The following is a 70034-nucleotide window of genomic DNA, read 5'->3' as shown; positions in this document are numbered from 1 at the left end:
TGATATAAACACAAATTTATCAAATCTGCATGTCAAAGCATGTAATGGTGGTAAGCGACACGAAGTAATCGCCTTCGAAAAAAGATGATCATTTTCAATTCCATGCGATTTTCTATACAAAAATTGCAAGTGACCAAAACATAAGTTAATCAGGTACCAAATCACGTCGGTCCCTTCAAATAAACTTCATGGAGAGAAAAAAAATAAGAGAAGAAAACTTGACCACAAGCGAGGAAACTCTTGAAACCAAAGTTTCACTGTCACCCACCAGTGAAGCCTTATCTTTCAAGCAAATTTTCATTCCCAAAGAAACAAACCAAGCGAGGAAACTTAAAATTTCGGACTTTCGAATCAAACTCCAGAGATTCAATTTGTCCTGCTTTCGACATATATTTATCATTGATGACATTTCAACCTTACATATTTAGATTGCTACTACCATAACCAAAAAAAGAAAAAGTCCAACAAGGCTGTAAATTTGTAGTAGTAGTTGCAGTAACCTTGTTGCAAAATTATCTAAGACCAAGTCCTGTCTAAGTCCAACCCCCCAAAAACATATCTCCCTATACAAACAAGAAAGCCACATGAGAACGAATATATAGGCTTAAAGCTTTGAATTTTCAGTGGCAATCCCATGAATAATTGACAACCTCTGAAGGAATAGATCTAATTCTTCATCCCTAGCCAGCATGCTTATTCTAACATACTCTTGATCACTCCGGAATCGCCTCCCGATTCTCGCAAAATCTTGTGCCCTGTTAACAGTTTTTCACCGTCAAGGCCCTCCTTTAATTTCAACCATGCAAAAGCTATGGAATAACCATACATAACTTAGCAGTACATGTAACATGTTTCGTGTTTTAGTAATTCAGTTTTCGAAATAAGTATGCTACCAGGGTATGTTTCAGTGAAGTCTATGGTGAAATGACAGTATTGTAGAGGGAACTTTGGGACACAAAAGAGTTTGTTGCATATTTTTAAAAAATATGCAGCTTAAGCTATAAATTAATGATATTATATATAAATTATAAATTAACGAATTGTAACCCAAATTCAAGAATTACTTGGAAAAATATCACAATTAAACTATAAACAAATCAATCAAGTTCGAATCCAAACTTTAAGTTGAACGATGGTTTCGTTCCAAATTGTTTATTTTAATCTCGAATATGCTAAAAGGAGTAATTTACATAATGATTCTTTTGTTTACATCGAGATTGTAGAATACCTTCAGTATTTTCTCGGTGGTGATCTTAGTTGATGGAAATGACGTAGTGACTGGAAACATCGGACTTGGTGGCTGCATCTCTACACCTTTAATTTCCTGCTCAATTAAAACCACAAACCATAATTGTTTTGATTAAAGCAAGAAAAATAAAAAATAAAACAATGTACAGTATGAAACCTTAAAGGATTTAGCAGAAATCAGATTTCATCTAAAGACAATATACAAGAGAGGCAAATGAACAATCTTACCCAGCGTCAAACCAACTACGCAATCGGTAGTTTTTCGGCGGCTAATTTCAGAGAGAGAAACGCAGAGTAGAGGAGAAGATCGATTGAGTCAAGGGGAGAGACGATCGATTGAGCGAAGCGGAAAAACCAAGAAATGACCAGAAATAGCTCAAAGTCGCGAAAGAAAAAGAAGACGCGCAGCTCCAGCCGCGAATGGGGCTCGACCATTTTGAGCCTTGGTCCGAGATTCCTCAATATTTTGGTATTAAATTGAAGACAAGTACGACCTATTACCTTTTATAGCTTCAATCGGTAGATTCCCGGCGGCTAGGGTGGCGAATCGACGACATGGAGTTGCTGCTAGGGTTTGGGGAGAAAGGGGATCGCGTGAATGGCTTTTGGAACAAGAGAGAAGGAAACTCACGTGTATGTATCTATTCAATGTATATGTTTTTTTAAAAAAAAATTAAAAAATAAAAAATATTCAATGTATAAGTTTGTCTCTCTCTCTCTTAAAAAACACGCTTATTAAAAACGCTTCAGATAAGCGTTGTCGTTGAGCTAAAAATAGCGGTCATAGACAACGTTTTTATTAAAAGCGTTGTTGTTGACAAAAAAAAGCGCTCATAGACAACGCTTTTAATAAAAAGCGTTGTTAAAAGTCAACAAACGGCATTTAACAACACTTTCACGATCAAAGCGTTGTTGTATCTATGTTATTGTTTTCATATTTTCTTGTAGTGACTTTATCTCCATATTTCCCAATTGAGAAAGGCACCACAACTCGTCTAGTCACTCTCACTTCAGAACTATCATTAAACCACTGCAATCTATAGGGTTGAGGATGCTTTGAAGTAGGCAAACTCAATTTCTCAACAAGCTCGCTACTTGCGACATTGGTACAGCTACCCCCATCAATGATGACACTACACACTTTGTTTTTCACAAAGCATCTAGTATGAAACAAATTTTCCCTTTGATTTTCTTTCTCTTCCTTTTGTTGCACATTCAACACTCTCCTAGTCACAAACAACTCTCCAACGACTGCCTTATATCCCTCGTCATCGGGATCCTCCAACGCAGGCATATCATCATAATTCTCCTCCTCACTCTCCGATTCAACCTCACCACCATCATTCACAATCATTATTTTTTTGTTAGGACACTGACTAGAAATATGACCAAGACCTTGACATCTAAAGCATTTAATATCCCTAGAACGATTATTGGGAGTTTCAAATTTACCTTGCACTCCTTGCTTTGGTGTTTCTTGCTTGGTGTCAACTTTTGGTTTGGACACCGGCTTGACATCCTCTCGTTTGCCAACGTTTGGACGCCAAGATGTAGTAGTTCCTCCACCCGAGGACACTCGACCAATGCCTCTCCTTTTAAGCTGTAGCTCCACTTTCATAGCTAATTGTACCATCTCTTCAAGATCCACACAATGTCGTAGCTCCACTTGGTCGTGAATATCTCTATTCAAACCACACAAAAATCGAGCCACTGTTGCCTCACTATCCTCCTCAATGTTAGTCCGGATCATAGTAATCTCCAACTCCTTGTAGTAGTCTTCTACACTTCTCGAGCCTTGCTTCAAATTCTGCAATCGCTTAAACATATCATGATAATAGTAATTAGGAACAAACCTTTTCTTCATTATTTGCTTCATCTCCTCCCATGTTTCAATAGGCCTCTCACGATTTCTCCTCCTAGATGTAGTCAGTTGATCCCACCAAATTAGAGCATAATCCACAAACTCAACAACCGCTAACTTTATTTTTTTCGAATCATTGTAGTTGTGGCAGTCAAACACCGACTCCACTCTCATCTCCCACTCCAAATAAGCCTCTGAATCAGATTTCCCATTAAACGATGGAATTTTTATCTTAATCCCATTAATATTCCCATCTTCTCTACCCCCTTCAGTATACCTCCCTCGCATTGCTTCTCTTCTATTTCTTCCATCCTCTTGACCTCGCCTATTTCTACCCAAATTCTCACCAAAACTCTCATCATCCTCACTAACTTCAAGTTTACTTATCCTTTCATGCATTGTTTCCAACTCCGCTCTCATTGCTTCCCTTATCATTGTACTCAAATCTTCCTTTGAAAAATTTTGACTATTTGAACTCATCGTACCTGCAAGAAAAAAATTAGTAATAAAATTGCTCACACAAGTTCTCACAAGTCCCTCCAAACAAATTCACTCAATCACTCTTTTTTTTTTTCACTAAAAATTTATGTAGGCTTTTGCTTGGTAAAAGTGAATCAAACTCTCAAGCTCACAACTTGTAGACACTTGAAGATTGACTCTCGAAGACTGACAAAAACAAGATGAATAAATTTATGAACACTCGAATTTTGACTTGAACCCAAGGATGAACAATTGACAACAAGTTATCTTGCTTCTTCAATATTTCTTTTTCTTTTTTTTTTTTGAAGCTTTCGATCCTTTCTATTTTTTTTTTTTGATCGATTTTTTTTTTATAACTTGTAGCACAAGACACGAGACTTGGATAACAAGTTTGAAAGAAACGACACAAAAATTCGACGAAGGAAATATTCCAACGAAGAACGATGAAGAACGGGTAAGAAGAACGCGAAGAACAGAGATAGATGAAGTAGATACTTACTTGATTCAAAACCTTTGCTTTGATACCAAATGATATGAATTCTTAATGTATGGAAGACAAACACGACTATATTAAAATCGTACCCTCAATCCAATAACAAAAGAAATCAAGAAATTGCCTGATCTTGAAAACAAGTAAAAAGTTTTGGATTAACCACCTCTAGCTTACAACGAAACTAGCAACAGTAATCACGAAGAAAATAATTGATCACAACGGGACCTTCAGAAAACCTGTTTCTGACAACCCACGAGGATAATCAATCGACAAACGCCACAAAGTTGAAAACTTTGATAAGTTTGATTTTTGGGTAAGCAAAAGCTTAATAAAATTTTAGAGAGAATTTTGTATTGAATAATCAATAATTTGAAATCTTAATTGTTATTTTTAATAATGAATGTCTATGTTGTATTTATAATACAACTACAAAATAATAAAAGATATCGCAAAATAATTCAAAATATAGCTAAAGATATCAAAGATATCTCCTAAAAGTTTCCTAGTAGGAATAAAACTCTCAAAAATAGAAAAGAATATCATAAATACTCATAAATCCGAAAACACACACTACACGCCATACTATGTGTAAGTGCGGTAGCGCTGGAGCGCTAGGACGTCAGCGCTGGAGCGCTCCGTACAGAGATGGAGCTCCGATGGACTAGCGCTGGGGCGCTTCAAAATACGAAGGTTTGGCGCTGGAGCGCCTATTTTGAAGCGCTGGAGCGCTGTCCTGTCGTGAAAATCCTTCATTTTCTTGATCTTTTTGGCCTTCAATAGCATTATAACATCTCTCAAAATGATCTTCAAGCATTCCAATGTCCATTATCAACAATTGAAGCGCATCTTTGAATTTCTTAGCTCGTCCTCTCGTAATCGGTCCTCTTGGCATCTCCAACGGATCCTTAATCACTTGATCAACATGCGAGCTATCCATGATCGCATCAAGATTTATAAGGTTTATTAAATTTATTCTGTTTCTGTCGTTTTAAATATTTGTGTGACATGTTTGTTTTGCAACCGTATTCTTTTACTGTTAATTCCATTTTGTCACAACAAAGTTTATTATTTTTTTTTGTAGGATTTAGAGATTCTTTTATTTAGTGTTACTTCATGACATTTATTTGTTATTATGTCTTTGATGAATTTAATAGCTCCTCCTAAAGTTTTAGCATAAGGACTAGTTAAGAATTCATCTTTACTGTGTATAGGTATATTAGGTATCTTATTAAAGATACTTAGTTTATAATGTTCCTTTTTATCAGCATCTATTAATTGATAATAGTTTGTTTCATAATCACAAATAAATTCTTCTAAGTAACATAAATTGCATAATTTAATATTATCTAATATAAAGATTGCTCTATTTTGTTCTATATTCTTAGCTACCAAATTAGTATCATTATTAGAAACTCCTAAAAATTCTTGGTACAAGGCATCAACAAATAGTTCGAAATATCGATGTCCTGTCATTCCTTGTGGTAGATTAGTAATTACTAGATTTTCAGCCCAAGTTCTTACTGCTCCTACCAGTGTCATTTTTATCATCTCATGAGTTAAAACTTGAATATTCTCACTTTTGTCTAATAATGGTGTTAATTAAATTTGTACTGATAGTTCATTTGCCCAATGATCTATCTTTGATTTTCTTTCTTTGGTTATTGAACATCCTAAATCTAAGATATTTTGTTTCACAAATCCTGATGTTTTTGATTCTCTAAGAATATCTCTAACATCTTTATAAGATCCAGAGTATTGGTCTCTGTTATATTTAAATTCTTCATCATCTCTTCCACCACTACCTTCTACATTTGTTCGTAGATTTAATCGTGGTCTAGAATCATCTTCAGATTCTGATTCTGAAATATCCATATCTTTGTATTGTTCTGAGTCCTGATGTGAATGATATAATTCTGAATGATATAATTCTTCTGTATTTACTCCTATTTGTTCAAAATCAGATGAGTCGGTTTCACTAAACATCTCCATACTTATGTTTGTCATAACTAAGGGGATTTCTATACCATGATTCAATTTTGAATGGTGGTTCTTCTTCCATTTTTCTTTTTCCTTTATCTATTGGAAGAACTTCCTTAAGATAGTTTAATATTTCATTTCTATGTCTTTCTTGTTCAATTATTAATCTAGTCGTTGCTAAATCAATATATTCTTTGAAATTCTTCTCTAATTCTTGTATTGATAGATTGATCTTATTAATATTATTTTTTAAATCTCCTAGATCTTTTTCTAATTTTATTAAGGACGTCATTGCGATGAGGTTGACTCATTAACAATAGCTTGTTTAATTTTAAGAATATTTTGATTCATGGTTCCAATCTTATCAAGAATATCTTCATCATTTCTAGCAAATGATAATGATCTTCTTGGTACAGACTGTTTTGTGATTTGGAGGTCATCTGAACTCCATCTTTTATAGGGATTTATTTCTTCAATAAATGCTTTTCGAGGGTGTTCAATTCTTGTAATATTTTCAAACATTCTTTCAACAGAAATAGTTGGTTTTGTTGAAATTATTCCTGTTTGAGAATTATTACTTATTGCTAAACCGACAACATAGTTTATATTGATCGGATGGTTTCCTGTTAACATAAGATTATTTCTATAAAAGTAATAATCTAATGTTAAAACGTCATTTATGTTTTTATCAAAAAGAGATATATTGTATTGTGGATAAATACAAAATTTCATCTTTTTGTAACATAAATTTTCTTCAATTTTTCCAAGGATAGAATCCTCGAAATTACGTATTCTTTTGTCACGAACTGTTATTTCAATTGGTGTATCTATTCCTTCTCGGCAGTGAGCTGATATTATTATTTCAATTCCTCCTATATGAACATATTTCAGTTCAGATCGTTCTTTTTCACTGGTTTTGCCATGATGGTATTAATATCTTGAGTTGTTAATAACTTCAGAGTATTAGACCTTGATTCGTTATTTATTTTACAAGATCGTTCTTTTGTACGAATCGAATAATAAATTAAATTTTTCCTGGGATTAATAAAATTTGAAATCTTACTTAGTATTCCTGGTTGGTCTATTAGATTTGTTTTTGAATTAGAAAACTCTGTTTTTTGTATTTCAGCAAACTTGCTTTGATTGAATATAATATTCAAATTATACTCTTGGTTTTCTTCAGATTCTTTAGATTCATCGACCAGGTTGTTTTGATTTGGAATTGTTACTTTTGTCATTTTAACAGATGATAGAACTTCTTAATTTTTTTAAGGCTATTAAAATCTTTTTTGTCGAATCTATCTGTTCTAATAAATTCTGAAAATCTTCGAAACTATCAATTGAAGATTGACAATTTTTAAGATGTTTCAAATTGTTTTCACAATTTTCTATATCAAAATTTATATTTTGAGAATATAAATTAAAGATATTCATTTTTGTATTTTCATACATTTTCCATTTAGTAAAAATTATTACTTTTATTTTTTTGTTTTTGTTGATCGGATTTCGATAACAAAGTTTGTTCTTATTCATAACATATTGTTATGTCTTCAATTTCATCGTTTTCAGAAATTTGAATTATCATTTTCCAGTTGCTTGAAAAATGTTCTTTTTTATGATTTTTGAAATAAAAGGTTTGGAGATCTTTTATTTTATTCCATAATTGATCTATTTGACGTAAATATTTTAGTAAGATTATTTTATCAAATAAATTTTTAATTTCAATATCTAAAGTTAATCCAGACATTAATAATTTGCTTTATTTAAGCTTTGATATCAGGTTGCGAAATTCTTCAAATTCTTATGAATTTTCTTATTCATGGATTTACAGATCTGATTCATGGATTTTCAGATCTGATTCATTTATAACAGATAAATGTTTTCATATTAGTTTGGTTCCATTCATGGATTATTAATACAAATTTTAGTTGATAAATTGATTCAAATATGGTTAAATCAGAAGTATTTAAACGATATTCACGAAATGTATCATATTCATGATCATCTTCTATTTCAAACCAGTTTTTTATTATTAATCTTCCATTTCTTATAAAGGATGATGACATGATTAATGTATTTTGACTATTTCTTTGAATTAAGGGCTGCAGGAGGTTTAGGAAGGTTACCTTGTTTGAATGAATCTTGGTTTTGAGCAGAGGCCAAATCCTTGCTTTCCCTTAACGATCACTTGATCAACTGGTACTTGCTCTATGGATCTCCAGGTTTACTCTTAACCATGAATATTCAATGATTGGTTTCCAACCTTATCCTCCTTACGCCCTACTTGTTTAGTTATTAGCCATAAGGCTTATTTTGTTTCTGATTTTATGTTTCTTAGTTTCTGATAGTTTTCATACGTCTTGTATGAAACAGATTGTAAGAAACTTTAAGAAGAGAGAGATACTCAAACTTCACTTACCTCTTTTTACAGCACAAAACATCTCCTTTTATAGGCGTGGAGAAACGCATACATAATTAAAAATAAAAGAAAAGAGGGGGACCACCCGACACTACATAATGGAAACAACTCATTTTACATCTGAGTGGATGCCTTTAACATGTGGTGTGGTCCACGATTTCATTTGTTTTTACATTGTGTCACTCTCTGAATCACTGGTGCATTCAGACCATTTCTTTATTGGTTTGTCTTTTTTGACAGCTGGTTTGTCCTCTTTGACATCTGCTTCTTCTGTCTGAATGGGTTGGCAATGTCCACATTTGTGAGTGGATATCATTGTTCTTAGTCTTTGACATAACATTTGTTGGGTTTCTCGGGTCATGTCAACTCTTGCTTCATAGATTGAAGCTTCGAATTGAGATAACATGGCTTGTTCTTTCTTTTGGATTGTCTCCTTGTGTCCAGTGGTTAATAAAATTTTACTGGTTGCAAAATTTATTTTAACCTTTGAGTTTTCATCAATCTTTTCTGTCTTTGAGATCATATCAATCAATGTCTTTATTCTTATCTCAGTAAGTGTTGAGATATCCATTACTGGTTTTTCTTCATTTGATCCTTCGAATAAGACTTGTCTTTTTGTTTTCGACATTAAATATATACCATTGGTTGATAGAATTTGTTATCATCCCAATCTGGAAGGGTTGAGTGAATACTCAATGTTAATACTGGATCGTCCTTAAAGACTGCTTTCTTGAACTGGATGATACTATTTCTCAACTGATATGGAAATAGTTCTATTTCTTGATTGTTGGGACTGACTTCTAATCCACTTAATAATCTATTTGAAAAGAATCTTGCGACTTCATGTGCTGGAGCACCTTGCAGTGTTCTTGCTCTTGATATGCTCTGTGTGTCACAAGTTTGTAGCCAAGATTCTGCAGATGGTTTGGCTATTCTCAAATAGTTTAGTGTTTCAAAGAATTCAGTCTTGAGTTTTTCTGAAAAATTTGTTTTCTCAAAAATTGGTTTTTGTGGTCGTAGATTGACCATCTTTCTTTCTTTTTTTTCAAGGGCACTTTTAAACGTCCTTTCTTTTTTTTTATTTTTTTGTCAGTGTTGGCTGTGACCACTGACTGTTTCTCTTTTATCTCTATTATTTTGTCAAATGGAGTTGCCATTTTGATTGGTGTTCTTAGTGAGGATGATGATGATGAAGTTATCATCTTTTCTTCTGTCCTTTGAATTTTTCTACTCAAATTCCTTTCTTTTAGTTGAAGAATTTGAATTTCTTCCTGCAATTCAATCAATTGTTCTTTTAATTGACTTAGTTGCTCCATCTTGATTATACTTTGCACAAGAAAACATATTTATATATATAATGGTTAGTAAAATAACTCTTTTCGTGAGTAATTCAGATAGTTTTATTATGCGTATCATTGCATTTATAAATTCTTTTGCAAGAATTGAATCAATCTTAAATTGATTATTTTACTCAAAGAGTAATTTATGTTTCTGAATATAAATCTCATTTTATCAATTTATATTCCCCATGCTTTCTGAGGCATGTTCGGATGACTGAAAGTCATAAAATAATTCATGTTTCTGAATATAAATCTCATTTCATCAATTTATATTCCCCATGCTTTCTAAGGCATGTTCGGATGACTCACAGTCATTTTTTGGATCACTTAGGATCTCCTTTATTATTCCGTTACTACGGATAGTATAGTTTGGGTGAAGTTCTCTGGTTAATGCGTCGGGTAATGAATTATCCATTCCTTTGACATGTTGGATCTCGAACTGATAATGGTTCAATTCCAATTGCCATCTAATTAGTCTTGCTGCATTTCTCCCTGCATTTCTTGATATTTTCCTTGTTTTGAAATATGTTAAATTCATATTATCTGTTCTTACTAAAAATGGTTTAGAAATAAGATAAATTTCATAAGTTCTAATTTTGAATATTAAAGCTAATAATTCTTTTTCATTCGAATGATAATTTAATTGTGCACCTTGAAAAGTTCCTGATGTATAGTTGCATAATTCTTCATTATTTCTAGTAGCTGTTTTAGTAAGTTCTTCTAAATTTCTTTCTCCAGTATAAGCTTTTAAACATGCTCCCCAGTATTCATTTGAAGCGTCTGTTTCAATTATTATTATATCTTTATTTGAAGGAAAATATAATTCAGGAAGATTACTAATTATTTTCTTTTTAATAGTGTCTATGTAATTAGTATCTTCTTTCGACCATTTCCACTTATAGTCCTGTTTAAGTTTTACCTGAAGAGGTTTTCTGATTTCTGCAAGTTTCTTAATGTAATTTCCAGAATAAGTTAATAATCCTAAAAATCTTCTTAATTGATCTTTATCTTTGATTTCACTAGAAAAATCATGAATTTTCTTAAGTATATGCGGTTGTAAACAATGTTTTCCATCTTCTATTTGTAATCCTCAATAATTTATTTTTGTTTTGAATAATTGTGCTTTCTTTTCAGAAAGTATAATTCCATCTTTATGACAAATATCTAAAACTGTCATGAGATCTTTATAATGTTGATCTAGTGTTTTTGAATAAATTAATATGTCATCTATATAAACACAACAAAAATCTATATATGATTTAAAAGATTCATCCATATATCTTTGAAAGATACCTGGTGCTTGTTTAAGTCCGAAAGGTAATACAGTCCATTGATACTGTCCTTTTGGACAACTGAATGTTGTAAGTAATTGTGTTTGTGGTTCTAGTTGAATTTGCCAGAATCCTGATTTACAATCTAAACTGGAAAAATATTTCATTTCTCCTATATAAGATAGTAAATCATTCTTATTTGGGATATAATATACATCCATAATTGTTGCTTTATTCATCTTTCGATAATCAATTACCATTCTTTTCTTATCAGTATCTTTCTTACTGACATAAAAGGCTGGTGAAGAGTGTGGACTTTTACTAGGGATGATTATCTTAAGTTTTAATAATTCTTGAACTTCTTTTTCAAATATTTTTGCATCATCCATGTTACATCTTCTTGGTGCTTCACGGATTGTGATATTAGGGTCTTTGAGTTTTATTGAAGCAATGAATTGTTTTCTTTTCTTAATTTTGTCCTGAGGATTTTCAGAACATATATCATGAAATTTTCTCATGATTTCTTTTTCAGGATTAATCGTTAAAATATTTTCTATTTTTAGTTCTATTGGATTTGTATTTCGTTTATGAAAATTCTTTGTTAATCCTTCATTTCCTACGCGAAATGCTGTTCGTATTTTGGGAATGTAAATCATTGATGATCCTTTGTTTAAAGTTATGTGATCTTCAAATTGTGTAAAGGGAAGATATTCTCTTAAAAAAGTTATTTTCTATTATAATGTCCATTCCTGATTCTATTTGATATATAATGGGTATTACAAATTTTGTTTCTTCTATTTTTATTTTTAATTTTTCTGCTACTGTATTAAGCATGATTATTGATCCATCTCCTATTCGAACTTTTAATCCTTTATCATATTTCTTCCAATAATGATTTGAAAGTATATGCTTGCTTCCTAAACACATACTTGTTCCTGTATCAACATAAGCATGTATATGATATGGTTTATGTTCTTTGATTTTAATTTAAATTTTTATATATATATTATTTGGATTAGTTTTGTTTTTATTATCCATTCTCTCTTCTTTTTTTTAAGAGATAAGGGTAAAATTGGCATTTAGAAACAAAAGTTTCTCTCTCCAGGGAGTTGAAAGTAAGTTTTATTTATATAGGGATTTATAAATAAGTTATAAAGTGTTTTAGGGAGTGATTGATAATTAACCCATGAAACCATATCATAAAAATAAAATAGCCATCTCCAAAGACCAAAATTAGTGTAATCACTTCGTCAAAACGAGCAAAACAAAGTATTTAATAGCACCATTCAAAATTCCCCCAGTACGTGAACAAAATGATACAGAAATACCTTAATCACCAATATATATACCAGTCCTCATTGTAGCATTGGTGCCAAATTTATCGAACCAACACCCTGGATAGCCACACAAGAAAACCTCCTAAACTATAGTTTGCATTAAATTCGACGAACAGCACAGCATTTGTGTTTGTTTACCCAAGAAAGTCGTAGCCTTCGATGTGATAATATCAAATAACAAGTTTCCTATTGTAAATATATGATCTCGAGAAGTAGATATGTACAATGAGTGATGCAGCAGTAAGCCCTGCCAGTAGCCAATAGAAGTAATCGAAGTGTGCCCGATTCAAGTTGTCCGCGAACCAACTGGTATGGCCATTTCTGCTCGTGGCCTTTTCAATCACAGATATGAGAAAACTACTTAAGAAACTCCCAATGCCAAAAATACTCAGGTATAGAGAAAGACCCACACTTTTAAGTTCCCCAGGAGCCTGGTCGTAGAAGAACTCTTGTAGACCGACCATGGTGAATACATCAGCTACTCCGAAAAATAAGTACTGAGGTATAAGCCACCATACGCTCATTGGTACTGTGGCCTTTGGAGTGTCAACCAGTCCATGTTCAATGGCAATTTCAAGACGCTTATTTTCCACTATGGCTGCAGCCACCATGGAAAGCATCGCGAAAAATATCCCTATACCAATGCGCTGAAGCATTGATATGCCTGAAGGTTTTCTGGTTATGGCTCTGGCAACTGGAACCAATATACAGTCGTAGATAGGAAGGACAGTGACGATAGCTATGGTGACAAAAGATTGTAGAGAAGCAGGTGGTATTTGCAAGCTAGAAGTGATTTTCCGGTCCATTGTAACCCCTTGCTTGGTAAATAAAGTAGATACCTGCGCAAACACAATAGCATAGACCAAAGATGTCGCCCATATTGGAACAAGTCTAAGAACTGCCTTCGCCTCTTCAATGTCATCAATGCTACAAACTCTGCCATCTTTCTTTGACCCATCAGGCATAACCAAGGCTTTGTTTAGAAATCTACAACAAACTCAAAACATTGAAGATGTAACACCTCTTAAACAAATGGAAAGCATTCTATTTTTTCTACTCAGGGGAAGATGACAAAAGGCAACAAGAAGTAAAGCAAATTTCTAATTCTTGATTTTCTTCAATAATGCAATGGAATCCACTAAATCATACGAATTGTAATAATCCACATCAGCATTTCGCATATCAACATAATTTTGATAGGTTCGTGTTGCACAGAATTAAGCACTTGCATTCTAGTGTTTGTGAAAATAATATTAAGTGTTTTTACTCACTTGAATTGCTGAATGCCCTCATGAGCCAGAATTCCCTGAGCTTCCTCCTCTGTGGATATGGCTGTAGGGTTAGTCTGCCAGTTTCTAACTGCTCTGACAAACACTTGACCGATTCTGATAAATGGGTTTATATCATCGCTGTGTGCGCGAAATCGGTATGTCTTAGTCCCCAGGAAAAAAATAATCAGGGCAAGGCACATGACAATACAAGGGACCCCAAAGCCAAGACCCCATCCCAGATTGTCTTGGATGTAGTTCAAAACAGTGAGAACCACCAAAATACCAGCAGAAAAGGAAAAGTACCACCAATTAAAGAATGAGCTTTTGGCTTTACACTCGATCGGATCTTGCTCATCAAATTGGTCAGCTCCAAAAGCTTGAACACATGGTTTATGCCCACCTTGGGCCAATGCTACTACATACAAAGAGAAGAAAAATAGAAAAACTTGAAGCTGAGGTGGGGAACATGCTGTGCTATTGGAAGCTTTTTGGCAGTCGGAATCTTCGAATGGATAAAAGAAAGCCGATGCAGTCAATAATCCAAGTCCCTATACTCCATCCCATTGAAAAAAAAAACATAATTAGCCTTTTCAGACAAGGAAAAAGAATTCGAGAAAAGTATGTGAACAAAAGATCTTCATGCTAATCAAAGTAAGATTTATCTAGCTACACGTGAGGTTTGTATTCTTGCATGATTGCATCCGTACGTCCCACCACACTAACCTAAACATCACCATCTAAAAGCAATTGGCCAGGTCCAGAGACCATACTGTAAAAATGTACCCACGATCTACTAGCTAGTTCAGTAAACAAACTAGCAGAAACGATAAACATGAAAAACTAGAGCAAATACACCAACACTGAGGAAGAAGAATCTGCTCATACCAGAATATAGAGGCCAGAAGCGAGAGTTATCATACGGTACCGACCCAGAAACGAGTCAGCTATAAAGGCACCCAACAGTGGCAAAAGCGACGCCACTCCAGACCACAAGTTCACATTCTCCGCCGCCTCGGCAGTGGACTGCCCCAAGGGCCCCGTCAAGAAGCTTATCAAATTCGAACTTATTCCGTAGTATGCAAACCTCTCAGCCACTTCCACACCTAAAACGCAAATTATTATTATTATTATTATTTTGAAACAAAAAAAACCCATAAAATTAAGCTCAAATTTTCAAGTAGTTGATCATTTCACAAAGCTAGCTATCATCGATAGATACCAATGATGAAGGCAGCAGATCTCCAGCCACCGGATTCGGAATGGGTTGCGGTTCGGCCTTTGAAGTCAACGGATCCATCAACGGCGTCGTTCAACAGAGGAGCTTCGGCGTCGGATACATGGATCCCAGTGGCCATGGTCTCTCTCCACGCCACAAGCTTTTTGGGATCGGGGCAAATAATTCGGATCGTTTTACATTATTAAAATTTTAATTATATCGGGTAACTAAATTCCGCGGAATTTTAAACTTTCCTTTAAAAGGTAAATCACACCCTTCTAGGTAGCCAGATGACTGAAAATGGACTTCTCAGTTCTCACCTCCTGTTTCATGATGTTTTATTTAAATCGTTTCTTGGAACACACTTGCTTCACGTCATTAACAAAATAATAACTTATGAATGTAATGATTCTTGATAATCATTTTTAAAAAAACGTGGACCAAAATATCTCCTTATATTTTTTTTACAACAAAATTTTGTTGACTCGATATAATTAAAATTATAATAAAAATCAAATAAATTTGCCCACATTTATTCTTATGTTAAACTCACTGGTATATAAATTTGGAGAAACGTTATTCTGCTTAGGGGTGTTAAAAATAAACTCAACTCTTCAACATGATATGTGTCGATTCGAAAAAATATCGGATTATGATTGGAGGGTTTTGGGTATGGGTCAATCAGGTTTACCCGAAAGTTAACTCGAACAAATTAATCGGGTTCGAGTTCGGTTCGGGTCAACCCGGATTGACCCGAGATTACCCAAAAATTTCGGGATTGACCCGAGAATAGATTACCCGAAAATTTTTATTATTATGTTCTATATATAATTACGAAATATTTGCTACATTTTTATATGTGTAAGTTTGAAATAAATTTATTGTAAATGGATATAATAGATTTTCGTTATTTAATGTTTATTTTGTACAATTTTGATTTTTTAAAATAATTTTTTAGTTTTTGTAGTAAATATACTTTAAATTTTCTAATACTAGAATTTAAAATTTAAATTATATATAAACTTAGATTTTATTATTATGTGTTTAAATTAAATATTATTATTATCATTGTATGTTTGGAATTTTTATTTAATTATTATTTTTAAATAATAAAAATAAAATCTGGTTGTTTCAAGTTCATCAAATTAGCCAGGTTCGCGTTGGTTATTTTCAGGTTGATTCGGGTTTGAGTTCGAATTAAGACATTTTTAAATAATATTTTCGCCGACCCGAACCTACTCAACCCACCTGATTTGACATTGATGCCCCGCGGTGCGGGAAATCTATGGGCGCCACTGAGCTGGCGCTCACCTCATTTTTTTTAAAAAAAACTGTTTTTTCCTTATTTTTGAAATGCTCAATCTCATCATCACCTTCACTATTATATCCATCACCTTCACGCCTCACAACCACCATTACCAACACAAATCACCATTTTAAGAGATTGTTTGCAAAAGATTATATTTTTTGTAAAAGTGATAAATTTATAGATTATAAAAAAATTAAAAAAATAAAAAATTGTTAGTGTTTGAAAACAAATGTGAAAATATAAAAATCAAAATTGGGTTACCCAATATAATTAAAATTTATATAAAAATAATATTTGACCTCTTATGCCAAACACTTTCATAATCAAACAAAAACCATCTCATGCGGGATAAAGTCTGATTTGACCTCTTATACCAAACACTTTCATAATCAATTACCAGAGCAATGATAATTCTGAGATAGATTAAATGAGATATATTTCATACGACTTGATTTATATAAAAATATTTATTTTTTTTTTATGTAAACAACAGTGACTTTCATTTCAGATATTGACTCATTGTAGATCATGAAAGCATTGGATGCTTCCATATTATGAAGAGTGGACTGGTTATCATCACGAGACAATGCAAACCAAAGCCGATTCGAACCGGTCTGTAGGGGAGGGCCAAAAAGGACAGCTGGTCCTCCTCAATTTCCCTTTTCAAGAACCGGGCGATCGAGTTCCCTACAAACGGCCAAAAAACAACACAACCCAACCCAACCCAATCACAAACAGAAACCTCATGTGTTTTGACCCTCACACGCATTGGTGGCGCTCTCTCAATCTCTTCCCCCATAAACTCCAATTCACAGCCCGAAATCACAATGAAAGGCCCGATCAAAACGATATATTCTCCAGCCAGCCCTTTTCATTCTCAGCCACAGCCATGAATTTGAGCTCTTGGCTCGGCCGCAGCAGGCCGAGGTACTTGCTGTTCATCCTCGCTCTTCCTTTCCTTCTCCCATTTTTCTTCGCCACCTGTCCCCTCATCTGCGCCATGGAAGTGTACTTCCAGATACGCAAGAGGCGGCGGAAGGGTTAGACGATTGTTTGAGTTTGTATATACTTTTAATGCACTTTTTTTGTGGTTGTATGTATTAATCGTTGTATGATTTTAGACGATTGTTTGAGTTTGTAAAACTGAAGATCGGTGATTTTTATTATAATTCTGATTTTGGTTAATCTGAAATCTAGCAAAAAAGCCTACGATTCAAAGTATCTAGCACTGTCAAAATCTCATCGAGTCCAGGGGATATCGTTGTCTGAATTGCGCAGCGTATGAAATTTGTTCCTTTTGCAGTCCATTTTATTGTATCATTTTGGATTATATAGATTTTTCCCATTAGGAAAATGGGAGAAACAAGACTTGCTTATTCTTTGGAAACTCATTTAACAGCTTAATTCTTGAATTTGCTTTGAATATTGGGTGGTTAACATCTTTATTATTGAAGACCGTGTTAAAATTGAATGTCAGATACTAAAGTTTGGTTAAACTTGTTGACAGATGTGTGATGAATGTATTGCCGAAGTCAAACATGAAATTGTGAACGAAGGAAGTGATACTGAGTTTCAGCCGGAAATGCCGGTTGGTGGAGGGAGCACACACATAAATGCAGACAAAAATGCCACTCTGAGAAATCTGGCGGAAATAGCATTGGAATTTTACAATGACACCAAAGTTAGAAAAATTATTTGATATATCTACATATCATTATCACCGCTATTATTATTTTTTTAACATTCTGTTCTGCATTTTTCAGTCCAAGAAGTTCAAGCTTGTGAAGGTTTGTAAGGTCAACACTATTGCATTTAGATATAGCGGGGTGACTTTCAGGGCACGAGAAGATGGAAGTGAGGAGTCTCCTCTTTTTCGAGCTGTTGTTTTTTTGTGTAAGCCCTTGTTTTGTGAAATAAAGGTACCATATTCTTCTCATTCTCGACCTCAATTTATTTATTTTAATTGCAACTATTTTCTAGTTGAATAAGGAATTAAGTTAAGAATTTTGGAGAAGACTCTGAATATGCAATTGCGAATGACCATAATTGTTTCAAAATATAACCGGTAGCGCTGTCGGAATCAGTGCCATCACAAGCAATATCCTCAAGACTGAATAGGATAATCTTTCAAAATTATCGCGTCCAACTATCACATAATATAGTAATGAATAACATAATTAGATCCCTTCCTTCACGACTACGACCACCTTAAAAATTCACAAGAAGTGAAAATTTATAAGCGGAAAGGCATTTAATATAATTTTTCGAGATATCTTACCAAATGGAAAGGGGGAAATCTTCAATTTCACATGCTCGCTTTGGACCAGCATAATCATCATCATTGGGCAGAAGTGTGACTTCATTATCCTCCTAAAAAACAACAAACACCAACTGCTAAACTTCTTCGCTGACAAAATGTTGGACTTCTGGTGATACAATTATGGTCATTCGCAATTGCATATTCAGAGTCTACTCCAAAATTCTTAACTTAATTCCTCATTCAACTAGAAAATAGTTGCAATTAAAATAAATAAATTGAGGTCGAGAATGAGAAGAATATGGTACCTTTATTTCACAAAACAAGGGCTTACACAAAAAGACAACAGCTCGAAAAAGAGGAGACTCCTCACTTCCATCTTCTCGTGCCCTGAAAGTCACCCCGCTATATCTAAATGCAATAGTGTTGACCTTACAAACCTTCACAAGCTTGAACTTCTTGGACTGAAAAATGCAGAACAGAATGTTAAAAAAATAATAATAGCGGTGATAATGATATGTAGATATATCAAATAACTTTTCTAACTTTGGTGTCATTGTAAAATTCCAATGCTATTTCCGCCAGATTTCTCAGAGTGGCATTTTTGTCTGCATTTATGTGTGTGCTCCCTCCACCAACCGGCATTTCCGGCTGAAACTCAGTATCACTTCCTTCGTCCACAATTTCATGTTTGACTTCGGCAATACATTCATCACACATCTGTCAACAAGTTTAACCAAACTTTAGTCTCTGACATTCAATTTTAACACGGTCTTCAATAATAAAGATGTTAACCACCCAATATTCAAGGCAAATTCAAGAATTAAGCTGTTAAATGAGTTTCCAAAGAATAAGCAAGTCTTGTTTCTCCCATTTTCCTAATGGGAAAAATCTATATAATCCAAAATGATACAATAAAATGGACTGCAAAAGGAACAAATTTCATACGCTGCGCAATTCAAACAACGACATCCCCTGGACTCGATGAGATTTTGACAATGCTAAATACTTTGAATCGTAGGCTTTTTTGCGGCTGGGCTTCATAGTGCTGCACATTTCAGATTAACCAAAATCAGAATTATAATAAAAATCACCGATCTTCAGTTTTACAAACTCAAACAATCGTCTAAAATCATACAACGATTAATACATAAAACCACAAAAAAAGTGCATTAAAAGTATATCAACCTTTTCATTCTCGGATTTCCACCTACAAGAGAATACCTAATGTATATAGAATATGAATATAAGAGGGTTAGATCTAAACAAAACAAAACAATTTATATTTATATATATTATTATATTATATTATTAAAGTTGAACCTAAAGCAACCGGTTGGATTTCCATTCAATTTTTAACATAGATAAAAAAAAAACAAAAGAAAATTGAGGACGGAAGGGTCATATAGTCTCATAGATGATAAGCCTTGGAAGTTGGAACAATATGAATATAATACATACGGTCTCTAATCACCATATTTGTAAGTAAAAAATATGGTACCACCTAACTTAGCACACATTATGGGTAATATGTATAAATATGCTATTATTCTAATATTTTTGTATTAAAAACTACGATATATTACTAATGTCTAATTATACTTTAAAAAATATTTTTTTAAAAAATAAAAATTAACCGAGGTATAGAGTAGATAATTATATGTTCCAGTTGTGGGTAAAATATTTGTGCATATAATGAGAATATTGCTCAGATCCAAAAAAAGGGTAGAATACTGAGTTTAATCTAAGCGTTATATCTCGTCGGAAATTCCAGTTCCTATTGAGATCTGAATTCTAACCAGAAATTGAAGTGAGAGTTGAAGAAAATTTGATCTTTCCCCTTCGCGCATTACTGATTCAGATCCAGCAAACCGAGAAATTCAAGCGATGTGCGACGCCGTTCGAACACTCTGCATCTTTGTTATCTCGTTATCGTTCCTTGTTTCCTCCACTCTTGGAAAGGTGAAGTTATCAGTTTAAGAACTTTGTGTGTTTTGCTGGTTGCATACGCGGTTATTTCAATTGTTCCTTAGGTTATGAGGTGTGTAGTTTTTTATTGCTTCAATATTGATTTTGGTTGAATTTGATTGTCGGTGGGTTTCATAGTTCTGTATAACTGGTAATGTATCGGGGGAGAAAAGGAATTTGATCTGGTATGTACGGGAGAAGCAAGTTAACAGTGTGACGCCCTCCCTTTCCTCCTTTTTCTTCAAATTTTTTGTTCTTTTAGGGTAAAAAGATGTCGCTAGTCATCACCCTGACGTTCAACAGGCTTCTTTTGGTGTGCTTCGATTACATGCAGTTTTATGCTGATTTCTATTTTCTGTGTTGATTCACATTTAGCTCATTAGCTGTATTGCCTTTTCTTTTGTGGATTTGGTGGTTAAAATTGTTATATTTTATGTATAAACACATACTTGTGTATATGATGCCCAATTTGATCATAAAGTTTATGCCTTTTTGTGATGAATTTAATTTGGAGAAAATCTAATTTCTCAATTGAGTGATGGAGATAGAATGATTATGTTATGCCTTTTTTATTGTTGACATCGCAAAATATGCAGTATCAAGCCGGTGATCCCGTCACTCTATGGGTAAACAAGGTTGGCCCATTTAACAACCCCCAGGAAACCTACAATTATTACAGCCTCCCCGTTTTGCCGGTCATCTGAAAATGGTGCTCACAAGTGGGGTGGTCTTGGCGAGGTTCTTGGTGGGAATGAACTTATAGATAGCCAAATTGATATAAAGTTTAAGAGTAATATTCTTTAACTGAATTTTATTTAAACACAATCTTTCGTCTCCCAGAACCTTGGACATTTCATTCTACAATATCTTTTTGCAGAAGATGTTGATAAGACTACAATTTGTGAGATTGAACTGGACGCAGTTAAGGTTAAACAGTTCAGGGAAGCTGTAGAGGATTTATACTGGTTTGAATTTTTTATGGGTACGTGTCCGATGATTGTAGATTCCGTACTTGAGGTGATGCCGCATTGGTGTGGCTAGTATTTTTTCTATTCCTTTCATTTTTCTGTTCTTATTAAAATGTTTTCATTATTTTGCACTCTTACTCTTTCTTTCTAACCCCTGTTGTTTCTGTGTGCGCGCCTGGGTCTTTGGTGATAAGATGATTTGCCGTTGTGGGGTACGTTTATATATTTTCAGAAGTGTATTAGGCTGGTTGTGTTATACTGTGATTAACCTTTACTTCATTCGTGAAGGTTTTATCGGTGAGGTGCTTCCTGATAGAACTCGTGATACAAAGCATGTGCTTTTTACTCATAAGAATCTCATCATCAAATATAATGAAAACCAGGTGGATTCAATGAAATGTTTTGTCTGTTTCACACAGTAATTATTTTATGTTCCAGTACCAATACATTTTCTATCTGAAATTGAATATTTGTGCTTGCAGATCATTCACGTGAATCTCACTCAAGAAGTTCCTAAACCACTTGAAGAGGGAAGAGTGTTAGATATGACCTACTCTGTCAAATGGGTTTCAACCAATATAACGTTTGCACGCCGCTTTGACGTTTATCTAGACTATCCCTTTTTTGAGCATCAGGTATTTAATTATTTCTCGGAACATAGCTTTTGTCTGTGATTTCATCTATTCCGGTAATAATGAATTACACAATCTCTGATCACTTTTCTCTAAAGATACCATTGAATAGGGGGAGCATATACTAGCTATTCAGTTGATCCTATAGTTTATGTTATTCCTCCTTGTCAGCTTATCCAAGAATCATCATTTTGCAGATCCACCGGTTCTCTGTTTTTAATTCTTTCATGATGGTGATTTTCCTTACTGGTCTGGTTTCAATGATATTGATGCGCACCCTTCGCAATGATTACGCTAAATATGCTCGGGAAGATGATGATCTTGAGACTCTGGTAGTAATTTTTGAACTTTATTTTGTCTGCATAAAATATGCTGAAATTTGTTCCTAACATTTTTTTGTCCTGTGTGCCACTTTATATGCTTGCACCATAAATTAAATTCCTTTAAATTCTCTCTCTTCGTGTATAGGAGCGGGATGTGAGTGAGGAGTCAGGGTGGAAACTTGTCCATGGTGATGTATTTCGGCCTCCCCAAAATTTGGCTCTTCTCTCAGCTGTTGTTGGCACTGGTGCTCAATTAGCAACACTTGTATTTCTTGTCATCATTTTGGCGATCATCGGGATGTTATATATAGGGTACGTCAAATGCTTATGTTTTGAGATTTTAGATCTCGTTGCTATTTAAAATTTTAAAACGAGTTAAGCAGTAGATCTAGCTTGTTTCGATCGGTATCATATTCTACAACGCTGAGGTTAGAAACTTTAAGATCATATGACACACAATAGTTGATATGACATCCAAACAATTTATTGGAGTGTAACTTTTTAGTTGGATCTAGTTCTTTGTTGACAAATTCAAGTTATTAGGTCCATTCTTGTTTCGACGAGTTTGTTATAGTTTAGGTTGTCTGTCATTTCTCCTTTCAGAGCCTCCAAACCCTTTTCCATAAAGAAGGGCAATAATGAAATAAGAAATTGTAATTTTAAAATTTAGACGTCCAAAAGAAATCATGTATGACTTCTATATTGTCAGTGCCTCAGTGGTATTATTATCCTTTATTTTACCGACAGTAGGCATTAAATAGTTGATTTCGCTCTGTATGACTTTGAATCAACTTTCACCCCTAAAAATTTTTTTAACTCCATTTGTTCTCTACCTAGATGATTTATAGTAATTTACAGATCATACAAAATTTTAGTAAGGCTCATTATGGATTTCAACTCACTTCCTGTTTCTTGAACACTTTTTTCGTTTTCCCGTGTTTCGAGTCGGTAGTTTTTCATTTTTTACCCGCATGAAATTCATCTTCCTTTGGTTACCACTATCTTGGTGTCAGTTGCTTCAAGAGATCAGAACAGTTACTTTTTGTTTGTTATACTCAATCGGACTTGTTTCAAGTGATATAACCTGCTGTTGTCTTGTATATCAGGAGAGGAGCAATTGTCACGACCTTTATCATCTGTTATGCATTCACCTCATTCATTGCTGGTTACGTGAGTGGTGGCATGTATTCTCGAAATGGGGGTATGTTTCTTTTTACTGCCCCCATTTATGGTTGTAATTTTTATTGTAGCTTAAAATTTCCTTTACTTATAACCTGTTTCACCCCTTTTAAATTTTTATAAAACTAAATCATTTTTCAGGTAAAAAATGGATAAAGTCAATGATTCTCACGGCATCACTGTTTCCCTTCATGTGCTTTGGTATTGGGTTTGTTTTGAATACCGTTGCCATATTTTATGGATCGCTAGCTGCTATACCCTTTGGCACAATTGTGGTTGTTTTCATCATTTGGGGTTTTATTTCTTTCCCATTGGCACTTCTTGGTACCGTTGTTGGAAGAAACTGGAGTGGTACTCCAAACAACCCTTGCCGAGTTAAGACAATTCCCCGTCCAATTCCTGAGAAGAAATGGTATCTCACACCATCAGTTATCTCTCTCATGGGTGGTCTGCTTCCGTTTGGAAGCATTTTCATTGAAATGTATTTTGTCTTCACTTCATTCTGGAATTACAAGGTAATTTATTTTTCTTTATACACTGAAGCATCTGCAGAAATGATTGAGAATCAGGCCGCTGGGCTCTGCTTACTTTTTGTTTTCTTTTTGGCCCCATTTCTATATTACAAAGTACAATCAGATATGGTCGGTTCTTATAGTTTGAGAATAAAGGATCATATAAAGCTCTACTAGTTTATTTAAAATTAAGCTCTTAAAAATGTTTGACGAAGTCATTCATTCAAGTTAATACAAGAGAGAAAAATGTTGAGGGGAAAAAATTCGGTGGATAATTTGGATTCTGGAGAGTATTGAAGTCATCTTGAATAAAATTCATGTGATCTTAAAAAAACAAATTGGCTGGGTTTTATTTTTATAAAAGATTGAATGAGACCTTACAGCTTATTCTTAATTCCCATAAAATTGTTTTGAAGAGAAATTAACTACTTGCAAACATCTATAAGTTATTAACCATCTTGGAAGATGTTTGGAACATTTTATGAGGTGATCCAAACAGTCTCAAATGTTACAGTCTGTTACAGTGTATGGAAATATGGTCAATTTGATGCCTTACGCGAGTGAATTTCTTAGTAAAATCTTGGACAATCTTATATATGCTGACATTCAAAGGAAGTGTCTAAAAGAATTAACTCTTGAATAAACTGTCATAGAACTATAGTTTTTGACATAGATGATCGAGTTTTTGCTAAAGATCTTTGATACATTATCCTCTACCTGGGTAATTATGTGTAATTCTTTGCTGTGTTGTTTTCAGGTTTATTATGTCTATGGCTTCATGCTCCTTGTGTTTGTAATTCTGATCATCGTCACTATTTGTGTGACAATTGTTGGGACTTATTTCTTGCTGAATGCGGAGAACTATCACTGGCAATGGACCTCATTTTTCTCTGCTGCTTCTACTGCTCTTTATGTGTACCTCTATTCAGTGTATTACTATCACGTGAAGACTAGGATGTCTGGTTTCTTCCAGACCAGCTTTTATTTCGGATACACTTTGATGTTCTGTCTTGGGTTGGGAATGCTATGTGGTAAGTTTGTTTGTTCTTTTCTTCCGCCCTTCACCGAGGCATGAAAGAGCTACTTTTATCATTGCACTAAGAAGTTTTCATATTAGTATTATACACTGTTAATAACTATTTCGTCTGCCTGAAATTTCAGGCGCAGTTGGATATCTCGGCTCTAGATTGTTTGTCAGGAGAATTTACCGAAACATCAAATGTGACTAATGTTAGTTATGTGCAATGGAGAACTCGGGTTTGGCCATTATTTCACAGAAAAGTTAATTGCCCATTGCAAGATCATGGAAGACCAGTTCTGCAGAGTCGCCAAAATATTTATGTTTTAACAGAAACGAACGGTCGAAGGAACAAAAATGGCCAGAAGACTCAATTTTGCCTTTCTTCTATTTACCCTCTTGGCATGATTTTACTGCGAAATTTGTTTAACCTATAAATCTTGATGTTTTGGTCTCGGTTAACTACCTTTTGCTTTTATTTCATTGATTTGACGTGGGAATGGTTCATTTATTTTTGGAGGATTGTTGAAGAAATATGTCCAGACTTCTAAGTGTTATTAATATGTGATTATGAAATTTGAAGCAACTGGCAAGTAATTGTCACAGAAGTTGTGAGGAAATTGTTGTCGATTCTGTACATATATCAACATTATGAGTTATGTTTTAAATAATTATGTTGGTCAGCAAATGTGTATTTGCTAATTCTCTCTTAAAAAAAGAATATGAAATTTAAATTATATGACTTTAAAAAAAATTGAAATTTAATTATATTTTATGTTATAGAAATACATAATATTTAATATACACAATTAATAGATAACACATCGTGCTTGGCACAGTAACCACTCATTTATTATATGACCTAGTAATAATCGACATCATATACATGCTACACCACTGCATAAGTGTTTCAACATAGTCGATGGTACGAAATTAAAAATTTTAATGCAATGACAAGATTTAACATCGAGAAAATTATTTTTTTCATGTCGGTATGCTGTAGGGTTTTTTTACTGTTTACAGTAAAAATTAAAATAAAATTTCCGCTCTCCTATTAGTGGATATAAAAACGGATCTTAACCATTTGTTTTGTTAAACAATTTGACTTGGTTTGATTTTTGAACACATCTAACTTGTCCGTCTCCACGATGGTGAGAGACGTGAAAAAAAATATTATCACCTATAATTTGAGGGCATGACCCATATTTTTTAAGAATAATGTTAGAGGTACAACCAATATATCGTACAACGATATTTACAACAATTATGTCGTGATATTTTGCTATTATATCGTGAGATTTTGATATGATATCATGAAAATTTGTATTTAATTTATCGTGAGATTTAATAAATTAAAATTTTACATTGAATTTTTTAGTATAAAAATTATTGTACAAATTTAATTATACATGTAGCATTTCTTTTTTTAAAATAAATCAAGTCTCGTCGTTCAAAGTAGCTTGACTTTATGTAAAAAAAAAATATTAAAAAATTAAGATTCATCGTTTCTTGGAGAGTGACTAAAAAATTAATCACGCCCCTCTAAGGTGCGTTTTACAGTAGAAACACAAATCTCTTTCAGTTGCCTTTAATTCAAAATTTATTTTGTTTTTTTACTATAAATAGTGAAAAAACATGATGTTACTTATACCATTGTTATTTTTTTGTTCCCTTGTCCATTCATTTATGATTTTTTAAATTAATTTTTTTTTTCAGTTTTAATGTTTTTTTTCACCATAACACGGTTATATTAATTTTAGATGCCACATCGTCTTATATTACAGAACGATTTTCAAATGCTCCTACATGTCCTGGATATGGGAGTGGTCGTTTCAAGCCACTTATAAAGCTATAAATTTAAGAACAATCTTATACTATGCTTTTCAGATCAGTTTATATCAAAATTAAAAATTAACTATTAAGATTGATCAGGAGTTGTTTTAAATGATTTAAAACCAATTTAGATTCATTTTATTTTTTAATTTTTTCTTGTAATACCAATCCCCATGGAAATTATCATAAATATAAATTCTCATACATTAAACAATAAAAATATTCATATTTAATATTTTAATTCATAAAACAATGTATACCGTTAATAAATAATTCTTCGAAAAAAATAGCAATAGCAACTCAATTGCTAATTATTAATATAAAATAAATGATTTTTTTTTTTCTAATTCAATAGACAACTAGAACCACTAACATAAAGTAAATGAAATTGTTTCTCAAAATTCTATCTCACAAATAGCCGGAGATCAAAGATCACTTTCATTTGCATTTGGTTGAGAACTTGTGTGATGACATATATTATCTGCCAAGATAACTACCTATATAAAAAATAAATATAAATTAACATGCATCATGAATTTTTAATCGTAATATTTTTGAATTGATTGATATGGTATTCAATTTGTGATTACCAGTGTAAGCAATACTGCTCATGTTTGGAGATGGAGCATGATCTCGTTTTCACCTGAAAAATATATGCAAAACAATCAAACGCTACAATTTAACATGCTTATGTAAACTTGTGATACAACATGAAATATCTGAACTACTCATATAAGATGCAAAAAAAAAAAAAAAAAACTCCAAAAATCGAAAGAAAAAGCAACATGGAATGGAGGAGTGACGGAAAACGGCTGCTGTACTGAAATGAATAGAAGATTTATCTTCGAAGTTTTTTTTAAGCACGCCATTTTAGTTTAGCATAGATCTTCAAATATTCGTTATGATATCTTAAAACATAATTAACAACAATAACTGTGTATAGTAACTTGATTTTAATTACGAGAATTGATTAAAGTAAAATAAATGACACAGTGACAGCTTATAACATGGTGTAATTAAACTTAATTTATTGTCGTATGAGTACAAGGTTGTCACTACTAATACATGCAGATATCTTACATGTAGCTCAAAGTAAATGAAAGCAGCAACTTTGTGAATGATTCAAACTAATTATATGCAGTGCTGAAGTAGCTCTTGACGACATTATTAGTGAGTATTTGAAGCACAATCTTGTTAGTCGGCCCCACGCATCGCGGCGTTTTGAACTGACTAACAGCGGATCCTAATCCCACGTAATGATCCAAGATCTTGTGAAAAGTGCCCTTCTTCACCATCCTGAGTTCCAGGGCTCCGATGGTGTTCACCTTCCGAGAACTCATGTATCCCGCGTCCACAAATGATTTGTCCAAACAGTTGCATAGGATTTCATGATGGTTCGGGTCGCCACTCGTTTCCCAGAAGATCACATAATGGCCAGGATCAGTTGATGTATCGACCTGGCTCGTGAAATCTATGACTTTTTGATTCTTCGTGGATAACAGCTTGGCCGCCGCCTCCACGGATAACTGTAGATCCTTCTCCCGTGTTCTTGTCGATGTTGATTGTGAGAAGGAGATTTTTCCTGCAAACGAACTGCAGCTTCGGAGTGGAGTTGTGGAATCCTCTAACTTTTACTGCGTCTCCTAGTCTGTAACGGTATAGTCCTGCAAGAATATTATTGCAACTTATAATAAGCATCATCTTCCAACACAAACTTCGCGCTGCTGACTTATAAGTTGTGATATTCGTTTAGGTGGTTGTACGATTTAAAAATATTCGAACAGTGTATAACATCATTCGTCTAGTCTTAACTTTGAGTGTGGTTCGGAATCGTTGAACCCTCCGGAAGGACACAAATGTAAAGAACATGCAACCGATGCTTGTTCATGCGATGTCTCTTTCATACAAATACAAAAATACAAAATGTTGGAGCAAGCATATTTTTCCTTGCACATGAGCTTGTTTTGTCACGTGAAAAACAATCTTATATATGATTAATAATAATAAAAAAAATACACTATATGGAACCCCAAGACCTGGAAAAGATTAAAATATGCCTTCATATTAATATCCTACAGCCACATGACAAGTGGGTATCGGGAGTTTTTAAACTAGTTATCAAATTTCAAAGTACCATTTTAACAGCCTTATTGAGTAAAACATAACACTAGTCATCAAGATAACATGAAAAAAAACAGAGAAGATAAACAAAAGAGCACCTGCAAAATTAGTGACAACGACCTCGTGCTCCTGGCCAACCTTCACTTCGGTTAATACAACCGGATTCGGCTCGACGCTGTTAAAATCGTCATCCAAAGGGATAAATTCGAAATAACCTATATTAGGAAGCACAACTTTGGGTTGACATTCACTCAAATCCATTCTTCGAAGGATCCATAAACTATTTATAGTTTCACATAGTATAGGATCGGTGTGGTCAGAGACATTCACATCACTGGCTTAAAGCAATCCCTTATATCCTAATTAAATTGCATAAACACGAGACGATACAAAAAATTCATGACCGGCTTTATTCAAACCACAAATCACAATACATCTCCATTCTTTGCAGTTCTTGGAGCTCTTCTCATGCAGTTACTGATAATTGAAAATAACTAACATTTTCCATTTGCAAACAATGCTTGGACTACGTAGTAGTGCCGCAACTTTATTAGATAAGGCTCCATGGAACCTGTCATGATCCCATAGATATATTTTGTATTTGGAAACAGCCCTGGGATCAATCCATTCCAGTTGTTTAATCCCAAGATCTTGCGAGAAATTGTATCCGCCAATTCAGGATCAGGCTTAAGAATCTTGGACACCGCCAATCGAACTGATGGGACCGTGATTCGGGTACTGAGAACTCCTCCTCTGATATCACTGACAAGCTCTTCCCAAACTTGTTCTAAAGTTTGGAAGGCGCGGATGATGCTGACAGGACACCATCAAAGTAATTACCTGTTTCTAAACGCGAAAGAAGTCTTGAATATCTGTAGGTGTTTTTCCATCAATTCATCATTAAAAGGCACGAACTTTGGCTTCCCTTGTGTCGTGCCAGAACTGCAAGAATCTCATAATTCACCCAAACTTTATAATAATAATAAAAAATAAAAATAAAAAAAATCAATGAATAGAGACAATGAATCAGAAGTTCTTCACCTCGATTGTTCCTCCACGATAGCACTTGACCTCCATGCAGACTGACCTGAATTGTTCACACGATTACAGAAATAACAACAACTTCAAGAAAATAGATTATGCAAACGGAAGTTAAATCAATCGAATCAACTAAAGGTTACACAATCAAAGATCTCCATATGCAAAAAAGCATCACATCAACAAGCTAGAAGCACGAAAACTTACTCGTGCAAATGCTCCTTGAGGATTCCAAAGCACAACTTGGTCAATCCCATTCCAGTCCTTCGTCAATTCAAATGCCGCTCTATGGTCCCAAACTGGTGCAGGATGCCTCATTCTTCAAATTGCAGAAGCTAATTTGTAGTCAAGTAACCTAATTAATGCCAATTACGCAAACTTCTGCTTGACCTCTGGAAGGGTAATAACACCAAAGGGCACAAGCTATCTCCAACACCTTTCTTGTAAGAAATTTCCCACCTGATAAAGCAAACCTATACATTGCCTTCCACTACGGCTTTCAACAAACTACCTCAGCTTCTCTAAAACCCCTGCACCTTAAACTTCCCAAGTATGCTACAAATTAACAGATACGCCTTCAGCAGTAACCACCCAGGAATTCCCACTACAAACAAAAACACATTATATAAAATATTAGGTCCAAACAATGTGGATTGCTCTAAACTAAAAGGTGGGATTTTGCCTCTCTTTTTCAACCTAATCGAGAATCTAGCATATATATATATAGTAAAGGGTAGACGTCGTTGGCCGGTTTAAGTTTGAAAATGGGCCCAATTACCCAATTATCTGAAACCGCACAGGTTTATAAACGAATTCCGGCGGTTAATTTTCATTCATTCCTCATTTCTTCTGAATACAGCCATGCCTTCCCATCAATTTCTTGAAGTAATGCAAAAGTTTGGTTCCGCCGTTTCGCACTTTCTGCCTTGGGCGCGGCGATTAAAGTTTACCTAGACGATGCAAACCCTCCGCCTGGCGGAGCGGATGTCGCAGATCACGCTGAGATTGTCCATCCAGTGCCACCTCCGCCCTCCTTCCCCGCCGCTGCTGAGCTTCATCCACCGCCCCCGGTCCCCGCTTCTGAGCTTCCTCCACCGCCCCCCTGTCCCCGCTGCTGTGTCTGCTCCACCCGCCGCGTCGCGGCTGATCAGCTGGTCTTCCAACTTCCACCACGTGTTGCCGAAGAGAATGATCCTGCCACCCCACCAACGGCCAAGAATTAATGGCCCGAGATTAGTCATGTGTCTACTTGTTTTGTTTACGTACTGACATTCCTTCATTCTTGAAATTTGTTCATTCATTCTTGGAAATTCGCATTCTTGAAATGTGTTCATTCATTCTTGGAAATTCGCATTGTTTCTGTTGAATATTCGTTACTGAAATTCTGTGTTTGAGCTTGGAATTTGCATTGACTGATTAGTCATGTGTCTACTTGTTTTGTTTACGTACTGACATTCTTGAAATGTGTTCATTCATTCTTGGAAATTCGCATTGTTTCTGTTGAATATTCGTTACTGAAATTCTGTGTTTGAGCTTGGAATTTGCATTGACTGATTCTTTGAAATGAAATTCAACACGTATCATTAATCAAAGTAATTATTTTTAATCCATAACATATTTCTTATTATAAAAATTAACCAAGTACACTGCACAACACAAGAGCGACTCCGCCGAAAGAGGGGGGAGGCGGTGGCGCGTCGTTTGGGCCGGTTCAATTTGAAAATAATTATTCGATTCGACTTGTAGAGTCCAATTGATTCGAAATGGGCTGGGTGTGACCGTCACTAAATGAGCCCATAACAAAAAAAAATATAAGTTATTCAAATAAAAAAAATGTAAATTGTCTCACATGCATTTTTTGTATATGAACATAAAAGTAATTATTATTTGTGTAAAAAATAAAGTGGACAAAAAAGTTAAATTCATACTTTGAATAAATTCTATCGATTTTTCAAATCCCTCTTTACGAAATTGATGAGAGAACAAAACAGAAAACTTGAGTTTGGAGAAATTGCCCACATGAATATAAATTTTTTTAAAGGTACTTTATTAATTTTACATGGTAAAAAATTATTAAATGCTCAAATTGATTATATTAAATGGATCGATGCTATATAATAATAATAATAAAAGGGGTTCGTGGTGCTACGAAGAACCCAAGGGTTAACCTAAATATTAACTATATATTTTAATATTTACATTTCATAAGGAAAATCCAGAAATCTCAAACGTTACATTTTTGCCTATAATTTGAATGGACCGTAAACTCCATTATGATCCACAATTCCCCACCCGGTCCAAGTACTTCAGCAATCCAAAGCTCGTTCCCGGCCCGTCGGGTGAAGTGTTTTAAAAAGCCACCATTGGATCCTCCGGGTATGGAAGATGTCACTCATCTCTTCCAACTTCAAAAGTATTGGAGGAGGGAAACAAATTTATTGACAATAACATGGCATTTCAAATTTGTTTTATGAAAATATTCATGAAATAAAAAAAAAAATGTTAAAGGATAGGTACGAAAAAAAAAATAAGAAAACCATGAAAGTAAGTTATTGCTTATTTTTTTAGGGAAACAAAACAAATAAACTAGATATCAGTTTATTTCGAACATAAAAAATAAAAATAAAAATTGACCAATACTATTATTTTTCAAACCATATGTATAAGTAAAACAAATACCAACAAAATAGTCAGGGAGAGGAATAATTGGAGAAGGTGTTTATAAATCATTCGAAACAGAAAATATGGTACATGCGAGATGCACGCGTTATCTAAGAAAAATTTATAGTAGTTTTAAAATTTAAAATAAAAGTTATTAATTTGTGAATGATTGAGGTGAAAATTAAATGCGAAGTAAAAACATGATAAATAAATATAATTTGATGGTTTGAAATTTTTTTAAGAATTTAAAATTTTACCATTATACCAAAATTAGTGGGCGAATGAGATTTAATTTTAATAAATAATATAACTTGACTATATTACCCTCTAATCAATTTATTAAATTCCATAATAGTCTCATAAAATCCAAAAATAAGTTTTCTAAATTATAACAACTCAAAATATTGTTGTTATGTTTGTCAATATTTTTAAATATAGTATGCAAACAAATTTTTAGAACATTATTGATTTAAAGAACCATTCATTACCCTTAAAAATATCATTCATTATTATGTTGTATTTTCAATTTTTGAGATATTTCATTCTTATTTTTTCATAATTTATTTTAAATTTATTACAACATAAAAAATCAAACTTTTATTTAATCACAATATCTTATAATTAAATGGGAATGATTACCAATAAAAAATTTTATTCAACAAAATATATATATAATTTCAAATTTGAAGTTAACATATTTTATCATATAAGGAAAGTAATTAATTAGGGATAATCTTGTTTATAAAAAATTATTAATGAAGTGGAGGGTTAATAACAATCTCCAATGAAAATCAAACTCACAAATCACAATAATATCTTCAAAAACAATTTTCAAATTAATTTAGAGAAATTGGAAGAAATCCATAATCGATTTCAGATCTACTTTTGAATCCAAGAATCGATTCCCATTTCACTTCACTGAGTTTTTGTTGAAGAGCAGCAGCAGCATTTGGTAGACTTGCAAGACACCGCCGGGTTCGGTTCGGAGTCATGGCTATCCGGCGAGGACGAATCCTCGCTCAGTCGCACCTTCTCCTCTCTGTCCGCCGCAGCCGCCACCGCCACCGCCACCGGGAATGTGGACCGTGTTCTTTTTAACGACTCTGTGGAGATTGTTCTTCTCGTTCAGTCTCTAATTGTAAGACAACCGCCGCGTTTCAGTTCGTTCCATTTTTATTTTGTTTTTGAGAAATTTGGAGAGATGTGTTTACTGTATTTCTTCTGTTTGACATTGACGCTAGGACCGGAAAGCGACTTCTTCGTTTACGAGAAAGGGTTCAATGATCTATACCAAAACGCCGTCTAGAGAATCCCTTTACAAGAAGGTAACTTTTTTGTTCATTTTTTATGGTTTCTGGAAGGCAATCTGTTTTAGATTTGTATGTCAAATGACTCCAATGCGTAGAGGGTTTGGGATCCTTTATAATGGACATTCTAAATGTGCACGAGATATTCAAAATATTACAACTTTGCTGTCAAGTACATCGATCCGAAAACACCCACGATCTACTTCATTTTGGTCCTAACTCATGCATCACAAACTCAAATAATTAACAGGTTCAGAAGCTAGACCTTGCCAGAATCCTTCGAAAGTATAAAGAATACAAACAAAATTCCAAAATTCCAGCGGTGTTTTCCTTTAAAAAAAAAAAAAAACAAAACAAAATTCCAAAATTTTATTGCAGCGAAATACAAAAGGGGGTATTGGAATAGAGGGAGGAGAGGGGCCAAATCAGACATATATATGAGCATCATGAAAGAAAAATCAACATTCAATCACAAATAATAAAAATATGGGGTGGTCATATGGTATCTTGTCGCACCAGTGCAAATACTAAAATCTAAATAATATGGAAAAATATTAAATGCACTTGAAATTGGATTAAACTGTTTTTGAAATCACAGTAAATGCAAGTTATATATAAAGACATTGAAAAAATGTTATATAATATTTTGAAATCTGTTTTTTCTCATGTCTATTTATCTTTGTAGAATATAAATTACTTGAAATATATATAGAAGTTTTCAGCTGCCCAACAAATTTCTTCTCACTTCATCCTCGATGGGTTTTAGTGGCTATTTATCCTTGTGGAATATAAATTACTTGAAATATATATATATAGAAGTTTTCAGTTACCCAACAAATTCCTTCTCACTACATCTCAGATCACTAAAATCCGATAAAATCCACCATCGAATTTTAGTGGTCGGACAAAAAATAAGAATGAATTATTGAGCAGCTGCAAAATTATATATATATATATATATATATATATATATATATATATATATATATATATATATAATATGTCAACGGCGAATACAGACCTAAAAGGTGTAAATTTTACAAAATAATAGTCATATTAATTATATGTACTTTTTTGTTGATGTGTTCTAGTTAGGAAATAGGAATAAATGAGTCATTTCAATTTTGATACAATAAGATCGATAAAATGCGTCTTTTTAACAGATCAATATAGTTCTAATATATATATTAATATCAAAATTGAAATTTATGCTGGTAATTTTATTTTCTAATTATAATAACGATATGTCGTAGAATTGATTTTCATCTAATGAAATAACCATATCATAAAAATAACATAGCCATCTCCAAAGACCAAAATTAGTGTAATCACTTCGTCAAACCGAGTAAAATAAAGTATTTAATAACAGCATTCAAAATTCCCCCAGTACGTGAACAAAATGATACAGAAATACCTTAATCACCAGTACATATACCAGTCCTCATTGTAGGATTGGTGACAAAATTACATCAAACCAACACCCTGTATAGCCACACAAGAAAACCTCCTAAACTATAGTTTGCATCAAATTCGACAAACAGCACAGCATTTGTGTTTGTTTACCCAAGAAAGTCGTAGCCTTCGATATGATAATATCAAATAACAAGTTTCCTGTTGTAAATATATGATCTCGAGAAGTAGATATGCACAATGAGTGATGCAGCAGTAAGCCCTGCCAGTAGCCAATAGAAGTAATCGAAGTGTGCCCGATTCAAGTTGTCCGCGAACCAACTAGTATGGCCATTTCTGCTCGTGGTCTTTTCAATCACAGATATGAGAAAACTACTTAAGAAACTCCCTATGCCAAAAATACTCAGGTATAGAGAAATGCCCACACTTTTCAGTTCCCCAGGAGCCTGGTCGTAGAAGAACTCTTGGAGACCGACCATGGTGAATACATCAGCTACTCCGAAAAATAAGTACTGAGGTATAAGCCACCATACGCTCATTGGTACTGTGGCCTTTGGAGTGTCAACCAGTCCATGTTCAATGGCAATTTCAAGACGCTTATTTTCCACTATGGCTGCAGCCACCATGGAAAGCATCGCGAAAAATATCCCTATACCAATGCGCTGAAGCATTGATATGCCTGAAGGTTTTCTGGTTATGGCTCTGGCAACTGGAACCAATATACAGTCGTAGATAGGAAGGACAGTGACGATAGCTATGGTGACAAAAGATTGTAGAGAAGCAGGTGGTATTTGCAAGCTAGAAGTGATTTTCCGGTCCATTGTAACCCCTTGCTTGGTAAATAAAGTAGATACCTGCGCAAACACAATAGCATAGACCAAAGATGTCGCCCATATTGGAACAAGTCTAAGAACTGCCTTCGCCTCTTCAATGTCATCAATGCTACAAACTCTGCCATCTTTCTTTGACCCATCAGGCATAACCAAGGCTTTGTTTAGAAATCTACAACAAACTCAAAACATTGAAGATGTAACACCTCTTAAACAAATGGAAAGCATTCTATTTTTTCTACTCAGGGGAAGATGACAAAAGGCAACAAGAAGTAAAGCAAATTTCTAATTCTTGATTTTCTTCAATAATGCAATGGAATCCACTAAATCATACGAATTGTAATAATCCACATCAGCATTTCGCATATCAACATAATTTTGATAGGTTCGTGTTGCACAGAATTAAGCACTTGCATTCTAGTGTTTGTGAAAATAATATTAAGTGTTTTTACTCACTTGAATTGCTGAATGCCCTCATGAGCCAGAATTCCCTGAGCTTCCTCCTCTGTGGATATGGCTGTAGGGTTAGTCTGCCAGTTTCTAACTGCTCTGACAAACACTTGACCGATTCTGATAAATGGGTTTATATCATCGCTGTGTGCGCGAAATCGGTATGTCTTAGTCCCCAGGAAAAAAATAATCAGGGCAAGGCACATGACAATACAAGGGACCCCAAAGCCAAGACCCCATCCCAGATTGTCTTGGATGTAGTTCAAAACAGTGAGAACCACCAAAATACCAGCAGAAAAGGAAAAGTACCACCAATTAAAGAATGAGCTTTTGGCTTTACACTCGATCGGATCTTGCTCATCAAATTGGTCAGCTCCAAAAGCTTGAACACATGGTTTATGCCCACCTTGGGCCAATGCTACTACATACAAAGAGAAGAAAAATAGAAAAACTTGAAGCTGAGGTGGGGAACATGCTGTGCTATTGGAAGCTTTTTGGCAGTCGGAATCTTCGAATGGATAAAAGAAAGCCGATGCAGTCAATAATCCAAGTCCCTATACTCCATCCCATTGAAAAAAAAAACATAATTAGCCTTTTCAGACAAGGAAAAAGAATTCGAGAAAAGTATGTGAACAAAAGATCTTCATGCTAATCAAAGTAAGATTTATCTAGCTACACGTGAGGTTTGTATTCTTGCATGATTGCATCCGTACGTCCCACCACACTAACCTAAACATCACCATCTAAAAGCAATTGGCCAGCTCCACGCCACAAGCTTTTTGGGATCGGGGCAAATAATTCGGATCGTTTTACATTATTAAAATTTTAATTATATCGGGTAACTAAATTCCGCGGAATTTTAAACTTTCCTTAAAAGGTAAATCACACCCTTCTAGGTAGCCAGATGACTGAAAATGGACTTCTCAGTTCTCACCTCCTGTTTCATGATGTTTTATTTAAATCGTTTCTTGGAACACACTTGCTTCACGTCATTAACAAAATAATAACTTATGAATGTAATGATTCTTGATAATCATTTTTAAAAAAACGTGGACCAAAATATCTCCTTATATTTTTTTTACAACAAAATTTTGTTGACTCGATATAATTAAAATTATAATAAAAATCAAATAAATTTGCCCACATTTATTCTTATGTTAAACTCACTAGTATATAAATTTGGAGAAACGTTATTCTGCTTAGGGGTGTTAAAAATAAACTCAACTCTTCAACATGATATGTGTCGATTCGAAAAAATATCGGATTATGATTGGAGGGTTTTGGGTATGGGTCAATCAGGTTTACCCGAAAGTTAACTCGAACAAATTAATCGGGTTCGAGTTCGGTTCGGGTCAACCCGGATTGACCCGAGATTACCCAAAAATTTCGGGATTGACCCGAGAATAGATTACCCGAAAATTTTTATTATTATGTTCTATATATAATTACGAAATATTTGCTACATTTTTATATGTGTAAATTTGAAATAAATTTATTGTAAATGGATATAATAGATTTTCGTTATTTAATGTTTATTTTGTACAATTTTGATTTTTTAAAATAATTTTTTAGTTTTTGTAGTAAATATACTTTAAATTTTCTAATACTAGAATTTAAAATTTAAATTATATATAAACTTAGATTTTATTATTATGTGTTTAAATTAAATATTATTATTATCATTGTATGTTTGGAATTTTATTTAATTATTATTTTTAAATAATAAAAATAAAATCTGGTTGTTTCAAGTTCATCAAATTAGCCAGGTTCGCGTTGGTTATTTTCAGGTTGATTCGGGTTTGAGTTCGAATTAAGACATTTTTAAATAATATTTTCGCCGACCCGAACCTACTCAACCCACCTGATTTGACATTGATGCCCCGCGGTGCGGGAAATCTATGGGCGCCACTGAGCTGGCGCTCACCTCATTTTTTTTTAAAAAAAACTGTTTTTTCCTTATTTTTGAAATGCTCAATCTCATCATCACCTTCACTATTATATCCATCACCTTCACGCCTCACAACCACCATTACCAACACAAATCACCATTTTAAGAGATTGTTTGCAAAAGATTATATTTTTTGTAAAAGTGATAAATTTATAGATTATAAAAAAATTAAAAAAATAAAAAATTGTTAGTGTTTGAAAACAAATGTGAAAATATAAAAATCAAAATTGGGTTACCCAATATAATTAAAATTTATATAAAAATAATATTTGACCTCTTATGCCAAACACTTTCATAATCAAACAAAAACCATCTCATGCGGGATAAAGTCTGATTTGACCTCTTATACCAAACACTTTCATAATCAATTACCAGAGCAATGATAATTCTGAGATAGATTAAATGAGATATATTTCATACGACTTGATTTATATAAAAATATTTATTTTTTTTTTATGTAAACAACAGTGACTTTCATTTCAGATATTGACTCATTGTAGATCATGAAAGCATTGGATGCTTCCATATTATGAAGAGTGGACTGGTTATCATCACGAGACAATGCAAACCAAAGCCGATTCGAACCGGTCTGTAGGGGAGGGCCAAAAAGGACAGCTGGTCCTCCTCAATTTCCCTTTTCAAGAACCGGGCGATCGAGTTCCCTACAAACGGCCAAAAAACAACACAACCCAACCCAACCCAATCACAAACAGAAACCTCATGTGTTTTGACCCTCACACGCATTGGTGGCGCTCTCTCAATCTCTTCCCCCATAAACTCCAATTCACAGCCCGAAATCACAATGAAAGGCCCGATCAAAACGATATATTCTCCAGCCAGCCCTTTTCATTCTCAGCCACAGCCATGAATTTGAGCTCTTGGCTCGGCCGCAGCAGGCCGAGGTACTTGCTGTTCATCCTCGCTCTTCCTTTCCTTCTCCCATTTTTCTTCGCCACCTGTCCCCTCATCTGCGCCATGGAAGTGTACTTCCAGATACGCAAGAGGCGGCGGAAGGGTTAGACGATTGTTTGAGTTTGTATATACTTTTAATGCACTTTTTTTGTGGTTGTATGTATTAATCGTTGTATGATTTTAGACGATTGTTTGAGTTTGTAAAACTGAAGATCGGTGATTTTTATTATAATTCTGATTTTGGTTAATCTGAAATCTAGCAAAAAAGCCTACGATTCAAAGTATCTAGCACTGTCAAAATCTCATCGAGTCCAGGGGATATCGTTGTCTGAATTGCGCAGCGTATGAAATTTGTTCCTTTTGCAGTCCATTTTATTGTATCATTTTGGATTATATAGATTTTTCCCATTAGGAAAATGGGAGAAACAAGACTTGCTTATTCTTTGGAAACTCATTTAACAGCTTAATTCTTGAATTTGCTTTGAATATTGGGTGGTTAACATCTTTATTATTGAAGACCGTGTTAAAATTGAATGTCAGATACTAAAGTTTGGTTAAACTTGTTGACAGATGTGTGATGAATGTATTGCCGAAGTCAAACATGAAATTGTGAACGAAGGAAGTGATACTGAGTTTCAGCCGGAAATGCCGGTTGGTGGAGGGAGCACACACATAAATGCAGACAAAAATGCCACTCTGAGAAATCTGGCGGAAATAGCATTGGAATTTTACAATGACACCAAAGTTAGAAAAATTATTTGATATATCTACATATCATTATCACCGCTATTATTATTTTTTTAACATTCTGTTCTGCATTTTTCAGTCCAAGAAGTTCAAGCTTGTGAAGGTTTGTAAGGTCAACACTATTGCATTTAGATATAGCGGGGTGACTTTCAGGGCACGAGAAGATGGAAGTGAGGAGTCTCCTCTTTTTCGAGCTGTTGTTTTTTTGTGTAAGCCCTTGTTTTGTGAAATAAAGGTACCATATTCTTCTCATTCTCGACCTCAATTTATTTATTTTAATTGCAACTATTTTCTAGTTGAATAAGGAATTAAGTTAAGAATTTTGGAGAAGACTCTGAATATGCAATTGCGAATGACCATAATTGTTTCAAAATATAACCGGTAGCGCTGTCGGAATCAGTGCCATCACAAGCAATATCCTCAAGACTGAATAGGATAATCTTTCAAAATTATCGCGTCCAACTATCACATAATATAGTAATGAATAACATAATTAGATCCCTTCCTTCACGACTACGACCACCTTAAAAATTCACAAGAAGTGAAAATTTATAAGCGGAAAGGCATTTAATATAATTTTTCGAGATATCTTACCAAATGGAAAGGGGGAAATCTTCAATTTCACATGCTCGCTTTGGACCAGCATAATCATCATCATTGGGCAGAAGTGTGACTTCATTATCCTCCTAAAAAACAACAAACACCAACTGCTAAACTTCTTCGCTGACAAAATGTTGGACTTCTGGTGATACAATTATGGTCATTCGCAATTGCATATTCAGAGTCTACTCCAAAATTCTTAACTTAATTCCTCATTCAACTAGAAAATAGTTGCAATTAAAATAAATAAATTGAGGTCGAGAATGAGAAGAATATGGTACCTTTATTTCACAAAACAAGGGCTTACACAAAAAGACAACAGCTCGAAAAAGAGGAGACTCCTCACTTCCATCTTCTCGTGCCCTGAAAGTCACCCCGCTATATCTAAATGCAATAGTGTTGACCTTACAAACCTTCACAAGCTTGAACTTCTTGGACTGAAAAATGCAGAACAGAATGTTAAAAAAATAATAATAGCAGTGATAATGATATGTAGATATATCAAATAACTTTTCTAACTTTGGTGTCATTGTAAAATTCCAATGCTATTTCCGCCAGATTTCTCAGAGTGGCATTTTTGTCTGCATTTATGTGTGTGCTCCCTCCACCAACCGGCATTTCCGGCTGAAACTCAGTATCACTTCCTTCGTCCACAATTTCATGTTTGACTTCGGCAATACATTCATCACACATCTGTCAACAAGTTTAACCAAACTTTAGTCTCTGACATTCAATTTTAACACGGTCTTCAATAATAAAGATGTTAACCACCCAATATTCAAGGCAAATTCAAGAATTAAGCTGTTAAATGAGTTTCCAAAGAATAAGCAAGTCTTGTTTCTCCCATTTTCCTAATGGGAAAAATCTATATAATCCAAAATGATACAATAAAATGGACTGCAAAAGGAACAAATTTCATACGCTGCGCAATTCAAACAACGACATCCCCTGGACTCGATGAGATTTTGACAATGCTAAATACTTTGAATCGTAGGCTTTTTTGCGGCTGGGCTTCATAGTGCTGCACATTTCAGATTAACCAAAATCAGAATTATAATAAAAATCACCGATCTTCAGTTTTACAAACTCAAACAATCGTCTAAAATCATACAACGATTAATACATAAAACCACAAAAAAAGTGCATTAAAAGTATATCAACCTTTTCATTCTCGGATTTCCACCTACAAGAGAATACCTAATGTATATAGAATATGAATATAAGAGGGTTAGATCTAAACAAAACAAAACAATTTATATTTATATATATTATTATATTATATTATTAAAGTTGAACCTAAAGCAACCGGTTGGATTTCCATTCAATTTTTAACATAGATAAAAAAAAAAACAAAAGAAAATTGAGGACGGAAGGGTCATATAGTCTCATAGATGATAAGCCTTGGAAGTTGGAACAATATGAATATAATACATACGGTCTCTAATCACCATATTTGTAAGTAAAAAATATGGTACCACCTAACTTAGCACACATTATGGGTAATATGTATAAATATGCTATTATTCTAATATTTTTGTATTAAAAACTACGATATATTACTAATGTCTAATTATACTTTAAAAAATATTTTTTTAAAAAATAAAAATTAACCGAGGTATAGAGTAGATAATTATATGTTCCAGTTGTGGGTAAAATATTTGTGCATATAATGAGAATATTGCTCAGATCCAAAAAAAGGGTAGAATACTGAGTTTAATCTAAGCGTTATATCTCGTCGGAAATTCCAGTTCCTATTGAGATCTGAATTCTAACCAGAAATTGAAGTGAGAGTTGAAGAAAATTTGATCTTTCCCCTTCGCGCATTACTGATTCAGATCCAGCAAACCGAGAAATTCAAGCGATGTGCGACGCCGTTCGAACACTCTGCATCTTTGTTATCTCGTTATCGTTCCTTGTTTCCTCCACTCTTGGAAAGGTGAAGTTATCAGTTTAAGAACTTTGTGTGTTTTGCTGGTTGCATACGCGGTTATTTCAATTGTTCCTTAGGTTATGAGGTGTGTAGTTTTTTATTGCTTCAATATTGATTTTGGTTGAATTTGATTGTCGGTGGGTTTCATAGTTCTGTATAACTGGTAATGTATCGGGGGAGAAAAGGAATTTGATCTGGTATGTACGGGAGAAGCAAGTTAACAGTGTGACGCCCTCCCTTTCCTCCTTTTTCTTCAAATTTTTTGTTCTTTTAGGGTAAAAAGATGTCGCTAGTCATCACCCTGACGTTCAACAGGCTTCTTTTGGTGTGCTTCGATTACATGCAGTTTTATGCTGATTTCTATTTTCTGTGTTGATTCACATTTAGCTCATTAGCTGTATTGCCTTTTCTTTTGTGGATTTGGTGGTTAAAATTGTTATATTTTATGTATAAACACATACTTGTGTATATGATGCCCAATTTGATCATAAAGTTTATGCCTTTTTGTGATGAATTTAATTTGGAGAAAATCTAATTTCTCAATTGAGTGATGGAGATAGAATGATTATGTTATGCCTTTTTTATTGTTGACATCGCAAAATATGCAGTATCAAGCCGGTGATCCCGTCACTCTATGGGTAAACAAGGTTGGCCCATTTAACAACCCCCAGGAAACCTACAATTATTACAGCCTCCCCGTTTTGCCGGTCATCTGAAAATGGTGCTCACAAGTGGGGTGGTCTTGGCGAGGTTCTTGGTGGGAATGAACTTATAGATAGCCAAATTGATATAAAGTTTAAGAGTAATATTCTTTAACTGAATTTTATTTAAACACAATCTTTCGTCTCCCAGAACCTTGGACATTTCATTCTACAATATCTTTTTGCAGAAGATGTTGATAAGACTACAATTTGTGAGATTGAACTGGACGCAGTTAAGGTTAAACAGTTCAGGGAAGCTGTAGAGGATTTATACTGGTTTGAATTTTTTATGGGTACGTGTCCGATGATTGTAGATTCCGTACTTGAGGTGATGCCGCATTGGTGTGGCTAGTATTTTTTCTATTCCTTTCATTTTTCTGTTCTTATTAAAATGTTTTCATTATTTTGCACTCTTACTCTTTCTTTCTAACCCCTGTTGTTTCTGTGTGCGCGCCTGGGTCTTTGGTGATAAGATGATTTGCCGTTGTGGGGTACGTTTATATATTTTCAGAAGTGTATTAGGCTGGTTGTGTTATACTGTGATTAACCTTTACTTCATTCGTGAAGGTTTTATCGGTGAGGTGCTTCCTGATAGAACTCGTGATACAAAGCATGTGCTTTTTACTCATAAGAATCTCATCATCAAATATAATGAAAACCAGGTGGATTCAATGAAATGTTTTGTCTGTTTCACACAGTAATTATTTTATGTTCCAGTACCAATACATTTTCTATCTGAAATTGAATATTTGTGCTTGCAGATCATTCACGTGAATCTCACTCAAGAAGTTCCTAAACCACTTGAAGAGGGAAGAGTGTTAGATATGACCTACTCTGTCAAATGGGTTTCAACCAATATAACGTTTGCACGCCGCTTTGACGTTTATCTAGACTATCCCTTTTTTGAGCATCAGGTATTTAATTATTTCTCGGAACATAGCTTTTGTCTGTGATTTCATCTATTCCGGTAATAATGAATTACACAATCTCTGATCACTTTTCTCTAAAGATACCATTGAATAGGGGGAGCATATACTAGCTATTCAGTTGATCCTATAGTTTATGTTATTCCTCCTTGTCAGCTTATCCAAGAATCATCATTTTGCAGATCCACCGGTTCTCTGTTTTTAATTCTTTCATGATGGTGATTTTCCTTACTGGTCTGGTTTCAATGATATTGATGCGCACCCTTCGCAATGATTACGCTAAATATGCTCGGGAAGATGATGATCTTGAGACTCTGGTAGTAATTTTTGAACTTTATTTTGTCTGCATAAAATATGCTGAAATTTGTTCCTAACATTTTTTTGTCCTGTGTGCCACTTTATATGCTTGCACCATAAATTAAATTCCTTTAAATTCTCTCTCTTCGTGTATAGGAGCGGGATGTGAGTGAGGAGTCAGGGTGGAAACTTGTCCATGGTGATGTATTTCGGCCTCCCCAAAATTTGGCTCTTCTCTCAGCTGTTGTTGGCACTGGTGCTCAATTAGCAACACTTGTATTTCTTGTCATCATTTTGGCGATCATCGGGATGTTATATATAGGGTACGTCAAATGCTTATGTTTTGAGATTTTAGATCTCGTTGCTATTTAAAATTTTAAAACGAGTTAAGCAGTAGATCTAGCTTGTTTCGATCGGTATCATATTCTACAACGCTGAGGTTAGAAACTTTAAGATCATATGACACACAATAGTTGATATGACATCCAAACAATTTATTGGAGTGTAACTTTTTAGTTGGATCTAGTTCTTTGTTGACAAATTCAAGTTATTAGGTCCATTCTTGTTTCGACGAGTTTGTTATAGTTTAGGTTGTCTGTCATTTCTCCTTTCAGAGCCTCCAAACCCTTTTCCATAAAGAAGGGCAATAATGAAATAAGAAATTGTAATTTTAAAATTTAGACGTCCAAAAGAAATCATGTATGACTTCTATATTGTCAGTGCCTCAGTGGTATTATTATCCTTTATTTTACCGACAGTAGGCATTAAATAGTTGATTTCGCTCTGTATGACTTTGAATCAACTTTCACCCCTAAAAATTTTTTTAACTCCATTTGTTCTCTACCTAGATGATTTATAGTAATTTACAGATCATACAAAATTTTAGTAAGGCTCATTATGGATTTCAACTCACTTCCTGTTTCTTGAACACTTTTTTCGTTTTCCCGTGTTTCGAGTCGGTAGTTTTTCATTTTTTACCCGCATGAAATTCATCTTCCTTTGGTTACCACTATCTTGGTGTCAGTTGCTTCAAGAGATCAGAACAGTTACTTTTTGTTTGTTATACTCAATCGGACTTGTTTCAAGTGATATAACCTGCTGTTGTCTTGTATATCAGGAGAGGAGCAATTGTCACGACCTTTATCATCTGTTATGCATTCACCTCATTCATTGCTGGTTACGTGAGTGGTGGCATGTATTCTCGAAATGGGGGTATGTTTCTTTTTACTGCCCCCATTTATGGTTGTAATTTTTATTGTAGCTTAAAATTTCCTTTACTTATAACCTGTTTCACCCCTTTTAAATTTTTATAAAACTAAATCATTTTTCAGGTAAAAAATGGATAAAGTCAATGATTCTCACGGCATCACTGTTTCCCTTCATGTGCTTTGGTATTGGGTTTGTTTTGAATACCGTTGCCATATTTTATGGATCGCTAGCTGCTATACCCTTTGGCACAATTGTGGTTGTTTTCATCATTTGGGGTTTTATTTCTTTCCCATTGGCACTTCTTGGTACCGTTGTTGGAAGAAACTGGAGTGGTACTCCAAACAACCCTTGCCGAGTTAAGACAATTCCCCGTCCAATTCCTGAGAAGAAATGGTATCTCACACCATCAGTTATCTCTCTCATGGGTGGTCTGCTTCCGTTTGGAAGCATTTTCATTGAAATGTATTTTGTCTTCACTTCATTCTGGAATTACAAGGTAATTTATTTTTCTTTATACACTGAAGCATCTGCAGAAATGATTGAGAATCAGGCCGCTGGGCTCTGCTTACTTTTTGTTTTCTTTTTGGCCCCATTTCTATATTACAAAGTACAATCAGATATGGTCGGTTCTTATAGTTTGAGAATAAAGGATCATATAAAGCTCTACTAGTTTATTTAAAATTAAGCTCTTAAAAATGTTTGACGAAGTCATTCATTCAAGTTAATACAAGAGAGAAAAATGTTGAGGGGAAAAAATTCGGTGGATAATTTGGATTCTGGAGAGTATTGAAGTCATCTTGAATAAAATTCATGTGATCTTAAAAAACAAATTGGCTGGGTTTTATTTTTATAAAAGATTGAATGAGACCTTACAGCTTATTCTTAATTCCCATAAAATTGTTTTGAAGAGAAATTAACTACTTGCAAACATCTATAAGTTATTAACCATCTTGGAAGATGTTTGGAACATTTTATGAGGTGATCCAAACAGTCTCAAATGTTACAGTCTGTTACAGTGTATGGAAATATGGTCAATTTGATGCCTTACGCGAGTGAATTTCTTAGTAAAATCTTGGACAATCTTATATATGCTGACATTCAAAGGAAGTGTCTAAAAGAATTAACTCTTGAATAAACTGTCATAGAACTATAGTTTTTGACATAGATGATCGAGTTTTTGCTAAAGATCTTTGATACATTATCCTCTACCTGGGTAATTATGTGTAATTCTTTGCTGTGTTGTTTTCAGGTTTATTATGTCTATGGCTTCATGCTCCTTGTGTTTGTAATTCTGATCATCGTCACTATTTGTGTGACAATTGTTGGGACTTATTTCTTGCTGAATGCGGAGAACTATCACTGGCAATGGACCTCATTTTTCTCTGCTGCTTCTACTGCTCTTTATGTGTACCTCTATTCAGTGTATTACTATCACGTGAAGACTAGGATGTCTGGTTTCTTCCAGACCAGCTTTTATTTCGGATACACTTTGATGTTCTGTCTTGGGTTGGGAATGCTATGTGGTAAGTTTGTTTGTTCTTTTCTTCCGCCCTTCACCGAGGCATGAAAGAGCTACTTTTATCATTGCACTAAGAAGTTTTCATATTAGTATTATACACTGTTAATAACTATTTCGTCTGCCTGAAATTTCAGGCGCAGTTGGATATCTCGGCTCTAGATTGTTTGTCAGGAGAATTTACCGAAACATCAAATGTGACTAATGTTAGTTATGTGCAATGGAGAACTCGGGTTTGGCCATTATTTCACAGAAAAGTTAATTGCCCATTGCAAGATCATGGAAGACCAGTTCTGCAGAGTCGCCAAAATATTTATGTTTTAACAGAAACGAACGGTCGAAGGAACAAAAATGGCCAGAAGACTCAATTTTGCCTTTCTTCTATTTACCCTCTTGGCATGATTTTACTGCGAAATTTGTTTAACCTATAAATCTTGATGTTTTGGTCTCGGTTAACTACCTTTTGCTTTTATTTCATTGATTTGACGTGGGAATGGTTCATTTATTTTTGGAGGATTGTTGAAGAAATATGTCCAGACTTCTAAGTGTTATTAATATGTGATTATGAAATTTGAAGCAACTGGCAAGTAATTGTCACAGAAGTTGTGAGGAAATTGTTGTCGATTCTGTACATATATCAACATTATGAGTTATGTTTTAAATAATTATGTTGGTCAGCAAATGTGTATTTGCTAATTCTCTCTTAAAAAAAGAATATGAAATTTAAATTATATGACTTTAAAAAAAATTGAAATTTAATTATATTTTATGTTATAGAAATACATAATATTTAATATACACAATTAATAGATAACACATCGTGCTTGGCACAGTAACCACTCATTTATTATATGACCTAGTAATAATCGACATCATATACATGCTACACCACTGCATAAGTGTTTCAACATAGTCGATGGTACGAAATTAAAAATTTTAATGCAATGACAAGATTTAACATCGAGAAAATTATTTTTTTCATGTCGGTATGCTGTAGGGTTTTTTTACTGTTTACAGTAAAAATTAAAATAAAATTTCCGCTCTCCTATTAGTGGATATAAAAACGGATCTTAACCATTTGTTTTGTTAAACAATTTGACTTGGTTTGATTTTTGAACACATCTAACTTGTCCGTCTCCACGATGGTGAGAGACGTGAAAAAAAATATTATCACCTATAATTTGAGGGCATGACCCATATTTTTTAAGAATAATGTTAGAGGTACAACCAATATATCGTACAACGATATTTACAACAATTATGTCGTGATATTTTGCTATTATATCGTGAGATTTTGATATGATATCATGAAAATTTGTATTTAATTTATCGTGAGATTTAATAAATTAAAATTTTACATTGAATTTTTTATAGTATAAAAATTATTGTACAAATTTAATTATACATGTAGCATTTCTTTTTTTAAAATAAATCAAGTCTCGTCGTTCAAAGTAGCTTGACTTTATGTAAAAAAAAAATATTAAAAAATTAAGATTCATCGTTTCTTGGAGAGTGACTAAAAAATTAATCACGCCCCTCTAAGGTGCGTTTTACAGTAGAAACACAAATCTCTTTCAGTTGCCTTTAATTCAAAATTTATTTTGTTTTTTTACTATAAATAGTGAAAAAACATGATGTTACTTATACCATTGTTATTTTTTTGTTCCCTTGTCCATTCATTTATGATTTTTTAAATTAATTTTTTTTTTCAGTTTTAATGTTTTTTTTCACCATAACACGGTTATATTAATTTTAGATGCCACATCGTCTTATATTACAGAACGATTTTCAAATGCTCCTACATGTCCTGGATATGGGAGTGGTCGTTTCAAGCCACTTATAAAGCTATAAATTTAAGAACAATCTTATACTATGCTTTTCAGATCAGTTTATATCAAAATTAAAAATTAACTATTAAGATTGATCAGGAGTTGTTTTAAATGATTTAAAACCAATTTAGATTCATTTTATTTTTTAATTTTTTCTTGTAATACCAATCCCCATGGAAATTATCATAAATATAAATTCTCATACATTAAACAATAAAAATATTCATATTTAATATTTTAATTCATAAAACAATGTATACCGTTAATAAATAATTCTTCGAAAAAAATAGCAATAGCAACTCAATTGCTAATTATTAATATAAAATAAATGATTTTTTTTTTTCTAATTCAATAGACAACTAGAACCACTAACATAAAGTAAATGAAATTGTTTCTCAAAATTCTATCTCACAAATAGCCGGAGATCAAAGATCACTTTCATTTGCATTTGGTTGAGAACTTGTGTGATGACATATATTATCTGCCAAGATAACTACCTATATAAAAAATAAATATAAATTAACATGCATCATGAATTTTTAATCGTAATATTTTTGAATTGATTGATATGGTATTCAATTTGTGATTACCAGTGTAAGCAATACTGCTCATGTTTGGAGATGGAGCATGATCTCGTTTTCACCTGAAAAATATATGCAAAACAATCAAACGCTACAATTTAACATGCTTATGTAAACTTGTGATACAACATGAAATATCTGAACTACTCATATAAGATGCAAAAAAAAAAAAAAAAAAAACTCCAAAAATCGAAAGAAAAAGCAACATGGAATGGAGGAGTGACGGAAAACGGCTGCTGTACTGAAATGAATAGAAGATTTATCTTCGAAGTTTTTTTTAAGCACGCCATTTTAGTTTAGCATAGATCTTCAAATATTCGTTATGATATCTTAAAACATAATTAACAACAATAACTGTGTATAGTAACTTGATTTTAATTACGAGAATTGATTAAAGTAAAATAAATGACACAGTGACAGCTTATAACATGGTGTAATTAAACTTAATTTATTGTCGTATGAGTACAAGGTTGTCACTACTAATACATGCAGATATCTTACATGTAGCTCAAAGTAAATGAAAGCAGCAACTTTGTGAATGATTCAAACTAATTATATGCAGTGCTGAAGTAGCTCTTGACGACATTATTAGTGAGTATTTGAAGCACAATCTTGTTAGTCGGCCCCACGCATCGCGGCGTTTTGAACTGACTAACAGCGGATCCTAATCCCACGTAATGATCCAAGATCTTGTGAAAAGTGCCCTTCTTCACCATCCTGAGTTCCAGGGCTCCGATGGTGTTCACCTTCCGAGAACTCATGTATCCCGCGTCCACAAATGATTTGTCCAAACAGTTGCATAGGATTTCATGATGGTTCGGGTCGCCACTCGTTTCCCAGAAGATCACATAATGGCCAGGATCAGTTGATGTATCGACCTGGCTCGTGAAATCTATGACTTTTTGATTCTTCGTGGATAACAGCTTGGCCGCCGCCTCCACGGATAACTGTAGATCCTTCTCCGTGTTCTTGTCGATGTTGATTGTGAGAAGGAGATTTTTCCTGCAAACGAACTGCAGCTTCGGAGTGGAGTTGTGGAATCCTCTAACTTTTACTGCGTCTCCTAGTCTGTAACGGTATAGTCCTGCAAGAATATTATTGCAACTTATAATAAGCATCATCTTCCAACACAAACTTCGCGCTGCTGACTTATAAGTTGTGATATTCGTTTAGGTGGTTGTACGATTTAAAAATATTCGAACAGTGTATAACATCATTCGTCTAGTCTTAACTTTGAGTGTGGTTCGGAATCGTTGAACCCTCCGGAAGGACACAAATGTAAAGAACATGCAACCGATGCTTGTTCATGCGATGTCTCTTTCATACAAATACAAAAATACAAAATGTTGGAGCAAGCATATTTTTCCTTGCACATGAGCTTGTTTTGTCACGTGAAAAACAATCTTATATATGATTAATAATAATAAAAAAAATACACTATATGGGAACCCCAAGACCTGGAAAAGATTAAAATATGCCTTCATATTAATATCCTACAGCCACATGACAAGTGGGTATCGGGAGTTTTTAAACTAGTTATCAAATTTCAAAGTACCATTTTAACAGCCTTATTGAGTAAAACATAACACTAGTCATCAAGATAACATGAAAAAAAACAGAGAAGATAAACAAAAGAGCACCTGCAAAATTAGTGACAACGACCTCGTGCTCCTGGCCAACCTTCACTTCGGTTAATACAACCGGATTCGGCTCGACGCTGTTAAAATCGTCATCCAAAGGGATAAATTCGAAATAACCTATATTAGGAAGCACAACTTTGGGTTGACATTCACTCAAATCCATTCTTCGAAGGATCCATAAACTATTTATAGTTTCACATAGTAATAGGATCGGTGTGGTCAGAGACATTCACATCACTGGCTTAAAGCAATCCCTTATATCCTAATTAAATTGCATAAACACGAGACGATACAAAAAATTCATGACCGGCTTATTTCAAACCACAAATCACAATACATCTCCATTCTTTGCAGTTCTTGGAGCTCTTCTCATGCAGTTACTGATAATTGAAAATAACTAACATTTTCCATTTGCAAACAATGCTTGGACTACGTAGTAGTGCCGCAACTTTATTAGATAAGGCTCCATGGAACCTGTCATGATCCCATAGATATATTTTGTATTTGGAAACAGCCCTGGGATCAATCCATTCCAGTTGTTTAATCCCAAGATCTTGCGAGAAATTGTATCCGCCAATTCAGGATCAGGCTTAAGAATCTTGGACACCGCCAATCGAACTGATGGGACCGTGATTCGGGTACTGAGAACTCCTCCTCTGATATCACTGACAAGCTCTTCCCAAACTTGTTCTAAAGTTTGGAAGGCGCGGATGATGCTGACAGGACACCATCAAAGTAATTACCTGTTTCTAAACGCGAAAGAAGTCTTGAATATCTGTAGGGTGTTTTTCCATCAATTCATCATTAAAAGGCACGAACTTTGGCTTCCCTTGTGTCGTGCCAGAACTGCAAGAATCTCATAATTCACCCAAACTTTATAATAATAATAAAAAATAAAAATAAAAAAAATCAATGAATAGAGACAATGAATCAGAAGTTCTTCACCTCGATTGTTCCTCCACGATAGCACTTGACCTCCATGCAGACTGACCTGAATTGTTCACACGATTACAGAAATAACAACAACTTCAAGAAAATAGATTATGCAAACGGAAGTTAAATCAATCGAATCAACTAAAGGTTACACAATCAAAGATCTCCATATGCAAAAAAGCATCACATCAACAAGCTAGAAGCACGAAAACTTACTCGTGCAAATGCTCCTTGAGGATTCCAAAGCACAACTTGGTCAATCCCATTCCAGTCCTTCGTCAATTCAAATGCCGCTCTATGGTCCCAAACTGGTGCAGGATGCCTCATTCTTCAAATTGCAGAAGCTAATTTGTAGTCAAGTAACCTAATTAATGCCAATTACGCAAACTTCTGCTTGACCTCTGGAAGGGTAATAACACCAAAGGGCACAAGCTATCTCCAACACCTTTCTTGTAAGAAATTTCCCACCTGATAAAGCAAACCTATACATTGCCTTCCACTACGGCTTTCAACAAACTACCTCAGCTTCTCTAAAACCCCTGCACCTTAAACTTCCCAAGTATGCTACAAATTAACAGATACGCCTTCAGCAGTAACCACCCAGGAATTCCCACTACAAACAAAAACACATTATATAAAATATTAGGTCCAAACAATGTGGATTGCTCTAAACTAAAAGGTGGGATTTTGCCTCTCTTTTTCAACCTAATCGAGAATCTAGCATATATATATATAGTAAAGGGTAGACGTCGTTGGGCCGGTTAAGTTTGAAAATGGGCCCAATTACCCAATTATCTGAAACCGCACAGGTTTATAAACGAATTCCGGCGGTTAATTTTCATTCATTCCTCATTTCTTCTGAATACAGCCATGCCTTCCCATCAATTTCTTGAAGTAATGCAAAAGTTTGGTTCCGCCGTTTTCGCACTTTCTGCCTTGGGCGCGGCGATTAAAGTTTACCTAGACGATGCAAACCCTCCGCCGCCTGGCGGAGCGGATGTCGCAGATCACGCTGAGATTGTCCATCCAGTGCCACCTCCGCCCTCCTTCCCCGCCGCTGCTGAGCTTCATCCACCGCCCCCGGTCCCCGCTTCTGAGCTTCCTCCACCGCCCCCCTGTCCCCGCTGCTGTGTCTGCTCCACCCGCCGCGTCGCGGCTGATCAGCTGGTCTTCCAACTTCCACCACGTGTTGCCGAAGAGAATGATCCTGCCACCCCACCAACGGCCAAGAATTAATGGCCCGAGATTAGTCATGTGTCTACTTGTTTTGTTTACGTACTGACATTCCTTCATTCTTGAAATTTGTTCATTCATTCTTGGAAATTCGCATTCTTGAAATGTGTTCATTCATTCTTGGAAATTCGCATTGTTTCTGTTGAATATTCGTTACTGAAATTCTGTGTTTGAGCTTGGAATTTGCATTGACTGATTAGTCATGTGTCTACTTGTTTTGTTTACGTACTGACATTCTTGAAATGTGTTCATTCATTCTTGGAAATTCGCATTGTTTCTGTTGAATATTCGTTACTGAAATTCTGTGTTTGAGCTTGGAATTTGCATTGACTGATTCTTTGAAATGAAATTCAACACGTATCATTAATCAAAGTAATTATTTTTAATCCATAACATATTTCTTATTATAAAAATTAACCAAGTACACTGCACAACACAAGAGCGACTCCGCCGAAAGAGGGGGGAGGCGGTGGCGCGTCGTTTGGGCCGGTTCAATTTGAAAATAATTATTCGATTCGACTTGTAGAGTCCAATTGATTCGAAATGGGCTGGGTGTGACCGTCACTAAATGAGCCCATAACAAAAAAAAATATAAGTTATTCAAATAAAAAAAATGTAAATTGTCTCACATGCATTTTTTGTATATGAACATAAAAGTAATTATTATTTGTGTAAAAAATAAAGTGGACAAAAAAGTTAAATTCATACTTTGAATAAATTCTATCGATTTTTCAAATCCCTCTTTACGAAATTGATGAGAGAACAAAACAGAAAACTTGAGTTTGGAGAAATTGCCCACATGAATATAAATTTTTTTAAAGGTACTTTATTAATTTTACATGGTAAAAAATTATTAAATGCTCAAATTGATTATATTAAATGGATCGATGCTATATAATAATAATAATAAAAGGGGTTCGTGGTGCTACGAAGAACCCAAGGGTTAACCTAAATATTAACTATATATTTTAATATTTACATTTCATAAGGAAAATCCAGAAATCTCAAACGTTACATTTTTGCCTATAATTTGAATGGACCGTAAACTCCATTATGATCCACAATTCCCCACCCGGTCCAAGTACTTCAGCAATCCAAAGCTCGTTCCCGGCCCGTCGGGTGAAGTGTTTTAAAAAGCCACCATTGGATCCTCCGGGTATGGAAGATGTCACTCATCTCTTCCAACTTCAAAAGTATTGGAGGAGGGAAACAAATTTATTGACAATAACATGGCATTTCAAATTTGTTTTATGAAAATATTCATGAAATAAAAAAAATAAAATGTTAAAGGATAGGTACGAAAAAAAAAATAAGAAAACCATGAAAGTAAGTTATTGCTTATTTTTTTAGGGAAACAAAACAAATAAACTAGATATCAGTTTATTTCGAACATAAAAAATAAAAATAAAAATTGACCAATACTATTATTTTTCAAACCATATGTATAAGTAAAACAAATACCAACAAAATAGTCAGGGAGAGGAATAATTGGAGAAGGTGTTTATAAATCATTCGAAACAGAAAATATGGTACATGCGAGATGCACGCGTTATCTAAGAAAAATTTATAGTAGTTTTAAAATTTAAAATAAAAGTTATTAATTTGTGAATGATTGAGGTGAAAATTAAATGCGAAGTAAAAACATGATAAATAAATATAATTTGATGGTTTGAAATTTTTTTAAGAATTTAAAATTTTACCATTATACCAAAATTAGTGGGCGAATGAGATTTAATTTTAATAAATAATATAACTTGACTATATTACCCTCTAATCAATTTATTAAATTCCATAATAGTCTCATAAAATCCAAAAATAAGTTTTCTAAATTATAACAACTCAAAATATTGTTGTTATGTTTGTCAATATTTTTAAATATAGTATGCAAACAAATTTTTAGAACATTATTGATTTAAAGAACCATTCATTACCCTTAAAAATATCATTCATTATTATGTTGTATTTTCAATTTTTGAGATATTTCATTCTTATTTTTTCATAATTTATTTTAAATTTATTACAACATAAAAAATCAAACTTTTATTTAATCACAATATCTTATAATTAAATGGGAATGATTACCAATAAAAAATTTTATTCAACAAAATATATATATAATTTCAAATTTGAAGTTAACATATTTTATCATATAAGGAAAGTAATTAATTAGGGATAATCTTGTTTATAAAAAATTATATTAATGAAGTGGAGGGTTAATAACAATCTCCAATGAAAATCAAACTCACAAATCACAATAATATCTTCAAAAACAATTTTCAAATTAATTTAGAGAAATTGGAAGAAATCCATAATCGATTTCAGATCTACTTTTGAATCCAAGAATCGATTCCCATTTCACTTCACTGAGTTTTTGTTGAAGAGCAGCAGCAGCATTTGGTAGACTTGCAAGACACCGCCGGGTTCGGTTCGGAGTCATGGCTATCCGGCGAGGACGAATCCTCGCTCAGTCGCACCTTCTCCTCTCTGTCCGCCGCAGCCGCCACCGCCACCGCCACCGGGAATGTGGACCGTGTTCTTTTTAACGACTCTGTGGAGATTGTTCTTCTCGTTCAGTCTCTAATTGTAAGACAACCGCCGCGTTTCAGTTCGTTCCATTTTTATTTTGTTTTTGAGAAATTTGGAGAGATGTGTTTACTGTATTTCTTCTGTTTGACATTGACGCTAGGACCGGAAAGCGACTTCTTCGTTTACGAGAAAGGGTTCAATGATCTATACCAAAACGCCGTCTAGAGAATCCCTTTACAAGAAGGTAACTTTTTTGTTCATTTTTTATGGTTTCTGGAAGGCAATCTGTTTTAGATTTGTATGTCAAATGACTCCAATGCGTAGAGGGTTTGGGATCCTTTATAATGGACATTCTAAATGTGCACGAGATATTCAAAATATTACAACTTTGCTGTCAAGTACATCGATCCGAAAACACCCACGATCTACTTCATTTTGGTCCTAACTCATGCATCACAAACTCAAATAATTAACAGGTTCAGAAGCTAGACCTTGCCAGAATCCTTCGAAAGTATAAAGAATACAAACAAAATTCCAAAATTCCAGCGGTGTTTTCCTTTAAAAAAAAAAAAAACAAAACAAAATTCCAAAATTTTATTGCAGCGAAATACAAAAGGGGGTATTGGAATAGAGGGAGGAGAGGGGCCAAATCAGACATATATATGAGCATCATGAAAGAAAAATCAACATTCAATCACAAATAATAAAAATATGGGGTGGTCATATGGTATCTTGTCGCACCAGTGCAAATACTAAAATCTAAATAATATGGAAAAATATTAAATGCACTTGAAATTGGATTAAACTGTTTTTGAAATCACAGTAAATGCAAGTTATATATAAAGACATTGAAAAAATGTTATATAATATTTTGAAATCTGTTTTTTCTCATGTCTATTTATCTTTGTAGAATATAAATTACTTGAAATATATATAGAAGTTTTCAGCTGCCCAACAAATTTCTTCTCACTTCATCCTCGATGGGTTTTAGTGGCTATTTATCCTTGTGGAATATAAATTACTTGAAATATATATATATAGAAGTTTTCAGTTACCCAACAAATTCCTTCTCACTACATCTCAGATCACTAAAATCCGATAAAATCCACCATCGAATTTTAGTGGTCGGACAAAAAATAAGAATGAATTATTGAGCAGCTGCAAAATTATATATATATATATATATATATATATATATATATATATATATATATATAATATGTCAACGGCGAATACAGACCTAAAAGGTGTAAATTTTACAAAATAATAGTCATATTAATTATATGTACTTTTTTGTTGATGTGTTCTAGTTAGGAAATAGGAATAAATGAGTCATTTCAATTTTGATACAATAAGATCGATAAAATGCGTCTTTTTAACAGATCAATATAGTTCTAATATATATATTAATATCAAAATTGAAATTTATGCTGGTAATTTTATTTTCTAATTATAATAACGATATGTCGTAGAATTGATTTTCATCTAATGAAATAACCATATCATAAAAATAACATAGCCATCTCCAAAGACCAAAATTAGTGTAATCACTTCGTCAAACCGAGTAAAATAAAGTATTTAATAACAGCATTCAAAATTCCCCCAGTACGTGAACAAAATGATACAGAAATACCTTAATCACCAGTACATATACCAGTCCTCATTGTAGGATTGGTGACAAAATTACATCAAACCAACACCCTGTATAGCCACACAAGAAAACCTCCTAAACTATAGTTTGCATCAAATTCGACAAACAGCACAGCATTTGTGTTTGTTTACCCAAGAAAGTCGTAGCCTTCGATATGATAATATCAAATAACAAGTTTCCTGTTGTAAATATATGATCTCGAGAAGTAGATATGCACAATGAGTGATGCAGCAGTAAGCCCTGCCAGTAGCCAATAGAAGTAATCGAAGTGTGCCCGATTCAAGTTGTCCGCGAACCAACTAGTATGGCCATTTCTGCTCGTGGTCTTTTCAATCACAGATATGAGAAAACTACTTAAGAAACTCCCTATGCCAAAAATACTCAGGTATAGAGAAATGCCCACACTTTTCAGTTCCCCAGGAGCCTGGTCGTAGAAGAACTCTTGGAGACCGACCATGGTGAATACATCAGCTACTCCGAAAAATAAGTACTGAGGTATAAGCCACCATACGCTCATTGGTACTGTGGCCTTTGGAGTGTCAACCAGTCCATGTTCAATGGCAATTTCAAGACGCTTATTTTCCACTATGGCTGCAGCCACCATGGAAAGCATCGCGAAAAATATCCCTATACCAATGCGCTGAAGCATTGATATGCCTGAAGGTTTTCTGGTTATGGCTCTGGCAACTGGAACCAATATACAGTCGTAGATAGGAAGGACAGTGACGATAGCTATGGTGACAAAAGATTGTAGAGAAGCAGGTGGTATTTGCAAGCTAGAAGTGATTTTCCGGTCCATTGTAACCCCTTGCTTGGTAAATAAAGTAGATACCTGCGCAAACACAATAGCATAGACCAAAGATGTCGCCCATATTGGAACAAGTCTAAGAACTGCCTTCGCCTCTTCAATGTCATCAATGCTACAAACTCTGCCATCTTTCTTTGACCCATCAGGCATAACCAAGGCTTTGTTTAGAAATCTACAACAAACTCAAAACATTGAAGATGTAACACCTCTTAAACAAATGGAAAGCATTCTATTTTTTCTACTCAGGGGAAGATGACAAAAGGCAACAAGAAGTAAAGCAAATTTCTAATTCTTGATTTTCTTCAATAATGCAATGGAATCCACTAAATCATACGAATTGTAATAATCCACATCAGCATTTCGCATATCAACATAATTTTGATAGGTTCGTGTTGCACAGAATTAAGCACTTGCATTCTAGTGTTTGTGAAAATAATATTAAGTGTTTTTACTCACTTGAATTGCTGAATGCCCTCATGAGCCAGAATTCCCTGAGCTTCCTCCTCTGTGGATATGGCTGTAGGGTTAGTCTGCCAGTTTCTAACTGCTCTGACAAACACTTGACCGATTCTGATAAATGGGTTTATATCATCGCTGTGTGCGCGAAATCGGTATGTCTTAGTCCCCAGGAAAAAAATAATCAGGGCAAGGCACATGACAATACAAGGGACCCCAAAGCCAAGACCCCATCCCAGATTGTCTTGGATGTAGTTCAAAACAGTGAGAACCACCAAAATACCAGCAGAAAAGGAAAAGTACCACCAATTAAAGAATGAGCTTTTGGCTTTACACTCGATCGGATCTTGCTCATCAAATTGGTCAGCTCCAAAAGCTTGAACACATGGTTTATGCCCACCTTGGGCCAATGCTACTACATACAAAGAGAAGAAAAATAGAAAAACTTGAAGCTGAGGTGGGGAACATGCTGTGCTATTGGAAGCTTTTTGGCAGTCGGAATCTTCGAATGGATAAAAGAAAGCCGATGCAGTCAATAATCCAAGTCCCTATACTCCATCCCATTGAAAAAAAAAACATAATTAGCCTTTTCAGACAAGGAAAAAGAATTCGAGAAAAGTATGTGAACAAAAGATCTTCATGCTAATCAAAGTAAGATTTATCTAGCTACACGTGAGGTTTGTATTCTTGCATGATTGCATCCGTACGTCCCACCACACTAACCTAAACATCACCATCTAAAAGCAATTGGCCAGCTCCACGCCACAAGCTTTTTGGGATCGGGGCAAATAATTCGGATCGTTTTACATTATTAAAATTTTAATTATATCGGGTAACTAAATTCCGCGGAATTTTAAACTTTCCTTAAAAGGTAAATCACACCCTTCTAGGTAGCCAGATGACTGAAAATGGACTTCTCAGTTCTCACCTCCTGTTTCATGATGTTTTATTTAAATCGTTTCTTGGAACACACTTGCTTCACGTCATTAACAAAATAATAACTTATGAATGTAATGATTCTTGATAATCATTTTTAAAAAAACGTGGACCAAAATATCTCCTTATATTTTTTTTACAACAAAATTTTGTTGACTCGATATAATTAAAATTATAATAAAAATCAAATAAATTTGCCCACATTTATTCTTATGTTAAACTCACTAGTATATAAATTTGGAGAAACGTTATTCTGCTTAGGGGTGTTAAAAATAAACTCAACTCTTCAACATGATATGTGTCGATTCGAAAAAATATCGGATTATGATTGGAGGGTTTTGGGTATGGGTCAATCAGGTTTACCCGAAAGTTAACTCGAACAAATTAATCGGGTTCGAGTTCGGTTCGGGTCAACCCGGATTGACCCGAGATTACCCAAAAATTTCGGGATTGACCCGAGAATAGATTACCCGAAAATTTTTATTATTATGTTCTATATATAATTACGAAATATTTGCTACATTTTTATATGTGTAAATTTGAAATAAATTTATTGTAAATGGATATAATAGATTTTCGTTATTTAATGTTTATTTTGTACAATTTTGATTTTTTAAAATAATTTTTTAGTTTTTGTAGTAAATATACTTTAAATTTTCTAATACTAGAATTTAAAATTTAAATTATATATAAACTTAGATTTTATTATTATGTGTTTAAATTAAATATTATTATTATCATTGTATGTTTGGAATTTTTATTTAATTATTATTTTTAAATAATAAAAATAAAATCTGGTTGTTTCAAGTTCATCAAATTAGCCAGGTTCGCGTTGGTTATTTTCAGGTTGATTCGGGTTTGAGTTCGAATTAAGACATTTTTAAATAATATTTTCGCCGACCCGAACCTACTCAACCCACCTGATTTGACATTGATGCCCCGCGGTGCGGGAAATCTATGGGCGCCACTGAGCTGGCGCTCACCTCATTTTTTTTAAAAAAAAACTGTTTTTTCCTTATTTTTGAAATGCTCAATCTCATCATCACCTTCACTATTATATCCATCACCTTCACGCCTCACAACCACCATTACCAACACAAATCACCATTTTAAGAGATTGTTTGCAAAAGATTATATTTTTTGTAAAAGTGATAAATTTATAGATTATAAAAAAATTAAAAAAATAAAAAATTGTTAGTGTTTGAAAACAAATGTGAAAATATAAAAATCAAAATTGGGTTACCCAATATAATTAAAATTTATATAAAAATAATATTTGACCTCTTATGCCAAACACTTTCATAATCAAACAAAAACCATCTCATGCGGGATAAAGTCTGATTTGACCTCTTATACCAAACACTTTCATAATCAATTACCAGAGCAATGATAATTCTGAGATAGATTAAATGAGATATATTTCATACGACTTGATTTATATAAAAATATTTATTTTTTTTTTATGTAAACAACAGTGACTTTCATTTCAGATATTGACTCATTGTAGATCATGAAAGCATTGGATGCTTCCATATTATGAAGAGTGGACTGGTTATCATCACGAGACAATGCAAACCAAAGCCGATTCGAACCGGTCTGTAGGGGAGGGCCAAAAAGGACAGCTGGTCCTCCTCAATTTCCCTTTTCAAGAACCGGGCGATCGAGTTCCCTACAAACGGCCAAAAAACAACACAACCCAACCCAACCCAATCACAAACAGAAACCTCATGTGTTTTGACCCTCACACGCATTGGTGGCGCTCTCTCAATCTCTTCCCCCATAAACTCCAATTCACAGCCCGAAATCACAATGAAAGGCCCGATCAAAACGATATATTCTCCAGCCAGCCCTTTTCATTCTCAGCCACAGCCATGAATTTGAGCTCTTGGCTCGGCCGCAGCAGGCCGAGGTACTTGCTGTTCATCCTCGCTCTTCCTTTCCTTCTCCCATTTTTCTTCGCCACATGTCCCCTCATCTGCGCCATGGAAGTGTACTTCCAGATACGCAAGAGGCGGCGGAAGGCGGCGGTGGACGCAGGAAGAAGTGGTCGTCGCCGCCTCGACGGAGTCGGTTTGCTGCAGAGGTACCTGGAAGACCAGCTAATGCTAGTGATGGGATCCGTGCAGCAACTTGAAGACGCTGGTGAGGATTGATCGGGCTAATGTGGAATATCTGGATAGCTGGAGGACTCGATCGCAACGGCATTTGTTATAATCTGTGTTAATTAATGTGTAGATATACAAAAGTCAACACTACAAATGGAAAAATTGCGTTGTCAAATGAATTTGAACATAAGAAATTTGACTCTCATTTCCACTGCTATCTGTTTTTTTTTTTCATCACGTTCAAACGCGAAAAAAAGTTTCGGGCTTTTGCTTGTTTGGGTTCTCAAATTTTTCTTTTTCTAATTTTGAAAATTAACTTTTGAATATTAGGCATTTTACATGACTTGACTAAAATAAATAATAGATCAAAAATTCATAATTTAATTATATTTCACACCTCGCAAAACAATCATGTTATTTTAAAATTTCTTGAATTTTCCAATTTATATTTATATATATTATTATATTATATTATTAAAGTTGAACCTAAAGCAACCGGTTGGATTTCCATTCAATTTTTAACATAGATAAAAAAAAAAAAAAAACACAACAAAAGAAAATTGAGGACGGAAGGGTCATATAGTCTCATAGATGATAAGACTTGGAAGTTGGAACAATATGAATATAATACATACGGTCTCTAATCACCATATTTGTAAGTAAAAAAAAATGGTACCACCTAACTTAGCACACATTATGGGTAATATGTTATAAATATGCTATTATTCTAATATTTTTGCATTAAAAACTACGATATATTACTAATGGCTAATTATACTTTAAAAAGTATTTTTTTAAAAAATAAAAATTAACCGAGGAATGGAGTAGATAATTATATGTTCCAGTTGTGGGTAAATATTTGTGCATATAATGAGAATATTGCTCAGATCCAAAAAAAGGGTAGAATACTGAGTTTAATCTAAGCGTTATATCTCGTCGGAAATTCCAGTTCCTATTGAGATCTGAATTCTAACCAGAAATTGAAGTGAGAGTTGAAGAAAATTTGATCTTTCCCCTTCGCGCGTTACTGATTCAGATCCAGCAAACCGAGAAATTCAAGCGATGTGCGACGCCGTTCGAACACTCTGCATCTTTGTTATCTCGTTATCGTTCCTTGTTTCCTCCACTCTTGGAAAGGTGAAGTTGTCAGTTTATGAACTTTGTGTGTTTTGCTGGTTGCATACGCGGTTATTTCAATTGTTCCTTAGGTTATGAGGTGTGTAGTTTTTTATTGCTTCAATATTGATTTTGGTTGAATTTGATTGTCGGTGGTTTCATAGTTCTGTATAACTGGTAATGTATCGGGCGAGAAATGGAATTTGATCTGGTATGTACGGGAGAAGCAAGTTAACAGTGTGACGCCTTCCCTTTCCTCCTTTTTCTTCAAAATTTTTGTTCTTTTAGGGTAAAAAGATGTCGCTAGTCATCACCCTGGCGTTCAACAGGCTTCTTTTGGTGTGCTTCGATTTATGCTGATTTCTATTTTCTGTGTTGATTCACATTTAGCTCATTAGCTGTATTGCCTTTTCTTTTGTGGATTTGGTGGTTAAAATTGTTATATTTTATGTATAAACACATACTTGTGTATATGATGCCCAATTTGATCATAAAGTTTATGCCTTTTTGTGATGAATTTAATTTGGAGAAAATCTAATTTCTCAATTGAGTGATGGAGATAGAATGATTATGTTATGCATTTTTTATTGTTGACATCGCAAAATATGCAGTATCAAGCCGGTGATCCCGTCACTCTATGGGTAAACAAGGTTGGCCCATTTAACAACCCCCAGGAAACCTACAATTATTACAGCCTCCCGTTTTGCCGGTCATCTGAAAATGGTGCTCACAAGTGGGGTGGTCTTGGCGAGGTTCTTGGTGGGAATGAACTTATAGATAGCCAAATTGATATAAAGTTTAAGAGTAATATTCTTTAACTGAATTTTATTTAAACACAATCTTTCGTCTCCCAGAACCTTGGACATTTCATTCTACAATATCTTTTTGCAGAAGATGTTGATAAGACTACAATTTGTGAGATTGAACTGGACGCAGTTAAGGTTAAACAGTTCAGGGAAGCTGTAGAGGATTTATACTGGTTTGAATTTTTTATGGGTACGTGTCCGATGATTGTAGATTCCGTACTTGAGGTGATGCCGCATTGGTGTGGCTAGTATTTTTTCTATTCCTTTCATTTTTCAGTTCTTATTAAAATGTTTTCATTATTTTGCACTCTTACTCTTTCTTTCTAACCCCTGTTGTTTCTGTGTGCGCGCCTGGGTCTTTGGTGATAAGATGATTTGCCGTTGTGGGGTACGTTTATATATTTTCAGAAGTGTATTAGGCTGGTTGTGTTATACTGTGATTAACCTTTACTTCATTCGTGAAGGTTTTATCGGTGAGGTGCTTCCTGATAGAACTCGTGATACAAAGCATGTGCTTTTTACTCATAAGAATCTCATCATCAAATATAATGAAAACCAGGTGGATTCAATGAAATGTTTTGTCTGTTTCACACAGTAATTATTTTATGTTCCAGTACCAATACATTTTCTATCTGAAATTGAATATTTGTGCTTGCAGATCATTCACGTGAATCTCACTCAAGAAGTTCCTAAACCACTTGAAGAGGGAAGAGTGTTAGATATGACCTACTCTGTCAAATGGGTTTCAACCAATATAACGTTTGCACGCCGCTTTGACGTTTATCTAGACTATCCCTTTTTTGAGCATCAGGTATTTAATTATTTCTCGGAACATAGCTTTTGTCTGTGATTTCATCTATTCCGGTAATAATGAATTACACAATCTCTGATCACTTTTCTCTAAAGATACCATTGAATAGGGGGAGCATATACTAGCTATTCAGTTGATCCTATAGTTTATGTTATTCCTCCTTGTCAGCTTATCCAAGAATCATCATTTTGCAGATCCACTGGTTCTCTGTTTTTAATTCTTTCATGATGGTGATTTTCCTTACTGGTCTGGTTTCAATGATATTGATGCGCACCCTTCGCAATGATTACGCTAAATATGCTCGGGAAGATGATGATCTTGAGACTCTGGTAGTAATTTTTGAACTTTATTTTGTCTGCATAAAATATGCTGAAATTTGTTCCTAACATTTTTTTGTCCTGTGTGCCACTTTATATGCTTGCACCATAAATTAAATTCCTTTAAATTCTCTCTCTTCGTGTATAGGAGCGGGATGTGAGTGAGGAGTCAGGGTGGAAACTTGTCCATGGTGATGTATTTCGGCCTCCCCAAAATTTGGCTCTTCTCTCAGCTGTTGTTGGCACTGGTGCTCAATTAGCAACACTTGTATTTCTTGTCATCATTTTGGCGATCATCGGGATGTTATATATAGGGTACGTCAAATGCTTATGTTTTGAGATTTTAGATCTCGTTGCTATTTAAAATTTTAAAACGAGTTAAGCAATAGATCTAGCTTGTTTCGATCGGTATCATATTCTACAACGCTGAGGTTAGAAACTTTAAGATCATATGACACACAATAGTTGATATGACATCCAAACAATTTATTGGAGTGTAACTTTTTAGTTGGATCTAGTTCTTTGTTGACAAATTCAAGTTATTAGGTCCATTCTTGTTTCGACGAGTTTGTTATAGTTTAGGTTGTCTGTCATTTCTCCTTTCAGAGCCTCCAAACCCTTTTCCATAAAGAAGGGCAATAATGAAATAAGAAATTGTAATTTTAAAATTTAGACGTCCAAAAGAAATCATGTATGACTTCTATATTGTCAGTGCCTCAGTGGTATTATTATCCTTTATTTTACCGACAGTAGGCATTAAATAGTTGATTTCGCTCTGTATGACTTTGAATCAACTTTCACCCCTAAAAATTTTTTTAACTCCATTTGTTCTCTACCTAGATGATTTATAGTAATTTACAGATCATACAAAATTTTAGTAAGGCTCATTTTGGATTTCAACTCACTTCCTGTTTCTTGAACACTTTTTTCGTTTTCCCGTGTTTCGAGTCGGTAGTTTTTCATTTTTTACCCGCATGAAATTCATCTTCCTTTGGTTACCACTATCTTGGTGTCAGTTGCTTCAAGATATCAGAACAGTTACTATTTGTTTGTTATACTCAATCGGACTTGTTTCAAGTGATATAACCTGCTGTTGTCTTGTATATCAGGAGAGGAGCAATTGTCACGACCTTTATCATCTGTTATGCATTCACCTCATTCATTGCTGGTTACGTGAGTGGTGGCATGTATTCTCGAAATGGGGGTATGTTTCTTTTTACTGCCCCCATTTATGGTTGTAATTTTTATTGTAGCTTAAAATTTCCTTTACTTATAACCTGTTTCACCCCTTTTAAATTTTTATAAAACTAAATCATTTTTCAGGTAAAAAATGGATAAAGTCAATGATTCTCACGGCATCACTGTTTCCCTTCATGTGCTTTGGTATTGGGTTTGTTTTGAATACCGTTGCCATATTTTATGGATCGCTAGCTGCTATACCCTTTGGCACAATTGTGGTTGTTTTCATCATTTGGGGTTTTATTTCTTTCCCATTGGCACTTCTTGGTACTGTTGTTGGAAGAAACTGGAGTGGTACTCCAAACAACCCTTGCCGAGTTAAGACAATTCCCCGTCCAATTCCTGAGAAGAAATGGTATCTCACACCATCAGTTATCTCTCTCATGGGTGGTCTGCTTCCGTTTGGAAGCATTTTCATTGAAATGTATTTTGTCTTCACTTCATTCTGGAATTACAAGGTAATTTATTTTTCTTTATACACTGAAGCATCTGCAGAAATGATTGAGAATCAGGCCGCTGGGCTCTGCTTACTTTTTGTTTTCTTTTTGGCCCCATTTCTATATTACAAAGTACAATCAGATATGGTCGGTTCTTATAGTTTGAGAATAAAGGATCATATAAAGCTCTACTAGTTTATTTAAAATTAAGCTCTTAAAAATGTTTGACGAAGTCATTCATTCAAGTTAATACAAGAGAGAAAAATGTTGAGGGGAAAAAATTCGGTGGATAATTTGGATTCTGGAGAGTATTGAAGTCATCTTGAATAAAATTCATGTGATCTTAAAAAACAAATTGGCTGGGTTTTATTTTTATAAAAGATTTAATGAGACCTTACAGCTTATTCTTAATTCCCATAAAGTTGTTTTGAAGAGAAATTAACTACTTGCAAACATCTATAAGTTATTAACCATCTTGGAAGATGTTTGGAACATTTTATGAGGTGATCCAAACAGTCTCAAATGTTACAGTCTGTTACAGTGTATGGAAATATGGTCAATTTGATGCCTTACGCGAGTGAATTTCTTAGTAAAATCTTGGACAATCTTATATATGCTGACATTCAAAGGAAGTGTCTAAAAGAATTAACTCTTGAATAAACTGTCATAGAACTATAGTTTTTGACATAGATGATCGAGTTTTTGCTAAAGATCTTTGATACATTATCCTCTACCTGGGTAATTATGTGTAATTCTTTGCTGTGTTGTTTTCAGGTTTATTATGTCTATGGCTTCATGCTCCTTGTGTTTGTAATTCTGATCATCGTCACTATTTGTGTGACAATTGTTGGGACTTATTTCTTGCTGAATGCGGAGAACTATCACTGGCAATGGACCTCATTTTTCTCTGCTGCTTCTACTGCTCTTTATGTGTACCTCTATTCAGTGTATTACTATCATGTGAAGACTAGGATGTCTGGTTTCTTCCAGACCAGCTTTTATTTCGGATACACTTTGATGTTCTGTCTTGGGTTGGGAATGCTATGTGGTAAGTTTGTTTGTTCTTTTCTTCCGCCCTTCACCGAGGCATGAAAGAGCTACTTTTATCATTGCACTAAGAAGTTTTCATATTAGTATTATACACTGTTCATAACTATTTCATCTGCCTGAAATTTCAGGCGCAGTTGGATATCTCGGCTCTAGATTGTTTGTCAGGAGAATTTACCGAAACATCAAATGTGACTAATGTTAGTTATGTGCAATGGAGAACTCGGGTTTGGCCATTATTTCACAGAAAAGTTAATTGCCCATTGCAAGATCATGGAAGACCAGTTCTGCAGAGTCGCCAAATTATTTATGTTTTAACAGAAACGAACGGTCGAAGGAACAAAAATGGCCAGAAGACTCAATTTTGCCTTTCTCCTATTTACCCTCTTGGCATGATTTTACTGCGAAATTTGTTTAACCTATAAATCTTGATGTTTTGGTCTCGGTTAACTACCTTTTGCTTTTATTTCATTGATTTGACGTGGGAATGGTTCATTTTTTTTTGGAGGATTGTTGAAGAAATATGTCCAGACTTCTAAGTGTTATTAATATGTGATTATGAAATTTGAAGCAACTGGCAAGTAATTGTCACAGAAGTTGTGAGGAAATTGTTGTCGATTCTGTACATATATCAACATTATGAGTTATGTTTTAAATAATTATGTTGGTCAGCAAATGTATATTTGCTAATTCTCTCTTAAAAAAAGAATATGAAATTTAAATTATATGACTTTAAAAAAAATTGAAATTTAATTATATTTTATGTTATAGAAATACATAATATTTAATATACACAATTAATAGATAACACATCGTGCTTGGCACAGTAACCACTCATTTATTATATGACCTAGTAATAATCGACATCATATACATGCTACACCACTGCATAAGTGTTTCAACATAGTCGATGGTACGAAATTAAAAATTTTAATGCAATGACAAGATTTAACATCGAGAAAATTATTTTTTTCATGTCGGTATGCTGTAGGGTTTTTTTACTGTTTACAGTAAAAATTAAAATAAAATTTCCGCTCTCCTATTAGTGGATATAAAAACGGATCTTAACCATTTGTAGGGTTTGATTTTTGAACACATCTAACTTGTCCGTCTCCACGATTGTGAGAGACGTGAAAAAAAATATTATCACCTATAATTTGAGGGCATAACCCATATTTTTAAAAAAATAATGCTAGAGGTACAACCAATATATCGTACAACGATATTTACAACAATTATGTTGTGATATTTTGCTATTATCTCGTGAGATTTTGATATGATATCATGAAAATTTGTATTCAATTTATCGTGAGATTTAATAAATTAAAATTTTACATTGAATTTTTTATAGTGTAAAAATTATTGTACAAATTTAATTATACATGTAGCATTTCTTTTTTTAAAATAAATCAAGTCACGTCGCTCAAAATAACGTGACTTTATGTAAAAAAAATATTAAAAAATTAAGATTCATCGTTTCTTGGAGAGTGACTAAAAAATTAATCACGCCCCTCTAAGGTGTGTTTTACAGTAGAAACACAAATCTCTTTCAGTTGCCTTTAATTCAAAATTTATTTTGTTTTTTTACTATAAATAGTGAAAAAACATGATGTTACTTATACCATTGTTATTTTTTTGTTCCCTTGTCCATTCATTTATGATTTTTTAAATTAATTTTTTTTTTCAGTTTTAATGTTTTTTTTTCACCATAACACGGTTATATTAATTTTAGATGCCACATCGTCTTATATTACAGAACGATTTTCAAATGCTCCTACATGTCCTGGATATGGGAGTGGCCGTTTCAAGCCACTTATAAAGCTATAAATTTAAGAACAATCTTATACTATGCTTTTCAGATCAGTTTATATTAAAATTGAAAATTAACTATTAAGATTGATCAAGAGTTGTTTTAAATGATTTAAAACCAATTTAGATTCATTTTATTTTTTAATTTTTTCTTGTCATACCAATCCCCATGGAAATTATCAGAAATATAAATTCTCATACATTAAACAATAAAAATATTCATATTTAATATTTTAATT

At 34.0% G+C, this 70034-nt stretch overlaps 9 protein-coding genes and 3 pseudogenes across 13 annotated transcripts; 5 read left to right on the top strand and 7 right to left on the bottom strand.

Annotated features, from left to right (window-relative positions):
• Nucleotides 1-12359: 12359 nt before the first annotated feature.
• LOC140884045 (protein NRT1/ PTR FAMILY 5.10-like) lies at nt 12360-15221 on the bottom strand. Its single transcript, XM_073290709.1, has 4 exons — nt 14917-15221; nt 14583-14800; nt 13698-14245; nt 12360-13413 (listed from the first exon to the last, which is right to left on the bottom strand). The coding sequence occupies exons 1-4, from the start codon at nt 15050-15052 to the stop codon at nt 12597-12599; spliced, it is 1719 nt and encodes a 572-aa protein (XP_073146810.1). The 5' UTR covers nt 15053-15221; the 3' UTR covers nt 12360-12596.
• Nucleotides 15222-16751: 1530 nt separating this feature from the next.
• Nucleotides 16752-18210, top strand: LOC140884744 (uncharacterized). Of its 3 annotated transcripts, XM_073291591.1 has the most exons (4): nt 16752-17149; nt 17420-17501; nt 17730-17903; nt 17986-18210. In XM_073291591.1, exons 1-4 carry the CDS (start codon nt 16764-16766, stop codon nt 18208-18210), a joined length of 867 nt encoding a protein of 288 aa, XP_073147692.1. In that variant the 5' UTR covers nt 16752-16763. The 3 variants fall into 3 exon arrangements, 1 of the variants encoding a protein (XP_073147692.1); XR_012150710.1 differs by lacking the exon at nt 17420-17501 and having other exon boundaries at nt 16761-17149; nt 17986-18129; XR_012150709.1 differs by lacking the exon at nt 17420-17501 and having other exon boundaries at nt 16762-17262; nt 17986-18129.
• A 102-nt stretch (nt 18211-18312) lies between these two features.
• On the bottom strand, nt 18313-19715 carry LOC140884745 (uncharacterized). Its single transcript, XM_073291593.1, has 5 exons — nt 19668-19715; nt 19428-19527; nt 19026-19199; nt 18788-18943; nt 18313-18592 (listed from the first exon to the last, which is right to left on the bottom strand). Exons 1-5 carry the CDS (start codon nt 19673-19675, stop codon nt 18497-18499), a joined length of 534 nt encoding a protein of 177 aa, XP_073147694.1. The 5' UTR covers nt 19676-19715; the 3' UTR covers nt 18313-18496.
• Nucleotides 19716-20127: 412 nt separating this feature from the next.
• Nucleotides 20128-25687, top strand: LOC140884044 (transmembrane 9 superfamily member 1-like; annotated as a pseudogene).
• Nucleotides 25688-27969: 2282 nt separating this feature from the next.
• On the bottom strand, nt 27970-29923 carry LOC140878372 (jasmonoyl--L-amino acid synthetase JAR4-like; annotated as a pseudogene).
• Nucleotides 29924-35364: 5441 nt separating this feature from the next.
• LOC140878371 (protein NRT1/ PTR FAMILY 5.10-like) lies at nt 35365-38759 on the bottom strand. Its single transcript, XM_073281969.1, has 3 exons — nt 38676-38759; nt 36736-37283; nt 35365-36451 (listed from the first exon to the last, which is right to left on the bottom strand). The coding sequence occupies exons 1-3, from the start codon at nt 38757-38759 to the stop codon at nt 35635-35637; spliced, it is 1449 nt and encodes a 482-aa protein (XP_073138070.1). The 3' UTR covers nt 35365-35634.
• Nucleotides 38760-39181: 422 nt separating this feature from the next.
• On the top strand, nt 39182-40640 carry LOC140884046 (uncharacterized). Of its 3 annotated transcripts, XM_073290711.1 has the most exons (4): nt 39182-39579; nt 39850-39931; nt 40160-40333; nt 40416-40640. In XM_073290711.1, the coding sequence occupies exons 1-4, from the start codon at nt 39194-39196 to the stop codon at nt 40638-40640; spliced, it is 867 nt and encodes a 288-aa protein (XP_073146812.1). In that variant the 5' UTR covers nt 39182-39193. The 3 variants fall into 3 exon arrangements, 1 of the variants encoding a protein (XP_073146812.1); XR_012150516.1 differs by lacking the exon at nt 39850-39931 and having other exon boundaries at nt 39191-39579; nt 40416-40559; XR_012150515.1 differs by lacking the exon at nt 39850-39931 and having other exon boundaries at nt 39192-39692; nt 40416-40559.
• A 102-nt stretch (nt 40641-40742) lies between these two features.
• On the bottom strand, nt 40743-42434 carry LOC140884047 (uncharacterized). The gene is made up of 5 exons (XM_073290712.1): nt 42098-42434; nt 41858-41957; nt 41456-41629; nt 41218-41373; nt 40743-41022 (listed from the first exon to the last, which is right to left on the bottom strand). The coding sequence occupies exons 1-5, from the start codon at nt 42103-42105 to the stop codon at nt 40927-40929; spliced, it is 534 nt and encodes a 177-aa protein (XP_073146813.1). The 5' UTR covers nt 42106-42434; the 3' UTR covers nt 40743-40926.
• Nucleotides 42435-42641: 207 nt separating this feature from the next.
• LOC140884043 (transmembrane 9 superfamily member 1-like) lies at nt 42642-48117 on the top strand (annotated as a pseudogene).
• Nucleotides 48118-50403: 2286 nt separating this feature from the next.
• On the bottom strand, nt 50404-52825 carry LOC140878370 (jasmonoyl--L-amino acid synthetase JAR4-like). Its single transcript, XM_073281968.1, is given in 6 exon segments — nt 50404-51009; nt 51566-51700; nt 51703-51747; nt 51968-52281; nt 52511-52591; nt 52686-52825. Coding segments are annotated over 6 exon segments (1251 nt in total). The 3' UTR covers nt 50404-50473.
• A 4976-nt stretch (nt 52826-57801) lies between these two features.
• LOC140878369 (protein NRT1/ PTR FAMILY 5.10-like) lies at nt 57802-61889 on the bottom strand. Its single transcript, XM_073281967.1, has 3 exons — nt 61833-61889; nt 59173-59720; nt 57802-58888 (listed from the first exon to the last, which is right to left on the bottom strand). Exons 1-3 carry the CDS (start codon nt 61887-61889, stop codon nt 58072-58074), a joined length of 1422 nt encoding a protein of 473 aa, XP_073138068.1. The 3' UTR covers nt 57802-58071.
• Nucleotides 61890-63043: 1154 nt separating this feature from the next.
• LOC140884041 (transmembrane 9 superfamily member 1-like) lies at nt 63044-68537 on the top strand. Its single transcript, XM_073290708.1, has 12 exons — nt 63044-63350; nt 63941-64133; nt 64221-64325; nt 64506-64523; nt 64600-64694; nt 64794-64946; nt 65141-65275; nt 65412-65578; nt 66373-66467; nt 66587-66960; nt 67714-67987; nt 68118-68537. The coding sequence occupies exons 1-12, from the start codon at nt 63276-63278 to the stop codon at nt 68183-68185; spliced, it is 1752 nt and encodes a 583-aa protein (XP_073146809.1). The 5' UTR covers nt 63044-63275; the 3' UTR covers nt 68186-68537.
• The last annotated feature ends 1497 nt before the right edge of the window (nt 68538-70034 follow it).

This window comes from Henckelia pumila, chromosome 2 (genome assembly GCF_033568475.1).
Source record: "Henckelia pumila isolate YLH828 chromosome 2, ASM3356847v2, whole genome shotgun sequence".
Taxonomy (NCBI): Eukaryota; Viridiplantae; Streptophyta; class Magnoliopsida; order Lamiales; family Gesneriaceae; genus Henckelia; species Henckelia pumila.
This window is presented reverse-complemented; position numbering and strand designations above follow the sequence as displayed.

Bases quoted from the DNA above. Each gene is read 5' to 3' on its own strand.
- LOC140884045 (XM_073290709.1), bottom strand. From the start codon at position 15,052: ATGGCCACTGGGATCCATGTATCCGACGCCGAAGCTCCTCTGTTGAAC. The intron at 14,801-14,916 runs GTATCTATCGAT...TTTGCGTTTTAG, and splicing joins ATCTGCTGCCTTCATCATTG to GTGTGGAAGTGGCTGAGAGG. The intron at 14,246-14,582 runs GTATGAGCAGAT...GATGGAGTATAG, and splicing joins CTTCTGGCCTCTATATTCTG to GGACTTGGATTATTGACTGC.
- LOC140884744 (XM_073291591.1), top strand. From the start codon at position 16,764: ATGCTTCCATATTATGAAGAGTGGACTGGTTATCATCACGAGACAATG. The intron at 17,150-17,419 runs GTACTTGCTGTT...TCTGAAATCTAG, and splicing joins CTCGGCCGCAGCAGGCCGAG to CAAAAAAGCCTACGATTCAA. The intron at 17,904-17,985 runs GTTAGAAAAATT...TGCATTTTTCAG, and splicing joins AATTTTACAATGACACCAAA to TCCAAGAAGTTCAAGCTTGT.
- LOC140884745 (XM_073291593.1), bottom strand. The intron at 18,944-19,025 runs GTTAGAAAAGTT...TGCATTTTTCAG, and splicing joins AATTTTACAATGACACCAAA to TCCAAGAAGTTCAAGCTTGT. The intron at 18,593-18,787 runs GTACCATATTCT...GTTGTTTTTTAG, and splicing joins CCTTGTTTTGTGAAATAAAG to GAGGATAATGAAGTCACACT.
- LOC140878371 (XM_073281969.1), bottom strand. From the start codon at position 38,759: ATGGTGGTTGTGAGGCGTGAAGGTGATGGATATAATAGTGAAGGTGAT. The intron at 37,284-38,675 runs GTTTTTTTTAAA...GATGGAGTATAG, and splicing joins TCAAAAATAAGGAAAAAACA to GGACTTGGATTATTGACTGC. The intron at 36,452-36,735 runs GTGAGTAAAAAC...AGTTTGTTGTAG, and splicing joins GAGGGCATTCAGCAATTCAA to ATTTCTAAACAAAGCCTTGG.
- LOC140884046 (XM_073290711.1), top strand. From the start codon at position 39,194: ATGCTTCCATATTATGAAGAGTGGACTGGTTATCATCACGAGACAATG. The intron at 39,932-40,159 runs GTATGAAATTTG...ACTTGTTGACAG, and splicing joins CGTTGTCTGAATTGCGCAGC to ATGTGTGATGAATGTATTGC. The intron at 40,334-40,415 runs GTTAGAAAAATT...TGCATTTTTCAG, and splicing joins AATTTTACAATGACACCAAA to TCCAAGAAGTTCAAGCTTGT.
- LOC140884047 (XM_073290712.1), bottom strand. The intron at 41,374-41,455 runs GTTAGAAAAGTT...TGCATTTTTCAG, and splicing joins AATTTTACAATGACACCAAA to TCCAAGAAGTTCAAGCTTGT. The intron at 41,023-41,217 runs GTACCATATTCT...GTTGTTTTTTAG, and splicing joins CCTTGTTTTGTGAAATAAAG to GAGGATAATGAAGTCACACT.
- LOC140878369 (XM_073281967.1), bottom strand. From the start codon at position 61,889: ATGGGGGAAGAGATTGAGAGAGCGCCACCAATGCGTGTGAGGGTCAAA. The intron at 59,721-61,832 runs GTTTCTGTTTGT...GATGGAGTATAG, and splicing joins TGAGGGTCAAAACACATGAG to GGACTTGGATTATTGACTGC. The intron at 58,889-59,172 runs GTGAGTAAAAAC...AGTTTGTTGTAG, and splicing joins GAGGGCATTCAGCAATTCAA to ATTTCTAAACAAAGCCTTGG.
- LOC140884041 (XM_073290708.1), top strand. From the start codon at position 63,276: ATGTGCGACGCCGTTCGAACACTCTGCATCTTTGTTATCTCGTTATCG. The intron at 64,947-65,140 runs GTATTTAATTAT...ATCATTTTGCAG, and splicing joins ATCCCTTTTTTGAGCATCAG to ATCCACTGGTTCTCTGTTTT. The intron at 65,579-66,372 runs GTACGTCAAATG...CTTGTATATCAG, and splicing joins ATCGGGATGTTATATATAGG to GAGAGGAGCAATTGTCACGA.